The 68,863-nt window shown below is 58.4% G+C and overlaps 2 protein-coding genes across 6 annotated transcripts in view; one reads left to right on the top strand and one right to left on the bottom strand.

Annotated features, from left to right (window-relative positions):
- LOC135891583 (syntaxin-binding protein 2-like) overlaps positions 1-21,420 on the top strand; it is a 25,070-nt gene extending 3,650 nt beyond the window's left edge. Inside the window, exons 4-20 of one of the 5 annotated variants that reach the window (XM_065419172.1) lie at positions 464-559; positions 1,081-1,094; positions 1,205-1,283; positions 2,009-2,112; positions 2,675-2,823; positions 3,479-3,563; positions 7,435-7,565; positions 7,708-7,815; positions 8,807-8,864; positions 9,404-9,469; positions 10,170-10,250; positions 10,584-10,722; positions 11,760-11,890; positions 12,348-12,437; positions 18,971-19,056; positions 20,543-20,700; positions 21,252-21,420. In XM_065419172.1, coding sequence (XP_065275244.1) covers positions 464-559; positions 1,081-1,094; positions 1,205-1,283; positions 2,009-2,112; positions 2,675-2,823; positions 3,479-3,563; positions 7,435-7,565; positions 7,708-7,815; positions 8,807-8,864; positions 9,404-9,469; positions 10,170-10,250; positions 10,584-10,722; positions 11,760-11,890; positions 12,348-12,437; positions 18,971-19,056; positions 20,543-20,700; positions 21,252-21,331 — 1,655 coding nt within the window. In that variant the 3' untranslated portion in view covers positions 21,332-21,420. Of the gene's footprint in view, positions 1-463; positions 560-1,080; positions 1,095-1,204; positions 1,284-2,008; positions 2,113-2,674; positions 2,824-3,478; positions 3,564-7,434; positions 7,566-7,707; positions 7,816-8,806; positions 8,865-9,403; positions 9,470-10,169; positions 10,251-10,583; positions 10,723-11,759; positions 11,897-12,347; positions 12,438-18,970; positions 19,057-20,542; positions 20,701-21,251 lie in introns of all 5 variants that reach the window. The other 4 variants (XM_065419175.1, XM_065419176.1, XM_065419174.1 and 1 more) reach the window with 4 other exon arrangements.
- A 16,233-nt stretch (positions 21,421-37,653) lies between these two features.
- LOC135891985 (epoxide hydrolase 3-like) lies at positions 37,654-65,306 on the bottom strand. The gene is made up of 5 exons (XM_065419667.1): positions 65,051-65,306; positions 44,546-44,674; positions 44,037-44,140; positions 40,576-40,724; positions 37,654-37,873 (listed from the first exon to the last, which is right to left on the bottom strand). Exons 1-5 carry the CDS (start codon positions 65,304-65,306, stop codon positions 37,654-37,656), a joined length of 858 nt encoding a protein of 285 aa, XP_065275739.1.
- Positions 65,307-68,863: the final 3,557 nt, after the last annotated feature.

Here is a 68,863-nt window from a genome sequence, read left to right as displayed (position 1 = left end):
CCTCCTTGCTATTGGTACCTTCCCAGCCAGATCTAGTTCCCTTAGCCCAGCGCTTTCAGCCCCTGGAGCCTCTTCACCGCTTTTCTCAGACTCCCGTTAACTCCTCGCTGCTCCTCCCCCATGCTGTGGGCAGGGTCCTGGCAGGGGAGGGGGAATGCTGGCTCCCTGCTCCAGGGTGGAGGAGCCCTGGGGTTGAGGGGCACAGAGCTGAGCCAGCGCTCTAGGGGGCTGTCCCCAGCACAGTACAGAGGGACGTTTCCTCCCTGCTCTGTACTGGGGCAGCATCGCAGCCCATGGCCCCACATCAAAGCTGCTGCTGCATTGTAGCCTGTGGAACCCCCCAGCCTGCTGCCAGCGAACATCCCTGTTCCCCTTGGCTTCCCCTCCCCCCATCCCGGTGGAGAGCGGCTGGGGCGGGTGGCTAGGACATACTGACCCGCGCCCAATGTTTGCTCTCTCCTAGTTGTGGAAGATATTAACAAGCGCCGGGAGCCAATCCCCAGCCTGGAGGCCATCTACCTGCTCAGCCCTGTGGAGAAGGTAGGAGCTCGGGCCTGGGGCAGCTGGATGGGGAGCAGAGGAGACCCCGGGGCAGCACCTAGTGCAGCCTGGAGGTGACGCTGTCCGGGGGGATGCGCAGCACAAGGTCAGGATGGGAATGGGGCCAGTAGGGGCTCCCCAAGAGGCTGTTTCCCCGGAGCTGGGCTTCGTGTTCTTTGCCACGTGAGGCACAGACTGTCCCCTAGACCTCTCCGCAGTGCAGTCCCGTGGGGGTTGGATGGGAAGGTGCAGCAGGCGGAGAGAGGCAACCTCAGCTAGGCTGACCAGATAGCAAGTGTGAAAAACCGGGACAGGTGTTGGGGGGTAACAGGAGCCTATAGAAGGGAAAAAAACTAAATATTGCGACTGTCCCTATAAAATCGGGACATCTGGTCACCCTAAGTCCTCAGCTGAGACTCAAAGTGAAGGAGAATCGCTGAGGCAGAAGCTCAGGTAGCAGGGGCTGTGGGGGAGGAGGCTCCTGCGTCTGCAGCAGGGAGGCCAGTGGAGGGAGACCAGGGGCAGGGGGGTGAAAACCAGCCCACCTCCCGATGGCATCATGCTGGGCCCTGAGTCCCCAGGGGCTGAGCATGGGCTGGGCCCTTCGGGCAGCAGGGAGGGGCCTTGGCTGGTGCTGACAACCCCTCCTCTCCCCCCTTTGCAGTCGGTGCAGGCTCTGATCGATGACTTCCAGGGCACCCCCACCTTCACCTACAAGGCAGCTCACGTCTTCTTCCTCAGCCGTGAGTATCTGGGGCGGGGAATCCCCCTGCCGGGAGCCTGGCCAGCGGCACACTGGAGCCTGGGGGTGGGGGGGTCTCTCTCTGCCAGCAGGCCAATGCGCAGCACCCTGATTACGCTCTGCCCTCCTGCAGGGGGATGCAGACCCAGCAGGCCAGACCGAACGACCCCACCGATCCCTTCCCCCCCCTTCTCCCCCATGGGCCTGCCTCCAGCCAGCACGGCTCACAGACACCTGCAGGGTGCGCCCAGAAAGGCGGCCTCTGGCTACCATTCCCAGCATGCATTGCTCCATCAGTCCCAACTGGGGTGTGGGAATGGTATACCCAGAATACCCAGTGTGTCAAGGTCACATCTGCTTCTCCCCATTACAGCCCAAGTCCCTGTTCCTCCTTGTGCATCATCCTGAGTTGTACACTCCAGTCACTTCCCCCTGCGGTGGGCTGAGGGCAGGGTGTGAGAAAGGGACTGCGTAGGAGAGATTGTGCCCCCGCCCTCCTCGCTGCTGATGCTGCAGAAGCCGAGAACCTGGCGTGACTCTGGTTCAGGGGGGTTGGACTCATAGTTGACTCCTGTGTGGCCCTGCTGACCTGCCCAGGTTCCCCACAGGTGTGCAGCACTACTGCCCCTGCTGTGCCCGTCCTGGCCCCGTCCGTGGGGGCTGGCGCTGTGCTGGTGGTCCTGAGCCCTGTGCCTGTCACCCCCACCCACTGCCTTTGCCTTGCAGCCTGTCCTGACCCTCTGTTCAACAAGCTGCGGAAGTCACGGATCACCAAGGCCATCAAAATCCTCAAGGAGATCAACATGGCCTTCCTGCCCTATGAGAGCCAGGTAAGGGGTGACCGGGCTTTGGAGGAGCAGGGCCGCAGGGCAGATGGGTGACGTATGACACCCCAACCTTAGTGTTCCACATGGCTCAGGGCGGGGACACCTTTCCCTTCTAGGGTCCTGGGTTTGACGCCAGCCCAGGGCAGCACGTTTTCCCCAATGGCTCGTTCTGTTCGTCCAGTGAAATAAGCGACAGCGGCAGACGCGCGTTGATGCCGGGTTTGCCTGTGGCTACGCTGGGGCTTTCGCCAGACTAGAAGCATGTCCAAGCCCCCTCCCCCAACATTGACTTCTCCAGGGCAGAGATACACCGCTGCAGCTCAGTAAGGACCTGAATCCGGGGCATCTTCATCCCAGGCGGGTGCATGAATCTCTGGGCCGCTGTCCCTCTACCACAACAGGAGTGGCTTTGGCAAAGGGATCTCTCCCTCACTAGGGGCTCGTTCCGGCTCCGCCAGGCTGGCCTGGTCCAACAGCGCATCTTAGGGGCGCGGTATGGGGCACAGCTGGCCTGACTGCCAGCAGTTGGCACCAGGGTCTGACCTCTGCTCCCCCCGCCCCCCAGGTGTACTCCCTGGACAGGCCACAGAGTTTCCACAACTGGTTCAGCCCCTGCTGCGCCTGGGAAAGGAACAAGGAGCTGGAGATGCTGGCAGAGCAGATTGCTTCATTGTGTGAAACCCTGGAGGAGTATCCAGCCATCCGCTACAGGAAGTGAGTGTGCCCGGGGGGAGGGGTACCCAGCCATCCGCTACAGGAAGTGAGTGTGCCCGGGGGGAGGGGTACCCGGCCATCCGCTACAGGAAGTGAGTGTGCCTGGGGGGAGTGGTACCCGGCCATCCGCTACAGGAAGTGAGTTTGCCCGGGGGGAGGGGTACCCGGCCATCCGCTACAGGAAGTGAGTGTGCCCGGGGGGAGGGGTACCCGGCCATCCGCTACAGGAAGTGAGTGTGCCCGGGGGGAGGGGTACCTGGCCATCCGCTACAGGAAGTGAGTTTGCCCGGGGGGAGGGGTACCCGGCCATCCGCTACAGGAAGTGAGTGTGCCCGGGGGGAGGGGTACCCGGCCATCCGCTACAGGAAGTGAGTGTGCCCGGGGGGAGGGGTACCCGGCCATCCACTACAGGAAGTGAGTGTGCCCGGGGGGAGGGGTACTCGGCCATCCGCTACAGGAAGTGAGTGTGCCCGGGAGGAGGGGTACCCAGTTATCCCTTATAGGAATTGAGTGTGCCATGGGGAGGTACCCAGCCATCCGCTACAGGAAGTGAGTGTGCCCAGAGGGAGAAGGTTACCTGGTCATCTCCTACAGGAAGTGCGTGTGCCCCTGGGGGAGGAGCTGTTTCTACCCACAGGGTTTGTCTTTGTTGCAGGGCCCATGAAGATAACTTCCACCTGGCGCATGCTGTACTGGCCAAACTCAAGGAGTTCAAGGCATACGAGCCCAGCATGGGAGAGGTGAGCGAGCTGTGCCGGCCACGCCCTCACCATGGGACAGAGCCGCAGGGGGAGGGGGAGTACATGAGAAGTAGAAGGAAGGAGGAGTGATTTAGAACCTGCTCGGAGATCCTGGCGGGGGGAGGGGTGGGGTCTAGACCCCCTTGGAGATCCTGAGGGCTCGGGAGAACAATAGCATTCCCTGTGTGGTTGGACTAACTGCCCCAGCCCTTCTCTAACAGTGGCCGTGGGCGGATCGCAAAGTGCTCTACAAAGGCCAGTGTCCTTATCCCCTCTGTACGGATGGGGAAACCGAGGCACCGACTGGGGAAGTGTGTGCCCAGCACAATCTCTGTTTATAAACAGGGCAGTTCGGTCACAGAAGTAAGCTTTGCACACAGAGCCTCTTCCACACCTGGACACTCCTGTCTGTGTGTGCTCCTACACCCATCACCGTGGTATCGGAACCTCACTAATGAATTCAGCCTCCCAGGGGAGGCAGGGGGGCCTGTGTTACAGATGGGAAACTGAGGCATGCAGGGAGTCTGTCAGAGCAGGAGTAGAACCCAGCTCTCCTGAGCCTTAGCCACAAGTCAGCCCTGACCCAGCTCCTGCCGTCCCCGTCCCACCCCCAGCAGAGGGGAGCTGCAAACCCACCCTGCCCTGGATTCTCGCATGGGAAACCCAGTGGCTCCTGTCTCCCTAGGAGAAGCAAAGTGATGTAAAATCCAAGGCCTGCCCAGATCTCTCCCTCCTGTTGCTTCTGCTCTTGCTTCCAGCCTTTGCTGAGCTGCTGGGAGACTGTGCACCTGTGACCAACTGGGAATATTTGTAATATCTTTTATGAAGCCGATGCGTGCCTCAGTTTCCCCTATATGTTTCATGGCTTCTCTGGTGGGGTGTGGGGGGAAGGACTCTCAGGGAAGGTAAGAATCATGGTGTGGGGGGGTGTCACATCCCTGTCTTGGTGAAATGAAGAGAATCCAACCCAGATCAGCCTGGGGGCCAGAAAGACCATGACATCTCCAATGGCTCCTGGCTGGACGCTCCCAGCAGGGAATCGGAGCAGGGGCCCCAGCTCGAGAACACAGGGTTGGGAAGGTTTGAGCTGGGGGATAAGTGGGGGAAGCTGGGAGCTCTCGCCTGAGAACTGACCAAGGTCAGACTGAAGAGGCCTGGTCTACAGGAGGCAATTGCCTCGCTCGGGGGTATGAGAAAGGCGGCGTCACTGAAGCGGTGCAGCTGCAGGGGGTTACATGTAGACAGGCCCTGAGCGAGAGACCCGGAGCCTGAAAACAGGTTTCGCTGCAGCTCGGCCGGGCTCTGGGCTGACCAGAACGGCCTCTTGCTTTAACCTTCAGTGGGCTGGGCTGCCTGGGCTGGGGTCCAAAGAAACCCGACTGTTCTGACAACGCTGGGGGAGTGGCCCTGTCACCCGGGCTGAGTGGCGTCGAGCCCTGCGGAGTGGACGGGTCTGTCCCAGGGTCTGTCTCAGCTGGACTCGCTGGGCAGGGCTCACGGGGTGAAGCCCAGCGGTTCGGTCTCAGGAGGTGGGAGGCCGTATGGCTTGTCCTGGAGGAAGAGAGACCTGTTGGGGTCTGGCACAGCAAAGGGCTTCCTCCCAGAGACTTCCCCAGCTGGGGCCCTGGCACCGACCCTGTGGATCCATGAGCGCACCTTTCCTCTCTACTTTCCCATCCACCGAGGCAATGTTGCCTAGTGGCTAGAGCCTTGGACTGGGACGGGAGACCGGGGTTCTATTCCCAGCTGGGTGACCTTGGGCAAGTCACCTCCCCTATTTGTGCCTCAGTTTCCCCATCTGTAAAATGGGGATAATGATACCAGTCTCGGGCAGGGGGGCCCCCTCTGGGATAGCTGGCTGCCATGGCACAGACGCTCTGTAACTCACAGCTGGCAGCACAGGCCTGCCTCCAGAGGGGAGCCTGGCACACACCTGGCTGCCCAAACCATCTACCCAGGGAAGGGATTGACAGCATGCTTGTTAACCACCGGAGCTACTTGCTGCAGCAGAGCTGGCTCCAGCCTGCAGCCCCCGTCTGATCTGTGCTATTCTCAGGAGCTGAGAGCGGCGCTGGGGAGGGCAAAGTCCTGCTCCGTGCACACCCTGCTCCTCTGAGCCCCCCCAGGGATATTCCTGAGACTCTTGCCATCCTCCCTGTCACAGGTGTAAGCACTATCCCTATGTTACACGGGGGAAACTGAGGCATGGAGCAGCGTGCCACGAGTAGGTGGCAAAGGCAGGAATAGGAGCCAGGAGTCCAGACAGCACGCCCACCGCAGGACCGGGAGTGCTGACTCAAGCCCCTGCTCTCAATGCAGTGCTGGCTCCATGCTGCACAATCCCGGCTGGCCAGTCCAGTGTGCCCCTGCCTTGCCAGCTGGCGCAGAACCCCAGGGACTCTTGTAGCATGGCCTCTAGCAGTCAGGTCTCCAAAGCCACCCAGCCCACGGTCACGGCGCCCTGGGGCCTTGTCTGCAATAGTCCTTCTTGCCTTGATGTTTCCCAGCTGCCAGCCCTGAGGGGTAGCTGGCCCAGGCAGTGCTGTGGCACTCACCAGTGCACTAAGCGCCCCTCTGCTCTGGGGGTGACCTGGTGGTTACGCCAGCCCCCATCTGCACTCGGGGAATCCCTCCAGCCGAGCTGAACTGGCAAAGGTGTGAGCAGAGTCCGGGAGGGGCGCTGGGCATAGCAACCCACCCAGGCTGGATAGTGCTGGAGAGGAATGATGGTGCCAGTTCTGGGTTCATGTCCCTGCTCTGCCACAGACTTCCTGTGTGACCTTGGGTGAGTCACCCAGCCCCTCTGGGGCCTCCATCCCCCTCTGCAATGGGGTGACAGCCCTGCCCAGCCCCACGTGCATGGGGGGGCAGGATGCAGCAATGATAGTGCTACAGTGGTGGGGTCCAGATACGCCTCCAAGAGAGGCGCTCCCCCGTCAGCCTCAACCTATTTACCCAGAGGCTGTGGAGACCAAGTGTGGCTGAAAATCGGGCTACGTACTGAGGTGGGACAGTTGGGGAAGCGTCAGGGGCTGTACGTCCCCGGCCCCCCTGACTGTCTGTGCTACCCAGCAAAGAGCAGACGCAGCCCCTTGCTGAGGTGCTCCTGGGTGGGCTTGGGTTCCACTGGAGCTGCTGGAGCCGGTTTCAGAGCCGTCTGCCATGGGAGCGCAGGGCTGGTCTCCTATCGCCACCTGCTGTGCTAAGAGGGCAGTGCATGCTGATCAGGCAGGGAGCGGGGGCTGGACCAGCCCCTAATGATGTGGGTCTGAGATGCTGACCATTTGAGTGGTCTCTGTCCAGCTGGATGCTGGGGGGGGCCCCCGGGCTGGGAGTGGGGAGCTAAAGCCTCATATGGGGTCCCAGCTCAGATGCAAGGTGGGGCATCGGGATAACGTCCCATTGTCCCCCTCTGGGACCTTATATCAAAGAGTCTCTGGGCCTGGTGTTGGTTAACGATAGACTAGCCAGGGCCTTCTGGTGTAGTTCCCCCCCTTCCCACGCAGCATATGGGGCAGGGCTGCCTTGTAAGGGGCATGCTCCCGTTGGTGGAGAGGCACGAGCAGAGAGCGTGCTTGGGGGAGTGGCCATTGCTATTTGCACGAGGGGCAGGTGGCCCGTCCCTGCAGGGGGCGTTGCAGCGCAGCTGGGTGGGGAGCTCTCCCTGCTGGTCAGGGCGGGACCCCAGGGCACGTCTCAGCTAGCTTGGTGGGTGTCTCCTGGCTTCCCCTGGGGTTGGGGGCTGGGCCACAGAGAGGGTGGGTGGTGAAGTTTCAGGCCCACCAGGGCCCATTGGATTGTGCCGTGTAAGTCAGGCCAGGAACCATCCGTCGGAGCAGGGGATGACGGTTCTCTCTCTCCTTTGCCCCAGGGCCCTGACAAAGCCCGCTCTCAGCTGTTGATCGTGGACCGGCGCTTCGACCTGGTGTCCCCACTGCTGCATGAGCTCACCTTCCAGGCCATGGCCTACGACCTGCTCAGCATCGAGAACAACACCTACAGGTAGGGCCTGGCTGCCAGCAGGGGGCGCCCCGCACTCCTCCTCAGGCGGGCTGGGGGGATGTGACCCAGGCACCGGCACTGCTCTGTAGCTCCCACGCTCGGAGGAGGGGTGTCGCAGCCTGACCCCATCCCCCCTCCGCAGGTACGAGACAACGGGCACCAGCGACTCGCGGGAGAAGGAGGCGCTGCTGGATGAAGATGACGAACTCTGGGTGCAGCTACGCCACATGCACATCGCTGACGTCTCCCAGTGAGCGCGCTCAGCCCTGCCCCTGACACACCCCTCTGTGCCCCGTCCATCACCCCGGATATGCCCCTCCGTGCCCCACCCAGGGCCGGGACCCATCCGCCCCCGCCCTCCCCGGACACACCACTTTGTGCCCCACCCAATGCCTAGTCCGGGACTCGTTACCCCCCCCTTCGGTACACCTCTCCCCTCCCCGCCCAGTGCCAGGACCCCCTACCCCCACTTTGGCACAGCCCTCTCCTCCCCGCCCACTGCCAGGACCTCCCCCTCGGACACACCTCTCCCACCCAGTGCCAGGACAGCCCACCCCGTTGACACCCCCCCTCTTTTCCAGTGCCGGGACTTCCCCCATCCTCCCCTTCAGACACAGCCCTCCCCACCCTGGGGCCCCCTCGGACACACCCCTCCCCTTCCCTTCCCACCCAGTGCTGGAACCCCACTCCCCCTTGGATACACTCCTCTCCCACCCAGTGCAAGGACACCCCCCAGCAACACACCCCTCTCCTGCTCACTGCCAGGACTCCCCCTTCCCCTCCCACCCAGTGCTGGGGCCTGTCCCTCAGACATGCTCCTCTCTGAGTGCTGAGACCCCCTGGACCCAGCCCCTCTCCCCAAAGGACCCCTGAGCGCTCCCTTCCAGAGCAACTGTCTGCATCTCCTCTCGGGGATCCCCCTGGACACTGTCTTCCCCCGATCCCAGGATCTCCCCAGGCACCTCACAGCCCCTTGAGTGAGTCCCTCACTGACCTCCTGCTGGGCCTGCCTCTGCCCCCAGGCCCCACCCCCATCAGGGCACCAGGAGCCCCCAGAGGTGCACTGAACTCTGCCTTGGGGTAACTTGGGAAGAGCCCCCCCCCCGCCCCATCTGAGACTCTCGAGGCAGAGAACTGTGGTGCCCGTGGGGTGGGGGCTCCATCCCCTGTAGCATAGGACAGGGCACCCCCTACCTCTAAGGCAGTGCCTGGCTCCGGCCTGACCCCTCTCCCTGCTGCAGGAAGGTGACTGAGCTGCTGCACACCTTCTGTGAGAGCAAGAGGCTGACCACGGACGAGGTGCGGTGGGGGCTGGGAGGGGGAGCGATTGGGGAGTCTGGGACGGGGGGACCCATCCCACTGCCACTGATGGGGAGGGGAGGCTGCCCTGCTGCCCTAGGAGGGGTTGGGGGGGGGCTGTCCAATTGCTCCCAGGGTTTGCCTGTAAAGGGCTAAGAGGTGTATGTGGAGCCCCCTGCCCCCCAGCCAGAGCTCTGGAGCTCCCCACGGTGAGGGAGGGCAAAGGCCCATGGGGCGGGGTCAGAAAGCAGGGTCAGGGCCTTGCAGGGAGAGCTGCAGGGAGCCAATGCTGGCATCTCCCTGGCCCGCTGCCGCTTTACACCTCAAGGGGCACTCGGGTTGCGGGGCTCCCGTCTCATTCCAGCTGGCCTGGGAAGAGCAGGTCTAACCCAAGCCACAGCCACACGTGGCCTGAGTGACCCACCCTGGCCCTGGCACAAGTGGTTGGGCTGCTGCGGCTGTCCCCAGGCGAGGCCTCTGCCTTGCAGGAGGCTCTGTGTGCTGGGAGGGGCCGGGATCTCACCACCGCCTCCCTCCAGGCCGACATCGAGGACCTGTCCCAGATCCTGAAGAAGCTGCCTGAGTACCAGAGAGAGCTGAACAAGGTAACGGGGCTGGGGCTGTTAGTGGGCGGGGGGCAGGGCATTCAGTGGGGCTGATGGGGGGGCAGGGTGCTCTGTGGGGCTGGTGAGGGACAGTAGGGACTCTCTGGGGGGCAGGGCACTCTGGGGCACTCCGCTTTACTGCCTGATGAGAGCTTCTGACCTGTCCCATCGAGCAGAGCCATTTCCCCCCCAGGTGCTGTGTGGCACCATGGGCAGCAGCCTGCCCGTCAGTGCCCAGAGCTGCCATGTTAGCCGCAGCAATGGCAGCCCTTGGGTAACGCCCACGCCTTGCTGCTGCAGCTCTTGGGAGAGGGCCTTGGTGGGCTTCCAAACCAGCCCGTTGGAGCCACTCCTGGTGCCACTGGGCCACGTGCCAACAGAAAGCTCCTGGCCACTGGCACAGGTACCCCGACACCTGCTGGTCTCCAAGCCCCCAACCTCATGCTGACTAACAGAGAAGCCGTGGGCTGATTTGGAAGCTGCTCCCTCCTCCTGATCCTCCCCTCCAGCTGCCCCACTCCACCCCAGAGGTGGCTGCACTTCAGTGCTGGGCAAAACAATCCCTATATACTCGGCTTACACAGCCGATTGGGGCTGCTCCTCTGGCCAAGGGGCCCTCCTTGGGGGCTGGGGGTGCTCTGGACCAGCCGGTGATGCAGTGCCGCAGTAAACTCCCCCCTGTCCCGGTCTCTCCCCGCAGTACTCCACGCACCTGAACCTGGCCGAGGACTGCATGCGGCACTTCAAAGGGACGGTGGAGAAGCTGTGCAGCGTGGAGCAGGTGGGTCTGTGGGCAGAACCTGTCTGGGGGGCAGAGTCTGGCTTATGGACTCAGCCCGGAGAAAGGGGTCTCAGAGCCTCAGGCTCGCTGGAGCCAGGGCCAGCCCCCCCATGTAGCACCGCAGGTGCAGAAGGGGGACATGGGGCTCGGGTTACTCCCTGGGCTCCCGTTGCTCACCCCAGGGGGAGCTGACCCCAGGGAGGAGGGGGCCCTGGCACAGGGGGTAGGCGACCTGTGGGTCGTGGGGCCATTGCGTCTCCCATCCTGCTGCGGGGTAGGAGGAAGCGGAGCAGCCTGACCTGGGCCTTGTGTGTGCGTCCCCCTCCCCCCCAGGACCTGGCCATGGGGACGGACGTGGATGGGAAGGTGATCAGGGACCCGATGGAGATCATCCGGCCCGTCCTGCTGGACCCCAGTGTGCAGGCCTACGACAAGATCCGCATCATCCTGCTCTACATCTTCCTGAAGAACGGTAACGCCACAGGCCTGCAGGGCGCAGCACTGGGAGGCCTGCTGCTGCATGGGGCGCTCCTGGAGGCGGGGCCCAGGCCTGTGGGGCTGGGGGGGAATAGCACTGCTCAGACTGGCACGCCCCCCAGCCACGCAGGGCGTCTCCCAGCCAGCCGCTTCCCGGGGCCTGTGTCCAGCCTGGCTCTACGGCCCTGTCTCCCCTCTGCCCACCTCTCGGTGCCTGTGAGCCAGACAGTGTGCCGCGCCCACGCTCCGCACTGCCCCCTGGGGTCAGACCTGGCGGCCTTTGCTCCCTGCTGCTGCCTTCCCAGCAGTGTCCGCCCTCCACGATTCCCCCGGCCCATTCTCTGCAGGGAGGGGAAATGGAGACACACACCCGGAACGGCCCCCCCCGGCCCGTTCTCTGCAGGGACGGGGGATGGAGACGTACACCCCGAGCAGCCCCCTGGCCCATTCTCTAGCTCCCCCTGGCAGTGCAGAGGGAGTCCCCCTCCCCCTGATCTGGGCTCCCCCATCTGCAGCCAGTCTTAAGGACCCAGGCCTCGGCTCTGACACTGTACCTGACTGGCTGCAGATGGGGGAGCCCAGATCAGGGGGAGGGGGACTCCCTCTGCACTGCCAGGGGGAGCTAGAGAGACCCCTGCCCCCTGCTCCCGAGAGAACCTCTGGAGGGAGGGAAGAGCATCAAGAACCTAAATTCAGTCATTAACTGCGTGGGGTCTAGTGGGTTAGAGGGGGGCTGGGAGCCAGGACTCGTGGGTTCTACCTAGGGTGACCAGATGTCCCGATTTTATAGGGACAGTCCTGATATTTGGGGCTTTTTCTTATATAGGCACCTATTACCCCCCACCCTCTGTCCCGATTTTTCACACTTACTATCTGGTCACCCTAGTTCTACCCCCAGCTCTGGGAGGGGTAGGAAGAGCAGGATCTCAGGGTTTGATCAGGGAACTAGGACTCCTGGGCCATGGACTGAATGTGCCAAGGCTGTGGGTGCGTCCCAAGGGTGCTAGCGCTGACCTGTCTCTCCCCATGCAGGTGTGAGCAAGGAGAACCTCGCCAAGCTGATCCAGTGTGCCAAGATCCAGCAGCTGAGCGGCAGCATCAACAACATGGACTTCCTGGGCATCTCTTTCACGCCTGGGGTAAGGGACTGGGGCCAGGGGCCAGCAGCTGTACCCATGGCAGGGGAGCCCAGGCCATCCTGGAGGTGCCCTCCATGGCAGTGACCTACTCCCAGCACAAAGGTGGCCTCTGCCCCATACAGTGGGGTGACGCCCTCCCCATATGAGGGTGACCCCCGAGTTACTCCCCATCTGGGGTGACCTCTTCTGCCCTGCAGAGGACCCTGGGGGTCAGGACCTCAGATCGCCAGGGAGCTGGTGACCACTGCATGGGGTGGCCATGTGACGAATGGGGGGAAGCGTCTCTGTTCTCCCATCAGTCTCTCTCCCCTCCTCTCTCTCTCTCTCTCTCGCTCAGTGATCCATTCTGTTCTTTTCTCTGCCCCTCCCCTGCCAGCCCGGCTGGAGCGACTCAGGTAGGCTGCGCTCTCCCTGTCTGCCCCCGTTCCCATCCCGCACCCCCTCCCTGCTGTCTCTCACCCCCTCTCCCTTCCTCCCCCAGAGCGGGCAGCTGCGACCCGAGAGGAAGGTGCGGCTGGAGTCCACCTACCTGCTCTCCCGCTGCACCCCCAGGCTCAAGGACGTCATGGAGGTACAAGGCCGTCTGCTTCCTGGCCTTGGGGGTGGCGGGTGGGGGTCACACCTGGCAGGCTCAGCCCAAGGGGGAGGGGCTGGTTTGGGGTCAGCCATGTGTGGAGCCCTGCATATCCGTGCACCATTTCTGCGGATAGTGGATTGGTTGCAGATACAACCGGGTCAGGCTCTACTCCCCAGCAGCGCCTGGCCTGCGGCATCCGGCTCAGGCAGCCTGGGGGGCACAGCGCGCTCGGGGCCGCCGGCCAGCAGCCAGTGGCTGGGCGACAGGTCGGAGTCGGGGCTGGCCGGCACCCACTCACCTTGCTACGCTGAGCAGCACCAGCGTCCCCACCACCTCCCGGGCAGCACCCCACTGTGATGCAACATGCTCTGCTGCTGCCGTGTACCGTCGCTTGTGACCCCCCAGGAGCATCACGTGATGAGAAACCCCTCCCCCCAGTCCCCACCCCCTCCACGCTGCCCCTTCCCCCAAGCCCCCACCCCCTCCAAGCTGCCCCTTACCCCCAAGCCCCACCCTCGCGCTGCCTCTTCCAAGCAAGACCCCTTCCCCCCCTCGCTAGCCCTTGTGAGGGCTTGCTGCTACCCATGAGGATGCGGATACAGACGGCTAGTGGATCGCGGGCTGATGCACATCCACATTTTTGTATCCGTGCAGGGCTCTAGCCATGTGAGGGGCTCATCAGAAAGTCCTCTCCTGCTGCCATCCTTAGGGGTCTTAGGCTAGGTCTACACTACCTGCCTGAATCGGCGGGTAGAAATCGACCTCTCGGGGATCGAATTATCGCGTCTCGTCAGGACGCGACAATCGATCCCCGAATCGACGCTCTTACTCCACCAGCGGAGGTGGGAGTAAGCGCCGTCGACGGGAAGCCGCGGAGGTCGATTTTGCCACCGTCCTTACAGCGGGGTAAGTCGGCTGCGATACGTCGAATTCAGCTACGCTATTCGCGTAGCTGAATTTGCATATCTTAAATCGACCCCCCCCTGTAGTGAAGACCTGCCCTTAGATCATAGACACGAGTGCAGGGCAGTTGTCTTACCCGGTACTGAGATGCTGCCACCTCTGGGGTGGGGCAGAGGCGGTTTATACAGGGGTCCCTCACTGGGGCTGAATTCCTCCTGAGGACTGGCAGGCAGCTGTTAACAGCCGCACAGCAGCACTGCCCGAGAGTCTAGGGCAGGAGGTGATCAGCGTGTGGGGCTGGAAGTGCAGGGGATACAGGCAGCACACTGTCATGACTGGCACTGGAATCTGAATGGCCGGCAGGGTCCTTGGCCTAACCTCCAGTGAGCAGCAGCTGTTTGACGTTCATCTAAAGGACGAACTCCTGCAGCACAGTACTGGTCACTGACTGACCGGGGAGAGCGCCCCCTGCTCAGCCCCCCGCCCGCTCCCTGCAGGACAGCGCCCCCTAGTGCCGCACTGGGGCCAGCACTGACTGCCAGGGGAGAGCGCCCCCTGCTGAGCCCCCCGCCCGCTCCCTGCAGGACAGCGCCCCCTAGCGCCGCACTGGGGCCAGCACTGACTGCCAGGGGAGAGCGCCCCCTGCTGAGCCCCCCGCCCGCTCCCTGCAGTACAGCGCCCCCTAGCACCGCACTGGGGCCAGCACTGACTGCCAGGGGAGAGCGCCCCCTACTGGGCCCTCCGCCCGCTCCTGGCAGTACAGCGCCCTCTAGCACCGCACTGGCGCCAGCACTGACTGCCAGGGGAGAGCGCCCCCTACTGAGCCCCCCGCCCGCTCCCTGCAGAACAGCGCCCCCTAGCGCCGCACTGGGGCCAGCACTGACTGCCAGGGGAGAGCGCCCCCTGCTGAGCCCCCCGCCTGCTCCCTGCAGGACAGCGCCCCCTAGCGCCGCACTGGGGCCAGCACTGACTGCCAGGGGAGAGTGCCCCCTACTGGGCCCTCCGCCCGCTCCCTGCAGGACAGCGCCCCCTAGCGCCGCACTGGGGCCAGCACTGACTGCCAGGGGAGAGCGCCCCCTACTGAGCCCCCCGCCCGCTCCCTGCAGGACAGCGCCCCCTAGCGCCGCACTGGGGCCAGCATTGACTGCCAGGGGAGAGAGCCCCCTGCTGAGCCCCCCGTCCGCTCCCTGCAGGACAGCGCCCCCTAGCGCCGCACTGGGGCCAGCACTGACTGCCAAGGGAGAGCGCCCCCTACTGGGCCCTCCGCCTGCTCCTGGCAGTACAGCGCCCCCTAGCGCCGCACTGGGGCCAGCACTGACTGACCGGGGAGAGCCCCCCCTGCAGAGCCCCCCACCCGCTCCCTGCAATACAGCGCCCCCTAGCGGCGCACTGGGGCCAGCACTGACTGCCAGGGGAGAGCGCCCCCTGCAGAGCCCCCCGCCCGCTCCCTGCAATACAGCGCCCCCTAGCGCCGCACTGGGGCCAGCACTGACTGCCAGGGGAGAGCGCCCCCTACTGAGCCCCCCGCCCGCTCCCTGCAGGACAGCGCCCCCTAGCGCCGCACTGGGGCCAGCACTGACTGCCAGGGGAGAGCGCCCCCTACTGAGCCCCCCGCCCGCTCCCTGCAATACAGCGCCCCCTAGCGCCGCACTGGGGCCAGCACTGACTGCCAGGGGAGAGCGCCCCCTACTGAGCCCCCCGCCCGCTCCCTGCAGGACAGCGCCCCCTAGCGCTGCACTGGGGCCAGCATTGACTGCCAGGGGAGAGAGCCCCCTGCTGAGCCCCCCGTCCGCTCCCTGCAGGACAGCGCCCCCTAGCGCCGCACTGGGGCCAGCACTGACTGCCAAGGGAGAGCGCCCCCTACTGGGCCCTCCGCCTGCTCCTGGCAGTACAGCGCCCCCTAGCGCCGCACTGGGGCCAGCACTGACTGACCGGGGAGAGCCCCCCATGCTGAGCCCCCCACCCGCTCCCTGCAATACAGCGCCCCCTAGCGCCGCACTGGGGCCAGCACTGACTGCCAGGGGAGAGCGCCCCCTGCAGAGCCCCCCGCCCGCTCCCTGCAATACAGCGCCCCCTAGCGCCGCACTGGGGCCAGCACTGACTGCCAGGGGAGAGCGCCCCCTACTGAGCCCCCCGCCCGCTCCCTGCAGGACAGCGCCCCCTAGCGCCGCACTGGGGCCAGCACTGACTGCCAGGGGAGAGCGCCCCCTACTGAGCCCCCCGCCCGCTCCCTGCAATACAGCGCCCCCTAGCGCCGCACTGGGGCCAGCACTGACTGCCAGGGGAGAGCGCCCCCTACTGAGCCCCTGCCCGCTCCCTGCAGGACAGCGCCCCCTAGCGCCGCACTGGGGCCAGCATTGACTGCCAGGGGAGAGAGCCCCCTGCTGAGCCCCCCGCCCGCTCCCTGCAGGACAGCGCCCCCTAGCGCCGCACTGGGGCCAGCATTGACTGCCAGGGGAGAGAGCCCCCTGCTGAGCCCCCCGCCCGCTCCCTGCAGGACAGCGCCCCCTAGCGCCGCACTGGGGCCAGCACTGACTGCCAGGGGAGAGCGCCCCCTACTGGGCCCTCCGCCTGCTCCTGGCAGTACAGCGCCCCCTAGCGCCGCACGGGGGCCAGCACTGACTGACCGGGGAGAGCCCCCCCTGCTGAGCCCCCCGCCCGCTCCCTGCAATACAGCGCCCCCTATCGCCGCACTGGGGCCAGCACTGACTGCCAGGGGAGAGCGCCCCCTGCAGAGCCCCCCGCCCGCTCCCTGCAATACAGCGCCCCCTAGCGCCGCACTGGGGCCAGCACTGACTGCCAGGGGAGAGCGCCCCCTACTGAGCCCCCCGCCCGCTCCCTGCAGGACAGCGCCCCCTAGCGCCGCACTGGGGCCAGCACTGACTGCCAGGGGAGAGCGCCCCCTACTGAGCCCCCCGCCCGCTCCCTGCAATACAGCGCCCCCTAGCGCCGCACTGGGGCCAGCACTGACTGCCAGGGGAGAGCGCCCCCTACGGAGCCCCTGCCCGCTCCCTGCAGGACAGCGCCCCCTAGCGCCGCACTGGGGCCAGCATTGACTGCCAGGGGAGAGAGCCCCCTGCTGAGCCCCCCGCCCGCTCCCTGCAGGACAGCGCCCCCTAGCGCCGCACTGGGGCCAGCATTGACTGCCAGGGGAGAGAGCCCCCTGCTGAGCCCCCCGCCCGCTCCCTGCAGGACAGCGCCCCCTAGCGCCGCACTGGGGCCAGCACTGACTGCCAGGGGAGAGCGCCCCCTACTGGGCCCTCCGCCTGCTCCTGGCAGTACAGCGCCCCCTAGCGCCGCACGGGGGCCAGCACTGACTGACCGGGGAGAGCCCCCCCTGCTGAGCCCCCCGCCCGCTCCCTGCAATACAGCGCCCCCTATCGCCGCACTGGGGCCAGCACTGACTGCCAGGGGAGAGCGCCCCCTGCAGAGCCCCCCGCCCGCTCCCTGCAATACAGCGCCCCCTAGCGCCGCACTGGGGCCAGCACTGACTGCCAGGGGAGAGCGCCCCCTACTGAGCCCCCCGCCCGCTCCCTGCAGGACAGCGCCCCCTAGCGCCGCACTGGGGCCAGCACTGACTGCCAGGGGAGAGCGCCCCCTACTGAGCCCCCCGCCCGCTCCCTGCAATACAGCGCCCCCTAGCGCCGCACTGGGGCCAGCACTGACTGCCAGGGGAGAGCGCCCCCTACTGAGCCCCCCGCCCGCTCCCTGCAGGACAGCGCCCCCTAGCGCCGCACTGGGGCCAGCATTGACTGCCAGGGGAGAGAGCCCCCTGCTGAGCCCCCCGCCCGCTCCCTGCAGGACAGCGCCCCCTAGCGCCGCACTGGGGCCAGCACTGACTGCCAGGGGAGAGCGCCCCCTACTGAGCCCCCCGCCCGCTCCCTGCAATACAGCGCCGCCTAGCACTGCATTGGGGCCAGCACTGACTGACCGGGGAGAGCACCCCCTGCTGAGCCCCCCGCCTGCTCCCTGCAGGACAGCGCCCCCTAGCGCCGCACTGGGGCCAGCACTGACTGCCAGGGGAGAGCGCCCCCTGCAGAGCCCCCCGCCCGCTCCCTGCAATACAGCGCCCCCTAGCGCCGCACTGGGGCAGCACTGACTGCCAGGGGAGAGCGCCCCCTACTGAGCCCCCCGCCCGCTCCCTGCAGGACAGCGCCCCCTAGCGCCGCACTGGGGCCAGCATTGACTGCCAGGGGAGAGAGTCCCCTGCTGAGCCCCCCGCCCGCTCCCTGCAGGACAGCGCCCCCTAGCGCCGCACTGGGGCCAGCACTGACTGCCAGGGGAGAGCGCCTCCTACTGAGCCCCCCGCCCGCTCCCTGCAATACAGCGCCGCCTAGCACCGCATTGGGGCCAGCACTGACTGACCGGGGAGAGCCCCCCCTGCTGAGCCCCCCGCCCGCTCCCTGCAGGACAGCGCCCCCTAGCGCCGCACTGGGGCCAGCACTGACTGCCAGGGGAGAGCGCCCCCTACTGGGCCCTCCGCCTGCTGCTGGCAGTACAGCGCCCCCTAGCGCCGCACTGGGGCCAGCATTGACTGACCGGGGAGAGCCCCCCCTGCTGAGCCCCCCGCCCGCTCCCTGCAATACAGTGCCCCCTAGCGCCGCACTGGGGCCAGCACTGACTGCCAGGGGAGAGCGCCCCCTGCAGAGCCCCCCGCCCGCTCCTGGCAGTACAGTGCCCCCTAGCGCCGCACTGGGGACATAAAGCTCTGCTGACTCACTAGCACCCCCCAGCACCCACTGGCTTTTCCTTAGAGGTCTCCTATCCAAGCGCTGCCTGGGCCCAAACCTGCTTAGCTTGTGAGAGGTGACATGGTCGCTCCTTCCCCCAATGCCTGCTGGGGGCTGAGCCCCTCATCCCCCTGCCCTGTGGGGCACTCTTCAAGGGGGTGAGGGGCACACTTAGTTGCCTTCAGCCTACTGCCTTGGGGCTCCTCCAGGCCAAGAATTAACCCCCCCCACCTGAGGGAGGCTCCCAGGCCCCTGCTCCAACACTGTGATGGTTCCTCCTGTGGGATTTTGGGGCAGGCAGTTGTGGTAGCCCCAATCCTGTGCCTAATCCAACCCCCCCACCCCCCACCCCCGTGCTAGCCGCAGCTCGGCAGGCCTTAAGCCTCCCTGTACAAGTCAACGCAGCGGATTAATGTAAAAGCCCCTATTATGTGGTATTAGGATGTATCATAGCCTGGGCCCCCTGCGTGGCTGGGACACACCTCATGGGGCAAGAGGCAGGGCCTGGATCTGCCCGCAGCAGGGAAGGGGCACTGAGGGCAGCCCCCTGCCTCCCTCCTCCCCCAAGTGAGGGGCCCTGGATCTGGCTGCAGGAGGTCTCTGCCCTCCCCATAACGGTGGATGGGTGGGGAGTTCACAGCAGGGCACTGAGCAGCTGAGGGGGAGGTGGGGGAGATGGGGGGCATCACGGGAGGAGTCAACGTGCTTTTTGCTGGCTTCCCATGTCCCACCCCAGAAAGGGGGCCCCAGGCTGCTCCCACAGGGACTGTCAATCATTCAGGGAGGAGCCGTCCCAGCCCCTCCCCCGAATGGGGCCTGGCTTGGCCACCAGGTCCAAGGTTCCTGCTGCTTAGCCCCTGCTGACCTGTCCTCTTCCCCCCTCCCCCTGTCCAGGACATCATTGAGGAGAAATTGGACACCAAGTTGTGGCCCTTCATGTCAGACGTGGTCCCTACCACCAGCTCTCAGGCTGCTGTCAGGTAAGGCTGAGCCCGGCTGGGCTGTGGGGGGCAGAGCCCTGACACCCCCCCGGGTGTAGGAGCCTCTGTGCCTGGGAGTGTGTGGCCAGGACCCTGCCCTCTACGGGGGAGGGGGTGTCCAAGAGCCTGGAGCCCTGGACCCATCTCACCATGTCCCCACACCCCAGCAGGCCCTCAACACACCAGGGCTCAGGATGGAGGAAAGGGACTGGCTGAGCTTTAGACAGCACCCCCAGCCCAGGGCAGGTGCCACCCTCCCCTACTCCCTCTTGCCTCCTTTGGGACTCCTGTCCCACTGCCTTGGGCAGGGCCTGCCCCCCATCCCCCTCCAGGCCCTGCCCTTCCATCTGGCCTTACCTCAGCGAGCCCCTGGTATCCACACTGCCCCTCTCCCCCCAGCCCCCGCTTCGGGCAGTGCCCATCCCTCCGCCTGGCCTTCCCTCAGCGAGCCCCTGGTATCCACACTGCCCCTCTCCCCCCAGCCTCCACTTCGGGCAGTGCCCATCCCTCCACCTGGCCTTCCCTCAGCGAGCCCCTGGTATCCACACTGCCCCTCTCCCCCCAGCCCCCACTTCGGGCAGTGCCCACCCCTCCGCCTGGCCTTCCCTCAGCGAGCCCCTGGTATCCACACAGTCCCTCTCACCCCCAGCCCCCGCTTCGGGCAGTGCCCACCCCTCCGCCTGGCATTCCCTCAGTGAGCCCCTGGTATCCACACAGCCCCTCTCCCCCCAGCCCCCACTTCGGGCAGTGCCCATCCCTCCGCCTGGCCTTCCCTCAGCGAGCCCCTGGTATCCACACAGTCCCTCTCACCCCCAGCCCCCGCTTCGGGCAGTGCCCATCCCTCCGCCTGGCCTTCCCTCAGCGAGCCCCTGGTATCCACACAGCCCCTCTCCCCCCAGCCCCCACTTCGGGCAGTGCCCATCCCTCCTCCTGGCCTTCCCTCAGCGAGCCCCTGGTATCCACACAGTCCCTCTCACCCCCAGCCCCCACTTCGGGCAGTGCCCATCCCTCCGCCTGGCCTTCCCTCAGCGAGCCCCTGGTATCCACACAGTCCCTCTCACCCCCAGCCCCTGCTTCGGGCAGTGCCCATCCCTCCGCCTGTCCTTCCCTCAGCGAGCCCCTGGTATCCACACTGCCCCTCTCCCCCCAGCCCCCACTTCGGGCAGTGCCCACCCCTCCGCCTGGCCTTCCCTCAGCGAGCCCCTGGTATCCACACTGCCCGTCTACCCCCCAGCCCCCGCTTTGGGCAGTGCCCATCCCTCCGCCTGGCCTTCCCTCAGCGAGCCCCTGGTATCCACACTGCTCCTTTCTCCCCCAGCCCCCGCTTCGGGCAGTGCCCATCCCTCCGCCTGGCATTCCGTCAGCGAGCCCCTGGTATCTACACTGCCCGTCTACCCCCCAGCCCCCGCTTCGGGCAGTGCCCACCTCTCCGCCTGGCATTCCCTCAGCGAGCCCCTGGTATCCACACTGCTCCTTTCTCCCCCAGCACCCGCTTCGGGCATTGGCACAAGAGCAAGCCAGCGGCCGAGTACCGGACAGGCCCGCGCCTCATCATCTACATGCTGGGTGGGGTGACCATGTCTGAGATGCGCTGCGCCTACGAAGTGACCCGGGCCACCAAGGGCGAGTGGGAGGTGGTGATGGGTGAGTGGGGCGAGTCCTGGGGGGAGAGGTGGCTGGAATGCCCAGGTCAGGGACAGTCGGGACCCCCTGGGAGGGGGAGACCCTAGAACTGCCTGCCTAGCACCCACAGGGCGCCCCTGCCACCCTCTGTCCTCCCGCACCCGGGGGCCTGGGAACAGATGCGCTTGCCCCACCTGCCTCAGCCACGCATGGCCTGTATCTAGACACCTGATCTCCTAGTCCCTGGCTCCCCAGGCCTCTCCTTGCCCAGGGACCATGTGTGAGGGTCCAGTCAGACACCCCCAGTAACACCCATAGGGCTATGGCTCACCCCCTGCACACACCCCTCTAAGACTCAAGGGTGAGGAACGCTGTCAGCGCATGGATTCTTGCCTGGCCATGCAGGGTACAGCGGCACGAGGGGTGCGGTGCCAGGCCGCGGGGGGCAGGAGACAGCCCCTCCCCCCCTGCACTAGAGCAGGGTCCAGCTGCAAGGATGGGGGAGATGGTGATGCCAGCCTCATGCCCGCCTCACTGTGCCCACCGCTGCCAACCACCTCTCTCCCCCCCAGGTTCCAGTCACATCCTAAACCCCAAGAGCTTCCTGGATGACGTCCAAATCCTCGACCAGGAGGCCCCTGAGGAGGTCTAGAAGCAGCCCCCTCCCCGCAGAGACTCTGCCCCCCACAGCTCGCTGCCCCCAGAGCCACCTGCTCTTCGCAATAAAGCACCTTCCCCGCTACTCTTGGCAGCGCTGTCAGTTCTTGGGGAGGGACGGGAGAGGGGACGGGACCCCCAGGCTGCTTGGCTGTTAGGGCAGGGGGCAGGCCAGGCTCCCATCTAGGGTTGTGGCCCTCTGTGCCCCATGGCCACCGCCCCACTGATGGGATAGGGGAAGAGTCAGACTCCGTTATGTACAGCCTCAGCCATTCCTAACTCCCCTCCCTGGGACCCAAGGCATAGCCCCTCCCCCTCCTGTCACCCCTCTGCCAGCGATGGGGGGCGCACAGAGGCTGCTACCAGCGACCGGCTTTGGGGGGGATGTGATCCAGCCACTGAGCCCCAGGCTGTGTCTGTCCAGTCTGCAAAGGGTTAAAGAAAATCCCCCTTCTGCCCCCATCTCATCCCCCTTCACCGCCTTGGGGTGCTGGCCCAGCCCTGGCTCCCTGCACCCCTCCCAGCACAGCCTGGCACCCTGCCTCTCGGTGGGAACCTCGGCTCCCCCTCTCCAGCCCAGAGCCCCCCTGCTTCCCAGCTGGGCATCTGATATCACCTCCCCCAAGCCCCGCCTCTGTCCATTGTCTTCTCTTCAGGGAAACAGGGTTGTAAACCGGGGCCTCCTCTCCCCTCTTCTGTCCTCTGGCTGGAATCGGCTGGTTAGGTCACTGGGTCCTCACTCTGCAGCCCATTGTCCGCCCACTGGCCAGAACCGGCTGCAGCTCCTAAGCTGGGCCTCCGGGTCACCAGGTCGCCAGGTCACCGGTCGCTGGGGTATCCATCCTCCAGGCCATGGCTGGGGCCCCAAGTTCTCTCTCTGGTCCTCTGCAACAACAAACTCCCTCTCCCCTCACCTTGTTAAACCAGTAACACCCAGGGAAACTGAGTCCCACCCCCTCCGCATGCAAACCATTGAAACCCCACTGAAAACAAGAAACGCCCCCACTTCGTCACAGCATAGCACAGCTCACAGGCCTGAAGCCTCCCTCCCACCTTGTGGGCTGCACGACTATGTGCCCCCGGGGCACCAAGGGAGCAGGGGATGGGCTGGGAGAGGGCAGGAGGGGCCATGGCCTGTGCGCAGGGGGAGCAGGCAGAGCCGACCGGGGTGCAGAGAGACTGGGGTGTGCTGGGCTGAGGGAGGCCAGGCCTGAGGCCCTGAGAGCTTCCCATGTTGTGTTCAACTCTCAATAAACCCTCCTGTTTTATGCTGGCTGAGAGTCACTCCGGTCTAGAGAACAGGGTTGCATCAACCCCTTTGGGGGTGGAGGCCCAGGGGTCCAGAGCGAGTGGACTCCCTGAGGGGGCCCACAGCGAGAAACAGGTGTGCTAAGGCTCCGAGAGGTGCGGCTCCAGGAGGTGGAGGGGCCTGACCCCGAGAGAGAGTGTACCCCCGCGAAGGGCTGTATCACTAACAGGGGAACCCCCACGGACTGCATGGGGCCAGGAGTGGGCACGATCTGTGAGTCCGTGACAACGTGGTGTCAGAAGTGGGATTGTTCGTGGATGCACCCTGTAGACATGGGCTGCGAGCGCCGGCGCTTTGCGGTGAGTGGCTGCCAGTGATAGAACGAGGGTATTGAACGGAACCAGCCTGGAAATGGCCTAGAACCAGCTCCGTAAGAGCGACCGGGCACGTCTGTGCAGGGAGAGGGGGCTGAGCGTGGGGAGGCTCACTAAGGAGCGGCTGATTGCTCAGCTTGTAGAGAATGACCCGTCTGAGGTGCAGGCTCCAGACCCCAGGGGGGCTCCCGGGGTGCCCGGAGAGCTGGGGAGTAGCCGTGGGGGCAGTCTGTGTAGTGATCGGGAGTGGGTCAGACCTGACTCCCCAGTCAGTACAGGGAGACCCCAGTCAGGTTCCTCCCTAGAGGAGACTGGAACTGCAGCTGAAAGCAAAGGAGCGGAGGCTGGTGGACCGTGTAGAACAGCGGAAGCACGACTTGGAGATGGACGAGAGGCGGGCCAAGAGGGCCTGCCGGGGGGTAAGTGGGGAAGGGCCCCGAGCCGCCAGTGGTGTGGGGAATCTAGACACCAAACTGCTGTCCCAGTTCGAAGGGGGGGGGATATTGATGCCTACCTCACAGCCTGTGAGAAGGCTTGTGAACTGAACCAGATTGACCGCGCAGACAGGCTTCGCTGGCTGACCCCCCTGCTGGGTCCCAAAGCCATACAGGCGTTCAGCCAAATGGATGGTGTTGAGAAGGGGGACTATGACCTGTTCAAAGAGGCTTTGCTGCTGAAGTTTGAACTGACCCCCGAGGCGTACAGGAAATGATTCCAGGGTGTACGCAAGACCCCAGGTGTTTCTTACAAGGAGGTCGCCAACCTGCTGCGGGAATATCTCCGCAAGTGGGGGAAGGGCGCAGGGGCCACTACCGCAGAGGACGTGTATAACCTGGTGGGGTTGGAGCAGCTGTAGGACATCTGCCCTCTGGACCTAAAGATGTGGTTAGTGGACCGGAAGCCCAAAGATCTGCGCAGTGCAGGGGCACTGGCAGATGAGTTTGTGGACAGCAGATCGGGGGCAGGAGGGAGACCCACATCAGGGACTCATAAGGGGAGTCACCCAGAGACCTCTCAAAGGTGGGACCCCAGGAACCCCAACTCAGGGGTGCCCGGGAATGCCGGGGCGGGGCCACCCCCGTCGTGGGACTTGAGGGACCTGAAATGTAATTACTGTGGCCAAAAGGGGCACAAGATGGCACAGTGCCTGAAGATGAAGGAAATGGCAGCCAAGCAGAACCCGCGGGGTGTTAACTGGGTGGAAGCCCACCGAGAGGGGGCACCGCCGGGCCCGGGGGCTGCAGTCGAGAGGGCTGTGCCAGGGGGAGGGGATCACCAGGCCAGGCCAGCAGGGGAACCCGTACCCAATCCGCCGGGTGAGCGTGGGACAGGCCCTGGGGGACAATCTCCACATCATCCCCATTGAGGTGGGGGGAAGGAGCGTCCAGGGGTTCTGGGACACGGGCGCAGAGGTGACGCTGGCGCGGTCCGAGGTGGTGGACCCAGACCAGCTAGTGCCTGATGCCTACCTGACCCTGAGGGGAGTGTTTGAGCCCCCCGTCAAGGTGCCTGTAGCGAGGATACACCTGAAATGGGGGGGCTAAGGAGGGACCCAAAGAGATCAGGGTGCACGATCACCTGCCTACCGAGGTGCTAATGGGTAATGACTTGGAGAACTGGCCGGATGGCATTCAGAGCGCCCTGGTCCTTACCCGGAGCCAGAGCCAGCGAAGGGCACGGGAACTCCTGAGCGGGGGGCTGAAGCGCCGAGGGTAGGGCTCGACAGGGTTGGGCCGGAGCCTCCGTCCCAAGGTGGGGAAACTGAGGCGCCACCAGCCAGGGCTGTATCCTCAGACCCAGCAGCTGAATTCCAAATGGAGCTGCAGGTGGATCCCTCCTTGGAGAAACTGAGGGCCCTGGCCGGCCACAGCAGTGCACGGTCCCAGGAGGAGGACCGCCGGGAGCAATTCCTGTGGGAGAAGGGATTCCTGTACCGGGAATGGGCTGGTTCAGGGCGAACTGAATCTTGGAAAGTCGGGAGGCAGCTGGTGGTTCCCCAGAGGTACTGCCGAAGGGAGGGGGTGCAGTGGGACTGGGAGGTGCAGGCCAAAGGGAGGGGGTGCAGTGGGACTGGGGGATGCAGGCCAAGGGGAGGGGGTGCAGTGAGATTGGGGGTGCAGGCTGAAGGGAGGGGGTGCAGTGGGACTGGGGGGTGCAGTCTCTGGGGAGGGGGTGCAGTGGGACTGGGGGGCAGGCTGAAGGGAGGGGGTGCAGTGAGATTGGGGGTGCAGGCTGAGGGGAGGGGTGCAGTGGGACTGGGGGGTGCAGGCTGAAGGGAGGGGTGCAGTGAGACTGGGGGGCAGGCTGAAGGGAGGGGGTGCAGTGAGATTGGGGGTGCAGGCTGAGGGGAGGGGGTGCAGTGGGACTGGGGGGCAGGCTGAAGGGAGGGGGTGCAGTGAGATTGGGGGTGCAGGCTGAGGGGAGGGGTGCAGTGGGACTGGGGGGTGCAGGCTGAAGGGAGGGGGTGCAGTGAGACTGGGGGGCAGGCTGAAGGGAGGGGGTGCAGTGGGACTGGGGGGCAGGCTGAAGGGAGGGGGTGCAGTGAGATTGGGGGTGCAGGCTGAGGGGAGGGGGTGCAGTGAGATTGGGGGTGCAGGCTGAGGGGAGGGGTGCAGTGGGACTGGGGGGTGCAGGCTGAAGGGAGGAGGTGCAGTGAGACTGGGGGGCAGGCTGAAGGGAGGGGGTGCAGTGGGACTGGGAGGTGCAGGCTGAAGGGAGGGGGTGCAGTGAGACTGGGGGGCAGGCTGAAGGGAGGGGGTGCAGTGGGACTGGGGGGCAGGCTGAAGGGAGGGGATGCAGTGGGACTGGGAGGTGCAGGCTGAGGGGAGGGGGTGCAGTGAGATTGGGGGTGCAGGCTGAAGGGAGGGGGTGCAGTGAGATTGGGGGGGCAGGCTGAAGGGAGGGGGTGCTGCCGGACAGTCGGGGGGCAGCTCTGGTAACTGCTGTCTGGAGAACCGGGGAGGGGATCGCGCCAGCTGTGAGTCCCAGGGGAGCCCCCTCCTCCCCGGTGGTCTCTACCTGCAACCCCCCGAGTTGGGGGTCTGGCGCAGTTTCTGGGGTGGGGGGCACCCCGCTTCCATAGCGGTGGGAGCCCTGGCGTTCCCGGGGCCCTCGTGGCGGGTCTGCGCCGCCCCGGTTTGAAGCTGCAGCTTTGTCTCCTTATTGCCTAGAAGTAACTTTCCCGCAGCCTGCGCCAGCCAGCCTGGGCGCGCGGGGAAATCTGGAGCTGGAGCGCGGAGCCGGCTTCTCTCAGTGCCCCCGGCCGGCGCCCGGCGCCCGGCTCCCTTGTCGCCCTTCCCCCACTCTGCGGGCGCGGCCTCCTGCCCCCGAAATCCCCACGAGCCAGGCGCAGAGCGTGGGGCGGGGGGATCCCATTGCATTGTGGTGGGGCTGTGCAATGGGGGGCTCGTGGTGACTTGTTGCGGGGGGAGCAGGGCGGGAGCTGAACTTGTGTTTGAGGTCACGTTTGTTGTGGTTCAGTGTGTGGAACAGGGCAGAGGTTCTCAACCGTTTTCTTTCCGAGCACCCCTGCTCCCCTCCCCCACCAACCTGCTATAAAACCTCGACAGCCCACCTGGGCCACAAGAACTGGTTTTCTGCATGTACAAGTCAGGACCGGCAGTAGAGGGTAGCAAGCAGGGCAATTGCCTGGGGCCCCATGCCAAGGGGCCCCCACAAATCTACATCGCTCAGGCTTCAGCCCCAGCCAGCGGGGCTCAGGGACCTGGGCCTTGGAAGGAAGCCAGCAGGGATGTTTTTTGCACATGGGACTGGCTGGAAAGGCAGACTTGGATTTCTGATCAAGGAAAGTGGTTGGGGAATGGTCTCTGTTCGTGCTTTGTAAATAAACAGGACTGTACTGCAGAAATACTGGACTCCACCTCAATTTCTCCTCCGAATGGAAACAACTTAGCGAGGCCTCCAATAGCAGCGAACTGCTGAGACCAAAAGGCGCACCACATGTCAGGAGCACAGCTGGGAATGGAACTTGGGAGTCCTGGCTCCCAGACCCACCAATCACTCAAAACCAGTCTTTTCCCCAACCTGGGACTAGAACCCAGGAGTCCTGGCTTCTAGCCTCTCCTTCTGTAACTCACTAGACCCTGCATGCTCCCAGACCCAAGGATAGAACTGAGGTGCCCTGACTGCCAGTGCCCCCCTGCTCTAACCACTAGACTCTGCTGTCCCTGAGCCCAGTAATGCCCTTCTTTGTGAATCACTTCAATTTCCTTCCTGCATCTGACTGCAGTGTGAGATCTGGGTGTGGGGGCTGCTCAGGGGGGCAAGGCAGGCCGAATAGGGAGTGGCTCTCTGGGAATCCTGTTTCCAGGGCAGGACCAGGAGCCCTGATATTGGGGCTGTTGGAACCGGACAGGGCCGAGCCCTGTGGACCGGGCGGCATGCGCCTGGGCGGGCAGGCAGTTAGGCTGGGCCCCCCCGTTGGCTCCCAGTAGAGTCTCTGCAAAGCCAGCTCTGCCCCCCTCACCTGGGTTGTGGGCTCCAGGCAGAAATGGCTGGCACTTGGGGGGAGTGAGGGCAGTCGCTGGCTGAGTGGTGTCAGCCTGGGTGGCCCCACAGTCACCACTTCCTGCCAGCGGAGCCAGGAACAGCTGCACGGGCTCGGTGCTGCGCCCTCGCTAGGCAATGGCACCGTGCAGCCCCTTGTGCCTCTAGAGCTAGGCTGCCACATGGGCAGGTGCCAGAGCTCAGCCAGGCAGGTACCCGTCTCCTTGCTGCCTGCCTCGGAATGCCAGACAGGTGGCTGGGCCTCCTGCCACCCTGCCCAGAACAGGTGAATCCAGCTGCTGCCCTGCCTGGCCAGGAGCGGGATGGGCCTGTGCTGCCTGGCTGCTGGAAACCGTGGGCTGGGGCACCTGGCTGAAAGTTGCCATGGCCCGATGCTGAGATGGGCACAGTCCCCCTCCCCCATCCAAGACTGTGGCTCAACTTCCACCCACCCAGCCTGAGAACAACCCGGTGGCCGTCAGTGAGGGGTGAGAGCAGAAGTGTGTGTGAGGGGGGCAATAGCACAGCCAGATCTCAGCCCAGGCAGGCTTGGCTTCCCTCTCCTCCTCTCCCCTTGCCCTGGTAGAGCCCGGGTCAGCCCCTCCTGTCCCCATCTCCAAACCCAGCATGAGGGAGTGGCTGAAGCCCCATCCCCAGTCCCCATTGCAGAGCTCCCAGCATGCACTGCTCTACATTGGCATGGGCAGCTGGCTCAAAATCAGGATGGAGGTGGGTAATAGGCACCTATATAAGACAAAGACCCAAATATCAGGATTATACCTATATATTTGGGACATGTGGTCACCCCAGCTGGACCCCACTTGCCAGGGGGCTGGGACCTGCCCTGTCTCAGTCCCATTGGACATACATAGAATCATAGAATATCAGGGTTAGAAGGGACCTCAGGAGATCATCTAGTCCAACCCCCTGCTCAAAGCAGGACCAATCCCCAATTAAATCATCCAACAGATTTTTGCCCCATATCCCTAAATGGCCCCCTCAAGGATTGAACTCACAACCCTGGGTTTAGGAGGCCAATCCTCAAACCACTGAGCTATCCCTCACAGGGGGCGGAGACAGAGTTCAGGGCCCCTGCATGTCCCGATTTTATAGGGACAGTCCCAATATTTGGGGCTTTTTCTTACATAGGCTCCTATTACCTCCCACCCCCTGTCCCGATTTTTCACACTTGCTGTCTGGTCACCCTACTCTCACCCCACAGCAGGTCGGAGCTGACCCCGGCTCCACTCCCCACAGGAGCCTGCTGCTAGGCTTCCGCCTGCCCCAGCTGACAGCCCACGCCTCTCCTGCCTTGCTCCCTTTCCATGCCCTGGCTTAGCCCACAGTCCCCTTCCCCTCTGCTGTTACCCCCTGCTGGGACTCTTCTTCCCCAGCCCACTGGCCTCTCCTCTGGCTCCTGGGAGGACAGGAGCAGCTAAGGGGGAAAAGGACGTAGCAGAGAAGAGCTGGGTTCCTCCAAGCAGGTGCGAAACCCCTTTGTCCTTAAGGCACCAGGGATGAGGTGCATCAGGAGAGCAGGGGCTGAGCCAAATTGTGCCATCCCAGAGCAGCGAGTCCCTGGGCGAGGCCGAGGCCTAGGAGCTCAGCTGGGCCGGGCCATGGTGCAGGTACACTATTTTCCTCCACAGTGATTCATGTTCTTCCTCCGAGAGACCCCAATGCTCTGCCATTGTCCCTCGTTAACCAGCGCTCAGAGCATACATCCTGAAGACCTGTGCTAGGACCGACTTGTTCTAACGGGGGGCCCTTGAGAGCCTGTGCTGGTCCAGTGCAGTGGCTGCCTTTTCCTCCGTCTGTCCATCCAAGGCCCCCCCTCATCCAGTCCCATCACAGGCTGGGCGCCTCCCACTCATTCCTGCATTTATCCTCACGCACCCTGGGAGGCAGGGCAGAGCTGTTTTCCCCCTCTGTCCAGTGGGGCTCTGAGGTACAGAGCCACCAAGGGACTTAGGTGCCTAAACCCCAGTTTAAAGTACCCCTGCAATCCACAAAGCTGCCACTCGGCTGCTGCCGAGCACTGCAGGCGCCTAACATCCCCCTACATTTCTGCCTCTGGGCACACGCATGGCAGCCGCAGTTTAAGCATCTGGACGCGTCTCCCACCCAAACCCCAGTGCGAGCCACAAATTCCAACGTGAGCACTGCCCCACTGCAGATTCTGTGGGGTGTCGGGGGGAAGGCACAGCTCCATTCCATGCAGGGTAAAGGGCAGCTGAGCCTGTCTACACGAGGGTTTGGGCTGGGCCAGCTGCAGCAGGGGATGCCAGCATCTGCTGGGATTGGGGCACCCCCGGCAGACCAGGCCCTAGGGGGACGAGCTGCAGTTCCAGCAGGGAGCTCCACAGGCAGCTCTTGGAGGCAGGGTGGAGGCTTTAGCCTAAGAAAGGTGAGCAGAGCAGCCGAATGATGAGTGTGCCTCAGCGAGAGAAAACCGCGCCCTGCTGGAGGGACGAGCACAGATCTATTTCAAGGGGGCTGGGACAAGGTGGCCCCAGTGCTGGGACTCTCCAGTTTCCCTGCAGCAGCAGGCCGAGTGTCACAGCCTCTCCCTGTGCATGAATCGCGTACAGGCCTCGTCCATCCCAGGAGAATGTCTGGCCCAGCCACATGGGGGCGCCAAATAGAATCACAGATGAATCCTGAGACAGTCGAAGGCTCCACCCAGAGCAGCCCAGCCTGGGGCACAAAGCTTCCCCCTCACTCCCACCCCCCGTTGCACTGCCCTTGCTGGCTCTAGTGCCCAGCGCTCTGCCCTAGAGCCCCCACTAAGCCCAGCCACAGGAACCCTGATTCTCCATGGGTGGCTCTTAACTCCTCCTGCTTGGGAACTGGGCCCGATCTCAGTGGGAGATGGACTGTGAGAGGCCTCCCTGCCCCCCCAACCTCCTGAATTCCCCCCCCCCCAGCCCTCTCCACATGTCCCCTTCCTCCAGGGGACAGGGCTCCCCCCACTGCTTCCAAGCCCACCCCAAGGCCCGGCTGGTGTAGCAGACAGATTCTAGCACAGAGTGTGGCAGGGCCAAGAGCTGCCAAGTGCCTGGTGGAGGGGTCTGGACACGGGCGGCCCGTCCATAGAGGCCAACTAGGCGGTTGCCTAGGGTGCCAAGTTAAATAGGGCACCAAATTCAAGGAAAAAAATAAAGAGATAAAAAAAACCCAAATAAAATAATGAAGATGTCATTATTTCAATTCCTGTGAGTGTACAGAGGGAACATGAATTCTAATTCATTTCTCTACATTTCTGAGAATTTATTAATATGTCAAATCTTGTATTTACTGCAAATATAAATAATATTGTAGTGATTTTTTTTTCAGTTTGCAACGTAGGGTCAAGATGACCCACTCCGCAATTTTGATAAACAATAACTCAGCCACAATGAACACATCCGCCAGCGGCAAGAGCTGCAATGTTAGTGACACCTAACTTGAATATACATCAAGGTCGCATAGCCAGAAATTCACGTAGAGCGGAGATCTCGCAAGTTGATACATGTCAAATGGTCATTTTAACACACATCACAGGCAGATGGTTAAGAATCCAGTGGATACTGTGGAAAACTGTGTTTCTTGGTGCCAAAGAATAAAGAATAACATCTTTCAGCATTATAAATCCAAAACGTGAGTATCTTTAAGCGTTATTAAACCTTAGCGTTATTATCGGGCTGTATAATTATGAACTTTTCTTTGTTATAACTGGTTCACATGTAATAAATAAGATCCATAAAAGAAAAGTAACAGCATTAATGCTTAATAGACTATAAAAGTGATGACATCACACTCCAAGCGGGTAACCGTGAGGAAGGGGATTACTTTCCAAACAACCGGTGTCGGGTTATAACGTTGAAAATGGTCATTTTGTTTCCGCGTAAATGCTGTAACTAACTGTTTTAATAGGTAAGTGAGTATATGTTACTAATCATTGAACCTTTAAGCAGTGAAAAGACGTGTTGGGATGGCTGCAATGTGGTTTAAATCACCAACCATGTGGTGGGTGGGTCAGCCATCCTTAACGCTATAATGCTTGCAGTCGGGAGCACAGTACATAATAATATTCAAATGCCCCATGGCAGAAAGAGGAAAAAGAAAACCCTCAAGCGCTGAGTATCGTAAACAAAAGGCCGAGAAGGAAAAGGACCAAGCAAAACAGCAGGGATCCTTCCTGAAATATCTTCTCTTTAATCCAAATAAAGATGGAAGTAGTTCACAGCATCCAGATGAAGGAATTTTACTTGGAGAGGAGGTTAGCTCACATCTGCATGGAAGCAGTTGTTTGGAACATCAAGATGAAGGTATATTACTTCGAGATGAGGGTAGCTCACATCCACAAAAAAGCAGTTTGGAAACTCAAGATGATGGAAACTTACTTCTAGATGAAAAGTATTACTTTTCAATAATACTGGACTGTACACCAGATGTGAGTTATGTTGAACAAATGACGATCATTCATTTTGTGGATATGGAAAAGTCTGCAGATGAAGATAATGTTGAAGTGCTCATAAAGGAACATTTTTTGGGTTTCATACCGGTGAAGGAGAAGGAGACAACTGGAGCATTTATGACTGAAATTATTCTACAAGAGCTTGAAACTATGTCACAGCATCAGACTGATATGGAAGTGGAGAAAATTTATTCACCTTCAGAGACACATGCAGAAATTGAAGTAAATGAAGTAGAATGAAGAAAGGATGAGGAAGTTACAAACAAGTTACAGTATGGGGACCTAGCTTCATGGCCCAGATGTGCTGACAGTGTGCGGAAAATTCTCATGGAACATGGACCCGAACAAGTTCATGAATTTCCCTTCCCGAAGGATGGAAATAAAAGAAATTTTTCTGCTCAGCATTACAAGAGGAAACTCATTAATAGGGAAGAAATTCATCGAAACTGGTTACAATATTCAATGTTGAAGGACTCTGTTTTGCTTTGGCTGCAAAATTGGAAAGAACTTGAATTACAATTGAAAAAAGGAAAAACTATCAAAGAAAATTTATGCGTGATCAAAGAAAAAAATATTGGCAACAAATATTAGAGAGTCTGATTGCTTTAGTGAGAGTTCTCGATGGGCAAAATTTAGCATTCCGCGGCAGAAAAGAAAAAATTCCGGGTAAGGGAAACTTTTTAAAATTTGTTGAATACCTAGCTTTGTTTGATCCAGTCATGAAGGAGCATCTACGTAAAATAACTGATCATGAAACAGAGGTTCATTACTTAGGAAAAAATACGCAGAATGAACTGATTCAAATCCTAGCAAATGCCATTAAAAAGAAAATTGTAGAAGCTGCCCATTCTGCAAAATACTTTTCAATAATACTGGACTGTACACCAGATGTGAGTTATGTTGAACAAATGACGATGATCATTCATTTTGTGGATATGGAAAAGTCTGCAGATGAAGATAATGTTGAAGTGCTCATAAAGGAACATTTTTTGGGTTTCATACCACTGAAGGAGACAACTGGAGCATTTATGACTGAAATTATTCTACAAGAGCTTGAAACTATGTCATCTGTTGAAAACTTACATGGCCAAGGCTATGATAATGGGAGTAATATGAAGGGTAAAGACAGTGATGTGCAAAGGAGAATGATGGAAATCAATCCTAGGGCCTTATTCGTTCCTTGCAGTGAGCACTCTCTGAATTTGGTTGGCAGTGATGCTGCTAGATGCTGTTTGGAGGCAAGCAGTTTCTTTGACCTGGTGCAATGTGTTTGTGTTTTTCTCAGGCTCAACATGCCGTTGGGAGATTCTGACTCGCCATGTGAATTCTCTAACTGTGAAACCACTTAGTCAGACAAGATAGGAGAGTCGCATTGATGCTATGAACTTGGAAACATTAATGATACCCTAATTGAAATTTCTGATGATACTACCTTTACTGGATCATCTGGCAATACTGCACGTTCAGATGCAGAAGCTCTTGCAAATGGCCTTTCCAAGTTCAAATTTGTGACTTCACTCATTTTGTGGTATAATATCCTTTTCGAGATTAACCTCACTACTAAGCAGATTCAGGAAAAGAACTTGAACCTACATTCTGCTATTCAAAAACTGCTGCAAACTAAAAATATTCAGAAGTGCTGAAGGGTTCAAAAGAACACTGGGAGATGCTCTTGAGCTTGCTGAAGAAATAGACTTTCTGACAGAATTTGAACCAGAGCCAGTTCACATTCAGCAAAAGAAACAGCAGTTTTTGTATGAAGGACGAGACACACCCATTCAGAACCCAAAACAAAGGTTCAAAGTGAATTTCTACTTTGGAGTCCTTGATACTGCTGTTCACTTGGTTGACGAAAGATTTCAACAAATGCGGCAGCTAGAGTCAGTATTTGGCTTTCTATATGATATCCACAGATTGCAAAAGAAAACAGCAAAACAGATAAGAGAATTTTGTATAAAACTGGAGTCGGCATTGACTCATGAAAATTCAAAAGACATTGATGCTACAGATTTGTGTAGTGAGGTTCAGGCTTTTTCAAGACGACTTAAGAAACATTCCACTCCTGAAGAAATTCTGAAGTTTGTTTGTGAAAATAAACTCACAATTTTCCAAACATTTTTATAGCTCTACGCATTCTTTTAACTTTGCCAGTTTCCGTAGCTAGTGGGGAACGTAACTTCTCAAAGTTAAAATGGATAAAAACATATCTGCGTTCAACAATGGTGCAAGAGAGACTTGTTGGACTTGCCACAATGTCAATAGAGCATGAAATAGCTGGAAAACTTGATCTAAAAGAACTAGAGACTGAATTTTCAAAACTTAAAGCAAGAAAAGTCATGTTTTAAGAGCACAGAGTGTTTTTTATTTGGAGTGTTTTGTAAATACAGGTTAAAGTTCATTGAAGAGTTTTCTTATTTCTTTCTATATTGGATGTGGTGGAAATGACAGTTAAAGCAGTATAGCGTAATGGATGATTTTGGATTTGTAATTATAAAAATTATAAACAACATTTTTTAATGCATTTTATTTGAAATCAGACTGAAACATCATCTAGCTGTCATGTACAAATCTATTCTGAAAATTTCGTGTCTCTATTTTATCTGATCTCAGAAACATTGGTTGGACAGATGGACAGACAAACCGAATAATTAAGCCTCTGTTTAAAGCTTAAAAAACATTAAAAGGAAAAAAGGGGCAAAATGTTTCCCAGTTTACCAAAAACCTCAGCCTAGATCTGCCCTTGGGGTTTGGGGCGCCGATTGCATGGTTCTCCTAGGATGCCAGTTGCTGGCAGCTAGTCTAGGGCCACCCCTGGGTCTGGAACACAGGGATGAATCCAGAGAACCCGGCTGCTTTGGACGCTGGCTACGCCAGAGCCAGCTGCTTCTCCTGTGCCCAGCCTGTGCCATCAGCAGAGACACTGGCCATCCCTACTAGCAAAGGACGGGGCCTGGGAGAAGGGGCTGCAGGCCTGCCCAAGGAGGGGTCCGTGGATAAGGTCCTGGCCTAGGAGCTATGTGCCCTGGGTTCTAGCCTAGCCTCTGCCCCATGCTCCTGCTGAGCTGTCAGACAACTCAGCCCCTTTGTGGGGGAGGCTGCTCGTTCTGGCCCTAACCTCTCTGAGCCTCCAGTGTGCAATGCAACTCCAGCCAGGGCTGGGAAAGGAGAGCCTCCAGCGGCAGAGGTGACTGGAGCTGGGGCAGAGGGGTGTGGCTGTGCTGGGGAGAAGGCAGGCCAGGCCTCCCCTGCTGAGGTCTCTTTCTAGCCCTGGGCACTTTAAGCAGGAGGCTGGTCTGTGGTTCTGGTGCTGGGCCAGGCCACCTGGATTCATTCTGCCACAGACTCTGCACAGCCTTAGGCGAGTCCCTTCCCCTCTCTGTACAATGGGGATAAGGAAGCTTCTTCCCTCTTAAACCCAGGGGTGTCTGTGATATGCCCAGATACCCCAGTGAGGGGCCCAGCCTTGGGGACAGGGGAGCTCTGTGCAGCAGCTGATGGAAAAGCAAAAGTGAGCCGTTTTACTGGGCTGGGGCAGCAACAGCCAACTCCCCCCTGCTCAGGGCCGGCTTCCGTGGCGGGAGGCTGGGGCCCTAGCAATTCGGACAGCAAGCAAGTGGGGCAGCCCAGGTGGTCTCCTGTCCCCCGCCAGCCACTTGGGAGGAAGCAGGCACAGCTTTACCTCTACAAGTACATGCTGTAAGAGGTCAGTGGCTGTAAGCTGGGCTGCTGCCCCCTACTTACCCAGTCAGCCCCAGAGGCATCCACACGCCCATTTACCAGATCCCTGGCCGTCAGCAATCCCAGCTGGGAACTGCAGCCTCTCTGCAAGCAGGGGCAGCCTGGGGCGGGGAGGGGGGAGGAAGCACAGCCCCACACAGGCACGTTCAGGGCAGCCCTAACTCACACAGTAAACACAGATCTCTGACTAGTCCTGGGAGGCTTCCCAAGGTGCAGATCCCTTGTCCAAGGCCGGCCACACCTGCCGGCTGGTGAACAGCCCACACCAGGGAGGTTTCTGTCCCAAATGTCATTTATTAAACACACTCAGAGCACTGGGACCATAAGGCAGCACTTTCTATCCACGGGCCACTACCCTCTGCAAATGGATTTACAGTCCAGGCGCTAAGGGGCCCATCCCTGGCAGAGAGGCACCCTGAGCTCCAGCCATATGCATGGTGAGCAGAGCACAGGGAGTCACTAAGGGGAACGGTAAGTGTGGGGAATCCACAGCAGAAAAGAGCTGCTTGCCCCCAGCCATCCTTTCTAGCGAGGTCAGCGCTAAGCTCCCCCCACCGCCCCGGCACCACTGCAGTGAAACCCTGGCTCCAGGCACTGAGCAGGGGCTCCCACCTGCCAGGAACAACAGAGCTAAAGACCATTGTGACCAGAGTCCCAGGGGAGCCTGCACTGAGGTCACTCAATTAAGGTGAGCTACAAAGAATGGGGCAGACAATCCCCAAAGCTGGTGGATATTCCAATACTTAGATTTACCAAGTCAGCGCAAAACAGCTTCTGTTGTACCCCACTGGTTACCCAGAAACTAACAGCACAGTTCCCTTAAAGCAACCCAGCCTCAGGCCTCCACCCAGACACCCAAGTCAAATAGGAGGAGGATCAATGAAAATCTTATTCATCATATCAGAAAGTTCTACCAATCCTAAAGAATCAGATACATTACCTCCCGGGTTAATGAATATTCCAGATCTTACCCAAATACACCCTTCCAGCCAATTCTTCTAAACTACACTAAAATGTATTAAAAGAAAAGAGAGAGGGAATTGGTTAAAAGATCAGCATAAAAGATCAGACACGAGTACAGTTCTTGAGATTAAATTCAGAGTAGAGATGGTGAGCTTTGTAGTTGCAAAGAGTTCTTTCAGAATTAGTCCACGGGGTTCTAGTCCAATGTCCATATTCAGGGCGATTCCAGATTAAAACTGTATTGCCACCCTTCCTTCTGCGCTGTCTTCAGAGCTGGGTGGCCGGAGAGAGGCAGCCGTTGGCCGGGCGCCCAGCTCTTAAGGCAGTGCCCCACCTGCAGCAGCGCAGAAGTAAGGGTGGCAATACCAGACCCTGCCACCCTTATTTCTGTGCTGCTGCCTTCAGAGTCGGGCGGCTGGAGAGTGGCGGCTGCTGACTGAGGGCCCAGCTCTGCAGGGAGCAGCACAGAAGTAAGGGTGGCAATACCATCCCATCCTTCTGTGCTACTGCTGACGGCAGCTCTGCCTTCAGAGCTGGGCTCCTGGCCAGCAGCTGCTGCTCGCCAGCTGCCCAGCTCTGAAGGCAGCGCCGTCGGCAGCAACAGCCCAATAGGAAGGATAGCAGCACCGCAACCCCACACACAATAACCTTGCAACCCTCCGACAACTCCCTTTTGGGTCAGGACCCATACAGTTACAACACCCTGATGCAAATAGCTGAAATCATGAATTTTTTTTTTTTTTTAAATCCTATGACTCTGAAATTGACCAAAATGGACCGTGAATTTGGTAGGGCCCTACCTATACGCCTGGGAGTTCAGGGCTCCTCTCTGCAGGAGGGCTCAGGCAGGATCTGGAGGGGTGACCTGCTGCTGGAGGGATGGTACCCCAGGCACAAGACCAATTAGTGCGGGGGGGGGGGAGGGGGCTTGGCCCAGTGGAGGGTCCGGGGCTGGTTTGCCAGGATCAGGTCCCTGCCTTGCCACACCCAAGCCAGTAAATGGGGCCCAGGCATGGCACCAGCCCCGCTCAGTCACTCTCCCGCAGGAAGCTCCAGATCAGCTGATTGACCTTGTCGGGCTGGTCCTCGCTGACAAAGTGGCTGGCCTCTGGGATGCGCCGCACGCGGCAGCGCTTGCGCACATACTGCTCCAGGAGGGGGATCATCCCAGCCTCCAGGTACACGTCCTTCTCCCCCCAGATCACCAGCGTGGGCACCAGCACGTCCTTGCACTGCATGGAGCTCCTGCTGCAGGGAGGGGGAGAGAGAGGTGACCACTTGCCCGGGGCAGTGGGCACAGAGCCCCCTCACAGCACAGGGATGGTGGGCAAAGACAGGAGGGTAAGCGGAATACGGGGGAGGGCGTTCAGGTTACCTTAGTGCTGATGGGGGGTGGCACAGCCTCTGGGGCAGCTGCCTGACTGCACCTTCCTTCCCAGAACTCCATAGTTAGACCTGCTACCCCAGCGAGAGCCTGGGGGTTTGTCTTGCCACTCACAGGCCTGGCAGCACCTGACTAAGGCCTGGTCTACACTACACAGTTAGGTAGACGTAAGCTGCCTTACATCGACCTAGCTATATCAGTGTCCACCCTACTACTCCTGAGGGCATTCTGCACCAAAAAATTAATTCTGCAAGTTTTATTTGTCAATAAATAAATGCAGAGGCTCCAGCATGGCAGTGGGGAGCACAGGCCGATGGCTGTACGAAGATGGGAGATCACCCTACAGCCTCCCCACCCCCACCCCCAGGAACACAGACTCAGTGGTGAGGCTGCACCCAATCCTGATACAGCACAAGGCCTGGGCCTACTCCAGAAACACACTGGGGCCCTGGCCCTCTGCACCAGGCACACCAGGTCTGGGGTAGGCAGGCTCAACCAGGGAGGATCAAAGTGTGGAGGGGCTCAGTGTTGGGGTTTTGGATTCTGTGTGGGACAATCTGGATGCAGGCAGCTCAGTGTGGGGTCTAGGTATGAGGGAATCTGATGCACAGAGGCTCATTGGGGGGGTGCAATGGGACTCTGCAGGGGCTTCCAGGTGAAAGGGGTTGGGGCCCAGCACGGGGGTCTGGGTGCAGCTAGTTGGGGGTCAGTGGCCTGGGGGTCTGGATGTGGGAGCTCAGGGTGGTGCAGGGGGTGGGGCTCATCAGGATGGGGGTTTGAGTGTAGAGAGCTCAGTGGGGGGTGATTGGAGGCAGGGGGTCTGGGTGCAGGGGGCTGCAGATGCAGGGGTTGAGGTTCAGTGGTGTTGGGGTTCGGGCATGGAGGTTCTGGGTGTACGGGGTGAAGCTTGGCAGGGGTGTCTGGGTATGGGAGGTCCATATGCACAGGGGTTGAGTGGATGGGAGAGCAGCTCCCTGTACACTGCCCCCCGTCCCCACAGCTTAGGAACGATGGGGGCCGGAAGCAGGGGAGGATGCTGAGCTTCCTGCAGCTGAGGGAGGTTTCTGGGGGTGGGTCTGACACAGCCCCAGCACTCCTTGCAGGGGAAGAGGAAGTCCCGTCCCCTCCTGCCTCCAGCGCAGCCGGGACTAGCAGCTAATCCCAGCTCAGGGTAGGAGCCACTGGCCGGGGTGTTCCCAGCCCTATGGTGATTTACGTCACCACTGGCTACTCCGGATGCCTGAAATGATGTACCTGCACAGCTAGGGAGTGGTGCATGACTGCTCTTGGAGCTTCCCTTTGCTTCCCTGCCAGAAAATCATTTTTCTGCAGGGAAGCAAAGAAATCTGCAGGGAACATGAATTCTGCGCACACGCAGTGGCGCAGAATTTCCCCAGGAGTAACACTACAGCCTTGCTCCTGCTGATGTAAGTGCACTACTACTCTGACATAACTACTCCACCTCCACAAGAGGCTTAGGGCTTATGTCAGTGTAGATAGGGTGACACAGCGTCCGTGTCATCCAACATCAGCTATTGGATGTCATTTTTGTTAATTTCACGGCTCCCTCTTAGAGCCGAGCTCACAGTTCAGGCTGTCACCCTGGGGTGGGTGTAGGGCTCCAGCTAGAGCCCGGCTGCCCTCGGACTCCCAGTTCCTGGCTCCCCATCAGGAGCCTGGCAGCCGCCCAGGCTCTGGGTGCGGAGTTCCCCGTGGGGAGCCGTGGGGGGGAGGGGCATCAGGGCTCCCAGCAGTGGGTATCTGGGAGTTGAGAGCCCAGGGAAGGGTGGGGGGCAGCCACGCACAGAGCTGAGAGCCCTGGCTCTCAGCCTCCTGCACTGCACCACTTAAGTCGGTGGAATCGTGCTGGTAAGGAGGGTAGTGTGGATACGAATCTGCAGTGGCTGTAAGTCAACCTAACATAGGTCAACCTAAGTTTGTAGTGTCAACATGCCCATAGTTACCCCTGGCAGCAGGGCCGGCTCCAGGCACCAGCTTGGCAAGCAGGTGCTTGGGGCGGCCACTCCGGAGAGGGGCGGCAGGTCCAGCTATTCGGCGGCAATTCGGCGGACGGTCCCTCACTCCCGCTCGGAGCGAAGGACCTTCCACCGAATTGCCGCCGCAGATGGCAATCGCGGCTTTTTTTTTTGGCTGCTTGGGGCGGCCAAAACCCTGGAGCCGGCCCTGCCTGGCAGCACCAGACTCTGCCAGGGGCGCCTACACCACAGATTTGGTTCTGGGAGCAGAGAGGGGCAGCAGCTCCCAGTGCAGACAGATCCCCCGGCCCTTGGCTCTCGGCAGTGTCAGGGAAGCACGGGGTGGAATGGGATCCTACAGTCCTGTGCAAGCCCCAGCACTTCCCTTCCCTGCCTCGGGGCTGCCACCCACTAGCCCCTCCACTCATTTCGGGCAGCCGGTGGGGCTGCAGCAGCCACTTCCCCCTCCTGCTCCTCCCAGCCCAGCACGTGTGCCCTCACCCGTCCCAGCTCCCCAGCATCAGAGGGGCAACTCACTGGGTTCAGTGTGCTGCACTGGGGTGAGCTCCATGGAGGGGCAGGGGCCCTACCTGAGCATGTTCCTGTAGTAATCGAGGGGTGGCGTCAGCGCTCCGGGCTTGGAGAAGCTGAACATGTAGGCCTCCAGCTCCTGTGTCGTCAGGCGCCGCTCAGGGTTCTGGATTCCTCCCTTCCTGCCTCCCAAAGTGTCCTTCAACAGCTGCCTCAGGACAGACATTGCCGGGGTCAGGGACAGCTCAGATCTGGGGCCTGGTGAGCGGCTCCCGGCAGACAAACCATCATGCTCCATCCAGAGCCAGGTAGCCTAATCCCTCCGCAGGGATGGCTCGGATCTGGAGCCTGGCAAGCCAAAGGGGTGGGGGCCTGGCTCCTGGCCAACAGACTGTCATGCCCCAAATCTTAGCTCCCTACAGAGCCCGGTGAGCCTGATCCCCACGGCAGGGATGGGGAGCCCCCATGAAATGCAGAAAGAGTTCCAGCTAGTGTCAAAAGCCTGGCGTATGGGGGCTCCCTCTCCCAGAGATGACCCTGCCCGGCTACTGGGACAGGTGGGGGTGCTCCCCAAAATTGCCCCCCATTCTTCCTAGCCTGCAGGCTTAGCCTGGAGTCAGCGGCCTCCACAGAGGAAACTGACCTATTCCGTCTCCTCTATCCCAGAATGGGCCCCTCGCATGCTCATGCTGCTTCTCCTAGAACAGTGCTGCTCAACCTTTTTCGTACCAGGAACAAGCTTGCTGTCTTCCAAACGTGTCAGGGAGATCTCAGGGACTGGTGCTGGTCCTAGCACTGGTCGTTGAGAAGCACTGCTCTAGAACCCCCACCTAGGGGGACCAGGTGAGGGAAAGAAAAAATTGGGACACATGGGGGGAGCAAAATAAAAAAGCGCTGCCGGCAGATATCGGGACAATTTGTAGGGACAATATCGGGATGTCTGGTCACCCTACCCCCACGTGGCTTTGATCAAGCAAGGGCTGTCTCCCCGGTGGTGGCCCAAACAGTGTGTGTAGAGAGGGCCGAGTCCTGACCCTCCCCATGACAGAGCATCCCGAATCCCAGGGGAGAATCCCAGAATAATGAGGGACCCTAAAATACATCTCCTCAGTGAGTCCTGGAGGATGTAGAGAGAGGTGGTCACACTGCTGAGCTCCTGCCTCCAGATCAGGCATGGACAGGACAGACACAGATGGGGAGGAGGGGACATGGGCATCACCAACCTGGATCAGCCACACACCCCATCTAGCCCAGGATCCCATCTCGGACAGGGCTAGTGCCAGCTGCTAGAGAGGAAGGGGTAAGAACTCACCCCCAGTCCCCACAAGGTCTCCTCCCAGGCTCTGAAGCAGGACTGTCGATCTCCTGGCCAACATGGTGTTTTGCCTTTGGTTTTGGTCATAACCTAACAACTCTGGCTCTCTTCCTTACCCAGAGAATCATCACTAAGTTTGAACCTCACTAAGTTCAGGCCTCAATGACTTCCCATAGCAGTGAGTTCCACCAGCTAATTATTTTCTTTCATGGGTTTGACTTTCCCACCTTTCTCCTGAAGTCTGGCTCTAGGCAGCCCAGAACAAAGCACCTTGCTCCAAAGGGCCAGGGTCCTTTAGTATAAAGCTCAGCTCCCTCCAAAGCAGAGGTCATTGGATTGCTATTTAGCTGCTCCTGCAGCAGTTCCAGTAATTACTGCCCCAAAGGCAGTCAGTAGCTTTTATCCCAGCCCCCCCTCCACCCCCACAACACAGTCTGTGGCCCCATCCTGGGAGGGTCATGCCCATTGTTCCCCCCTTCACTTCAGGTCTGTTGGGATATTATCAGCTGCCAAATTAATTGATACTCATTCCCGCCCCGCTCGCTGGGATCCCCCAATCCCATGCTCTCTAGCTGCATTACCGGTTCCTAGCTTCTCCCCCATTTAATGTAGGGCTGACTAGTTCTCCCTTCCCAACCCTGCTGTAGGAGCGACCTTTATCCAGCATGAATTCCATGGTGTCACTCCTGCCCCTCCTTCTAGCTACTCCCAGCCCCTTCCCATTAATCTCTATCCTCCGCACCTGCTAATTAACCAGCAGTTTATTACTGCAGCCATTAGGAACGGGATGATCCCTAATTAGCATGGGTGTTTCCCGTTTACAAAGCAGCCACTGTCCCTCTGACTTACAGGGCCATGGTTAATACACACACAAAAAATGGTAGATTAGATTTCCACCCACCACTGACATGCAGCCACTGCTGGGGTGGAACCTAGCCACTGGGACAGGAGGAGGAGAGGGAGCTCAACTGGTGCATCCAAAAGAAAGCAGCGGGGTGGGGAGATGGACAGAATTGAATTCCCTAGGTGGGTATAATCCCAGAATTCAGCCAGACCAGCACCCTTGCAAAAAGCACCCGAGATCTTTAACAAGTGCCAGTGGGGTTAGGGCCTCTGTTTTACCCCCCAAGCTGAAAGGCAAGGGAGTGCCGGACGCAGTGCCAGTCACCACTCAGTAGGCAGGTTTTCTCCCCCTGCACTGTGCTGGCCCCAAGGTGCTGGGCCCTCACCTCAGGAGTCAGTGCCGATCCCAATACCCCAGCAGGGCTGTATGGGGTGCTGAAGGAGCTGCACACCAGAGCTGTAAATGTCTGCAGTCATTAACGATCCCCTGGCAGCTTTCCCAAGTCAGGGTTAAACTCCCACTGGGGCCATTCCACCCTGCCCTTCAGCCCTAACATGCTGCATAGTGGGTGGTTACCAGGTGCCACATCCCTCCCCAGAGGTGGCTACACCCAGGGAGAGCGAAGGGGCAGTTCTATAAATGGGCACATTTGGAATCCTAATTAAGCTGAGCCACGGCTGCCAGGTCCCTTCCCACCCCCCTCCTCCCCGGATCCCCAGCTCCCCCAGCCAACTAGCCCCACTCCCTGCTCCCACCTCCCCCACCCCCCACCCCCAACTCCCCACTCCCACCTCACCCACCCCCCTCCTCCCCGGATCCCCAGCTCCCCCAGCCAACTAGCCCCACTCCCTGCTCCCACCTCCCCCACCCCCAACTCCCCACTCCCACCTCACCCACCCCCCTCCTCCCCGGATCCCCAGCTCCCCCAGCCAACTAGCCCCACTCCCTGCTCCCACCTCCCCCACCCCCAACTCCCACCTCACCCACCCCCCTCCTCCCCGGATCCCCAGCTCCCCCAGCCAACTAGCCCCACTCCCTGCTCCCACCTCCCCCACCCCCAACTCCCCACTCCCACCTCACCCACCCCCCTCCTCCCCGGATCCCCAGCTCCCCCAGCCAACTAGCCCCACTCCCTGCTCCCACCTCCCCCACCCCCCTCCTCCCCGGATCCCCAGCTCCCCCAGCCAACTAGCCCCACTCCCTGCTCCCACCTCACCCACCCCCCTCCTCCCCGGATCCCCAGCTCCCCCAGCCAACTAGCCCCACTCCCTGCTCCCACCTCACCCACCCCCCTCCTCCCCGGATCCCCAGCTCCCCCAGCCAACTAGCCCCACTCCCTGCTCCCACCTCCCCGCTCCCACCTGGAAGTCACCCAAAGACAAGAGCAGTTCAGGCAGCCTCTGCAGCTGGAACATGACTATGTAGCTGGAGCGCAGCAGCTGGCAGGGGTGGCCTCCTCCGTACTCTGCAGCGGGTGGGCAGAAAGGCAGACACCGACATGCTGAGGCTGGAGGGCCTCCTACCCCGGGGCCCCCTGGAACGCTCAGGGCTCCCACCAGAGACAGGAGCGAAAGTCACGCGGCATGTGCCAGTGATGTCATTTCAGAGCTCGCTTGGGCTGGCCTGGTGCTCGGAGAGCCTGCAGCCCCTGTGGGGGGGCGGGACGGGTTGGGAGCCCCAGCCACAATGTAGAGACCCCAAGAGCCTTCGTCTCCCCACCCCAAGGAGTGCTACTGTCACCTGCTCGAAACCTCCGTGCTGCTGGCAGGCACTACAGCCGCCTGTGCTGCAAGAACCAGCCTCCTCCACCCTGGACCTGCCACTGACCCTCGTGGGGGGAGCCCAGCACCCCTGCAGGTCAGAGCATCACCTTTAAGCACGGCCGGGTTGGTGGCATTCATGATAATGAGCTTCTCCACCATGTTGGGGTGATTCATGGCGAACTTCCACGCGATGGTGCCGCCCCAGTCATGCCCCACCAGGATGCATTTGGTAAAGCCTGGAAGCAGAGACAGCGAGGCAGACCGACTGTCAGGGCAGAGTGACGCTGGACAGAGCTGGACTTCCACAGTCAGGGTGCCCCACCACTGCCTCTCCCACCCCACCCGCCTCCCCCTCTACCTTACCCTGCCAAGGGTATGTCCACTTCTCCCACAGAGTTGCCCTACCCCCCGCACCTCCCTCCTGCCACAGAGTTGCCCCCCTCCATTGTCTCCCTGCTCCCCAACTGGGGCAATAGCCAGAGGCTCGGACAGCCTGGACAGACCAAGCAAACAAGCAGGTGGGATGGGACACTGAGCGTCTGTCTCTGCTGTAGACACACCTGCTCATTGATCCAATTCTCGCCCCAGAAATGGAACTCCCGACTCAGCAGAGCACAGCCACGCTGCCACACGGCAGCCAAGCTCTGCCCACTTGCTGCTTTGCCCACTTTGCTACCAGCCCCACTGGTACCAGCAGGCAAAGGGTTCACGGTTCCAACAGCCTGACAAACTCACTACACCAAGCACACCACTTAATGGCGTTTACCCAGCAATGACATCATGGGAGGTTTCCAATGGAAGGCGATGTCATCCCGCTCCTCAGAATCCTTGCAGGTGGGGGGGATGGCTGATATTGAAGGAGTTGTGTATATGCATTGAACACATGGTTAAATAAGTGAAGTTTAGTCTCTAAGCATCGTGTTACGCTTTTGTCTTGTGTCACCTTCCCATTTCCATCATCCTCGCTCGCTAGCTCTTAGCTCTCGCTCTTCGTTACGACCTGTACGCCTGTTCTCACCCGAACTGGAACTCAGCCCTGTGATGTTAGACACGATGCTGAACCATCCCAGCTGGTGTGCGCTGTCCCTTGGACAGCTGACCTGCCAAGTCTCCGTGTTCAGTGGACGGGGGCTAGGCACTACAGGGGAATGCTTCACAGGGGCTCTGGGACTGCGGTGCACCTATTGTTAATCTGCAAGGCAAAGGAAGGGCTGCCTGGGGGCTAACAGACTGGAGGTGGCAGGGAGCTGACACCCACTTAAGCACAAAGACTTCCTCTGGCTGGAGGCCGGGGGTTCCAAAGTGACTCATTCCTGGGCATCCCAAGAACCATCACAGGGGTAAGAGCTGCAGCCTGGACTCTGCAGGCCACTGCCCCTCAAGACTCTGCAGGAGGATCCAGCCCCACTGTCCCACCCATCCCTCCCCCCCCCACACACACCCCACAGCACCTTAAGCTGCAGGTAGCAGTGCTCCCCATAGGAGGCATCGGTAAGGCATGCTAGGCATGCTAGGAGGTCTCTGCCAGAGACGGAGAAGCTGGGTGAGTGGTGCTAGAGCCCTGCTGTGACATGGGATGGAGAAGAGCAGAGCTGGCACCTTCTGTGCCACTGGACAGCATGTCTCACACATCTGCACACCCGGCCTGGACTGGCATAGCTGAGCCCTGCCTCACTCCCAGCCTGGAGTAGGAGAAACATCTGCGGGGACCCACAAAGGGGCAGCAACCACCAGGCCACTCCTGGCAGTGCCTGGACCAGGACCCAGATTTAGGTTCCCAGGTTTGGAAAGTTCAGTGAGAGATTTAAACAGTGACAAAGATCTCGCTACCTCAGCCAGAAGGGACCTTTCTCACCTAGCTGCAGACCCCACCCAGGGACTCCTGCATGGACCCAGAACTGCCGGCTGAGGGATGGGGCTCTCACACACATCCCACCTCTGGGTGATGGCGAAACCAGCTCTTCCCCGGGGAAGTTGTCCCAATGCCAATCCTCCTCCCTGGCAAATATCTGTGCCTCATTGCCAATCTGACGCTATCTCAGTTCAGGTCCCAGCTGCTGGAATTCGTTCTGCCTTTGACGGCTAGGTTAGCGAGCCCGGCCAGCTGCCTGCTCGCCCATGGAACCCACCAGGCTAAACTGGAACTGAATGTCTAGTGCAAGAAGTGAGCGAGAGAGCGTGCGTCTGTCTGTCTCCAACTCTCCCAGCGCTTCTGTATCCCCCAATGAGCAGGAGCAAAGGGCACAAGCCCAGTTCCTTTCCCTGGGCTCCAAAGCGAAGCGCTCCGGCAGTGCACTGGCTCAGGAGGCAGTGGCTTGGGGGGGGTGACTCACTTGGACCCACTGCTGCACACTGGTCCATCCAGTGCCCAGGAGCCCCAGCCTCGAACCTGCACCCTGGCCTCTCAGATGGCGCAACAGGACAATAATGATCTGCCAACAAGGGAATTGTTTTTAAAAGCCAGGGGCCCACAGCTTTGACCCCCAGACATGTGTTCACCCTGGTGGCCACACAGCAGGAACCACACTCCCCCCTCTGCCGAAGGTGGACTACCTCAGCACAGGATGGGGAGGGGGCAGAAGGAGAGGGGGAGGTGTCTCTACCAACTGCCAACATTCACCCACCCACCCAATGTCTGACCCCTGCCCGCTTCACTAGCCACCTCCTCCCCAGTTGCATTTAGTGCCTCTGGTTGCCCCCACTCTTTTACTATTGGCTCCCCCACCCCAAAGGGCTCAGCCCCTCTGTCCAGCTTGTAACCAAGTCTTGGGGCTTTTCTCTCCCACATCCTTCCCACTCGATAAACCTCTGGGTCCCTCTCAGCTACCACAGCCTCCCTTCCCCTCGGCCACCCCCCCAATCTCACCTCAGCTCTGCTCCAGTTCAATCTAACCCCAGCTGTAGAGCAGCTTCTTCTGCGTCCAGCTTGCTTTTCAGACTCTGCACAAATACAACCCAGCTCCAGGCCCCTCACACCCTCTCTATTCCCTGCCCACACTCTTTAATCTCCTTCACCCACTCCTGACTTCATGGCACCTGCATTGAATGCCGCACCACTGCCCCACCCAGGCCACAGGGGTCCTGGCACGATGCTGCGTAGTGTACAGCACTAGCTCCTCTGGGCAGGGCTTGCCTCACTGTACAGCACCATCCATGCCTGCCTTGGCCCCCAGCTCCTCCTCCATTGGGGTGTGTGTGATCTCCCTCAAATCTGCCCCCTGTGCCCATCATATCCAGGTCCAGGAGGAAGAGAACACACATAGTGTCACATCCCAGGGCCATGTCTGTCCAGCCATGACCAGGGGTTGAACCAAGAGCTGAACCCATGAGCTCACCGACAGCCGGGAACAGGCCCGTTCAGCTGAAAGCCCACTCTGTGGCTGGCCCTACAGAGCATGATCCCCCCAGCTCAGATCAGGGCTCAGGCCTGAGGCAGAGGCTCTCCCACCAGTGGGACTCGGCTGGGGCAGCCACGATGTAGCCCCTGGAATCCAGTTGGGGGTCACAGGACCTAGAGGCAGAAGGGACCTCTTGGGGCATCAAGTCCAGGCCCTGCTACGGCAGGCAACCCCATCACCTGGTCCCTTCTCTGCAAGATGCCCTAGAGGGCAGGGCTGGGGGACAGCCTGTCCGATCCGGCCACGAGGCTCCTGGGGTCACAGTGCACTCTAGGTCCAGCTTGCTGCCTCCAGAGTCTGCCTGAGCCAAGGCCTGGATTAGGCGTAGCCCAGACAAGGCTGGGGTGACGCTAACAGGACGTGGGTGTAACTGGGGGAGATGGCACTCCAACCAGGGAGCACTTCTTCATGGGCTACACAGGCTTGTGGCTGGGGGCAGCCTCCCCGGGCACCTGGGTCCCAGCTGCAGCCTTGAACTCCAGGGGTCGGTGCTGTCTCCAGAAACTGGAAAGGGGCTGCCAGTGGCCCAGTTTCCACCATGACCAAGCCTCCCAAAGCAACTGCAGCTCCACCCTTCACACCCTTCCAAACCTGCCCCCCGTATTCCCAGTTCCTAGGGTCAGCTGTCCCAGTAATGCCCCCAGCTACAGCTCCAACCCTCAGTCTTCTCTGATCCTGCACCCGATAGCCCCAGCCCCTTCTGAATCTGCCCTCTATAACCCCAGTACTAGAACTACAGCTCCGACCCGCAGTCCTCTCTGATTCTGACCCCCATAACCCCAGCCCCAAAGCTACAGCTCTGACCCCCAGCCCCTTGTGAACCTGCCCCCCATAACCCCAGCTACAGCTCCGACCCCCAGCCCTCTCTGATCCTGCACCCCATAGCCTGAGCCCCCAGTTACAGCTCCGACCCCCAGCCCTCTCTGATCCTGCACCCCATAGCCTGAGCCCCCAGTTACAGCTCCGACCCCCAGCCCCTTGTGAACCTGCCCCCATAACCCCAGCTACAGCTCCAACCCCCAGCCCTCTCTGATCCTGCACCCCATAGCCTGAGCCCCCAGTTACAGCTCCGACCCCCAGCCCTCTCTGATCCTGCACCCCATAGCCTGAGCCCCCAGTTACAGCTCCGACCCCCAGCCCCTTGTGAAGCTGCTCCGCCCTCTAACCCGGCCCTACCTACCTACCTGAGCTCTCGGCCCAGCCAGCCCGCTCCCTGCCGGCTCAAGCGCAGGCTCCGCCCTCATCCCGCTCAATGATTGGCCAGCCGACTCTCACAGCCGCCGGGAGCGGCCGGTGGGCGCAGGAGTTCTCTGCGGCTGGGAGCCAATGAGAACGGGGGTGGGCGGGATCAGCGCACTCAGACCCGCCCCCTGGTTGGGGAGCGCGCACCGGGGGGGCGCGATGGCCCTTGGCCAAACACAGGCCGCGCATGCTGGGCCTGGGCCTCCCGGCCAAATGAGTCACGTGGTTGAAGGCCAGGCCTTGGGCCTGCTGGGTGGAGGTCAGCCCCCCTCTGCCCAGCTGCTGGGGGAGCTCCCCACGCAGGGCCCATCTCTCAGTCTATGCAGCACCCAGCACCACTGGGGCTGCCTGCTGCAGCCATAAGACCCCGCGCAATGACTGCTGGGCTCTTTCCCAGCCGGGGGTGGGGGGCTGGCAGCCAGGACGCCTGGTTCTGGCCCCAGCTCTGCTGCTAGCTGGCTGCACACTTGGGCCAGCTCCCTGCCTTCTTGATGTCTCAACTGCGCTGTGGGACAGGACGAGGGGGACCAGGCCGCTGGTTTTTGAACGGACCCTGACAGCAGAGCGAAGGCAGGCTAGTCCCTACCTGTCCTGACTCCATGTGCTGCCCCCCCGGGAGCTGCGGGGGCAGTGCCTGTGGGCGAGAGCAGTGCAGAGTTGCCTGCTGTGCCTCCGCCTAGGACCCAGACTTGCTGACCACTGCCAGGGCGCAGCGCGGAGTCAGGACAGGTAGGAAGCCAGCCTTAATGCCCCCACTGTGCCGCTGACTGAGAGCCACTGGAGGTAAGCCCACGCCCCAACCCCAAGCCCACCCCCCAACACAGAGCTCCCTCCTGTACTCCAAACCCCTCATCCCCCACCCCTGCCCCACTCTCCGACTCCTTGCCCCAGCCCAGAGCCCCAGCCCACACCCTGAACCCCTCTGCCCCAGTCTGGAGCCCCCTCCTGCACCCCAAACCCCTCATTCTGAGCCCCACCCCAGAGCCCCCACTCCCAGTTAGAGCCCTCCCCGCACCCCAGCCCAGTGAAAGTGAGTGAGGGTTGGGGAGAGGCAATGTAGCAAGCGGGGGTCAGGTGCTCGGGGAAGGGGGGCATGGCCTTGGGGAAGGGGTAGGGCTAGGGTGTTCGGTTTTGTGCAATTAGAAAGTTGGCAACCCTGGACAGGACTGACCCTCCCCTCCCTTCAGTCTATGGTTGTGAGGCAGACCGAGCCCTGGGGGAGACAAGGGCTGTGCGTTGGTCCGGCTAGGCAGGAAGCCGGGTTTGGGATCAGCTGTTGGGTACCCTCAGTGCCCCATAGTGCAGAGACAGGAAATCACCATGCCCTTAGCGTGCCAGGATGCCAGGCGCGGCCCAGTGACAGACTCTTTCGAGAGAGTTAGCCAGACCGAACTGCTGTGACAGGATGTCCTGGGGTTGTGAGAAGTGCCCCGGGCTAGCCAGGCAGACTGCTAGCTTGCAAGACTCGGGGAGAGGAGGTGGGGATCCCATTTCCTGGGTAACTGAGCTGTGGTGTTTCCAGCTCAAGGGCTAGGCAGGCAGATGGGTAACACCAGCCAGCATGGGCAAGGTCCTAGGGAGCCTGAGGGTTTGTGTTTCCAGCAGCATGGATTCACCTGCATTCATCACAGCGCAGACCTAGCTGTACTGCAAGGGAGAACGGGGGTGGGGGGCTGTCAGAACACAGGGGCTGCTGGACTGGATTGGAGTTGAGGTCCATTTAGCCCAGGATCCCCACGTTAGCAGAGCCCAGCACCAGCTGCTGCAGCGGCAGGTGTCTGAGCCCTGCAGTAACAGCTGGGGGATAATCTACCCCTATGAAGGTCTTGTGTCAAACTCAGCAGCAGGAGGTTTTCTTTTTTCTTTCCCAAACTGTCAGCAGAGCTGTTAACTCCGGATACTCCCGTTATCCATACAAATGTCCAGTCTGTCAGGGAATGGTGTGACATTCTCGGCCTCGACCCCATTGCACGGCCGGCAAATCACACGCTGAATGAAAACTGATCTTGTATCTGTTCCGAATGAGCTGCCTTCCTCTTGCGTTGACCATTCCCTTGTGTGTGTGTTGGGGGGAGCAGCCAGTGCTCAGTCCCTGGAACACGGTGGGAGCCCAGTACACTCCATGGGGCTGGGTTAATGCTTTTCTCCCCGCTTGGGCTCCAGGAGGCCTGGTATTGATTGTGATCACTGCAGGGCCCAGGTCACAGGCAGACAGAGGGGGGGAGTAAGCTAAGAGCAGTCCATGGGGGAGCAGGGCTTGTGTGTCTGGGGCTGGACAGTGGGGATCTAAGGCAGATCACACGGGCCCTGAGACAGTGAGGAGATCCCGGCTCAGCTGCTCTGGGTGGAACCTTCAGCTCCCATTTCAGGACTCCCTTGCACAGCCAATGATTCTATCTAGCCCCTGCCCACCTGGCTTGGCCAGAACATCTTTTTGGGTTAGGGAAAGGACCAGTGGCGACTTCCTAGCTCCCAGCACAAGGAGGGACTCGGATACTGGGCGCTCTGTCCCCAGGAAAAGGAGCATCCCAGCACTAGGGGCCATTTCATCCCAGCCACGGTGCCCAAATGAAATAGATCTCTGCTCATCCCTCCAGCACCTCTGCCACTTTGTAACCTCCCTAGAGCCATCTCACTCCTAGGGGCAGACGCATCGGTGCTGGAACTAGGGATGCTGCCAAGCCCCTGACTTGAAGTGGTTCCCATCATATACAGGGTTTACAGTTTGGTTCAATGGCTCTCAGCACCCCCTGTATACCAATTGTTCCAGCACCTCGGGGCAGAAGTTATTGTACTTGGTTTAAAAAAAAAAGTGGTTTTTTAAATTTTATTTTTATGAGATGAGAAAAACCAAAAGAGAAGATGGAAATATCTTTTATTGGACCACCTTCTGTTGGGGTTCCCAGACCTGAAGAAGAGCTCTGTGTGGCTTGAAAGCTTGTCTCTCTCACCAACAGAAGTTGGTCCAATACGTGATATTACCTCACCCACCTTGTCTCTCTAATATCCTGGGATCAACACATCTACAACAAAACTGCGTACAAAAAACAAGATACGTATTTATGCACTTGTTCAGTATAAGAAATATTCAAGCATTCAAATAATTCAAAGATTCAGAACTATAGATCTTAACATGAAAGTGCTGGTCATGAAAATAACATATGTAACAAACACTGGTCATAAAGCGAAACCTGACAATTTCTTGGATAATGGTGTCTGAGTTCTTCCACAAAGACATCCAGGGTCAGTTCTGAAGTAAAAGCATTTTCATATGACAGGACAAATAGGCTTCCCTTTCTTTCATGGGTCATGCTCATCCTTTGGTGTGATAACATTATTTTCAAACAAGAAAAGGAAACGTTAAAAGCTACAGTTGATGCTCCAAACAACAAGACTACTACAGACATTTTTAAAATGCCATGGGAAAGCCTCCTTTAATTCCTTGGCAACAGCTCAAACTTCTTCAAATGCTTTGCAATTTCTCGTATCTATCAGCGGTTTAAATAAAGGCATTTCAGCTTTCACCTTCTCAATATCTAATCCGAGCAAGCACACAGTGATTCCAATTTCAAGACGTCTGGAGAGCTGGTGGAATAGGTTGCTGACAAGCTTTTGTATAACATGGAGTTCTCCTCAGAAAATCACCAGTGGTTTCATCAATCAATTCCTGAGAAATCTGGGACCACTGATGCCCATTAACGCTTTGGAATCCTGGTAAGTGCTCAATGACTATGAAATCTTGACATTTTGGGAGCAGTACCGTGGCTTTTTGGGTGGCACTTCTTAATATTGATGCTTCATCACATGCATCTTTCAAAACGGTGCTTGGGTGAAATCTCAGAAAAAATCTTCAAATGTCTCTTTTGTTGAAGTTCTTCACAGGCAAGTTATCAATTCACCTACATTAGCAAGGCACATTGGGTCCTTTAGAAGGTAAACGTTCACAGGAGCAAAATCTTTTAAAATCATTCTCATAACCTCAGCTAAGAACAAGAATTTGGATGATTCTGTAACTGCCAACAGCCCTCTTGCTTCAATGGACATATCCACTCACAAATGTTGACAGAAAACTCTGAATCTCTTCCCAATTATTGAAAATTATTCCCAAGGTTTTCAAGTGACCAGTCCAGCTTGTTTCCATGAGTTTTTGCAGGTGCTGCCTATGTACAGAAGACTCACCTTGGGTCTGTGAAAATAATTTGTATAGAGTTACAATTTTAGAACATATTTGGCACTGCTGAGTTCTTTCTTCCCACACACGAGTAACCACCAGATGTAACTGGTGAGTCAAGCAGTGAGTGTCAGGTATTTGCTTGTTTAATTTCTCTTGCAAAAGCATTTGTGCCCTTCCTTTGCACCTGGACATAACTTTGGCACCATCAGAGCAAGAACAAAGTATTTTGAGGGTCAAGACTCAGTGGAGGTCTTTCAAAATTTATTGTGAGAGATCTTCAGCAGTGAGGCCATGCAATGGGGCTAGTCCAATAAGTCCTTGGCTTTGCCATCAACAGAGTAGCATACAATGGTGGGAAATTTTCTATATTCACAGCATCCCTTGTCATGTCACATGGCAGGCAGAAGAACTGGACACCACCATTTTCAACAATATCTTTCAAAACTATCCTCATATCAATTATTTCATTCTGAATCTCAACAGAAATGTACTTTGCATTTTTCAGAGCGGTTTTCAGCGCATCCTTGAATTTTGGTTCTTGTCCTGCAGTAAATCTATGCAGATGGAAGAAAATTCCCGATGAACTGTTTAGAGTAGGTCTACACTTAAAATGCTGCATCAGCACAGCTGCAGCGCTCAAGTGAAGCTGTTCCTACGCTGACAGCATAGTTAATCCACCTCCCCAGAGACAGTAGCTATGTTGACAGTAGCCGCTCTCCCGTTGACATCGCGCTGTCTACACGGCGGCTAGGTCAGTATAACTAAGTCACTCAGGTTAGTGTAAGTAAGTGACGTCGTTAAACCGATATAGGTCTGTAGTGTAGATCTGGCCTTAGTCTCTGAAGTTTATGATCTCGTGATATCCTCTCAGAAGCAACTCGTTTATCACAGCAAACTGGATAATTTTTGCTAAGGTTTTAAAATACTGTTTCTTACCATTCGTGAGGATGAGACAAAAGCAGCAATTGTAGCACCTGAAAAAAAGTTGATTAAAATAAGCATCACATTCATAATTCAGTAATGTTATTGAGCAAGTGAGTAAACTGAAATCATAAAATTTGTCAATGTTTTGTATGCTGGATCTGCCACATCAAATCTTGGAGTTTCCTCAAGTTTCTAGGGGCCGAAGAGCCTGTTTGGAAAAGGTTTTTTTCTCCTTCTCTTGGCACAGTCATTCATGGTTATTCAGGGTGGGAAAAAATCCCTCCTTTCTTAGTTTTCCAAGACTGGGGCTTTCTTTTCCAATTTCAAGCTGTTGCAGTGTTTTCCCATTAACTTTAATAGCCCACCATTGTCTTTTCCTGGGTCTTACAATGCTAGTTACTAGGAGCTAGTCTCTGGAGGGGAAGGCGGCCCCTCCCTGCCTGTAGTGAGGTGGAGCTGAATGTTGCAGCACAAATTATGAGTGTTACATATACATGTAAGCAGAGTCAGGATGAGCTCTACCCTGACATCTGGTGGTGAATTATGGCAAGTGTGGAAAAGAACTTCAGGGGCTGATCTTGTTTGCATAGGCACACACCCACCCGCCTAGCATGAGCCCACAGCAACCGAAAGTGGTTACTCTGGCTGATGTAGGATCCCCAGTTTCTCTGTTATTGGGGCAGGAAGAATAAATTGATGTTACCCTGATTATGTGAATCAACGCCAGTGGAACTGTTGTATGACAGAGAGATTCACCATTAACTAAATAGCACTTGCTAGACAAGGAGCATGGGTTCCAACTCCCAGTGAATGGAGAGAGGCTGGGGACAGGTGTTTGTACTTGATGGTATGGGCCCCTTTTGAGAGCCTGAAACACCAATTGCACTGTCTCCTCTCTCTTGCATTGTGTTATTGAATAGCAGAGCTAATTTTGATTCCATTAAGAGTCTAGTTACAGGCTGCTGAGCTGAATTCGCTTTGGGCCAATGGTGCACCAGCACTGGGGCTCCCTTACTACAAGCTGAAATCACTAAGAGCTGAGTGCTGTGTTAACTAGTAGGGGAGCCTGAAGATTTATTGCTAAGCGGCTGGCAGAGCAGAGCAGTTTGTGGGACGGTTGGTGTGGCCCACGGGATGGCGAGCGGAGCAGTTTGTGGGATGGCTGGAGCGGCTCACAGGACGGCTGGAGGAGCGGAGCAGCTGGTGGTGAAGGCTGCAGCAGAACCCCATGGAGAGGCGGGGCAGTCGGCCTCGGACCATGTAAGGTGCCCCTTAATACCCCACGTGCCCCTTTCTCCCCCCCCATTTCTCCCCAGGCTGGGGATGGGGTCAGGTAAGACTCTGCAGATAAACTTTTCAACTCTGGGGCTGCACTGACCAGGGACAGAGACTTTTGGGGTGTGGGACTTTGGGGGTGGGTCTTTTGCTGATGGTTTGTGTTATTAATCCTGTTTGTGGTGTTTTCCCAATTTAATGCTGATGTCGTTTACCTCATGTTATTAAACATTTTCTGCTACACTCAGACTCCGCGCTTGTGAGAGGGGAAGTTTTGCCTCTTAGAGGCGCCCGGGGGGTGGTATGTAATTGTCCCAGGTCACTGGGTGGGGGCTCGAGCCAGTTTTGCATTGTGTTATAGATTCATAGATTCTAGGACTGGAAGGGACCTCGAGAGGTCATCGAGTCCACTCCCCTGCCCTCATGGCAGGACCAATACTGGTGTTATTGAAACGGAACCCCTAGATACTGAATGGGCAGAAGGGTTCCATACACAAATGCAGTCTGTACACATCTCATAATGACCTTCGGGTCAGAACATTACAAGCCTTCATAAGAGACTTGACCTGACAGATTTACACACAACGCATGCAGCCAGTAGATTAAATTGCACATTCTTTGGGGTTTTAGATTCCCCTGTTCTCCCCTTGGGGTGTCTGGATCCTGATAGTCACAGAAATGTAGAAATAGCAACAGATTCGCTTTTCCTTGCTGCAGTCCAAGCAGCCATTGCATTCATATCGGATTAAGCCTTTGCCCAGAGAAAGGGCATTTTTCCAATTGCAAAATCCAGATGTGATAAAAACCACATCAGCTCCCCTTCCACCAGTATTGTGCATACATCGGCCAAGGAAAACAAAAGGCCTTATCAGCTTTAACAGAGATGGGGCTCACAACCCTGTTGCCTGTCAACGTAGAGCCAGCTCTACAATCCAAAGTTAAATTGACCCAGCTACGTTGCTCAGGGATATGAAAAATCCACACCCCTGTGTGCCGTAGTTAGGTAGACCTACCCCCCCGTGTAGACCAAGGGCGCCGGAGTCCTCCCAAAAGTGAGGGGGCCAGGGGTCCCCACCCCTGCCCCTCAGACCCCACTCCCAGCCAAGCTGGAAGCTGGAGCGGGGCTGGGGAACCCCCCCCACACACACACAGGGTGGGGTGGGGTGGCAAAAACAGCCTACTGCCCGCCCTCCAGACCCCCTGCCCAGGGCAGGTGGAGGGACCCAGGCTCACCACAGCTGCCCACCTGGCTCTTGCCGTGGCCGGGCTGCGGTTCTGAGGGTCCCACCCCCAGCCAGAGCTGGGTTGAGGAGAGCTGTGCGGGCAGCTGTGGGAAGCTGTTGCGGAGTCATGGACCCTCCACCTACCGGGGGGAGCAGGGACACGGCCGGGGGCTGCTCTCAAGCCTCTCTGCACTGCAGGCAGGTGGAGGGTTCGCTGCGGCTCCCCGGCTGGCTTGGCGGGAGGGTGGGGTCTCGGGGGGAAGAGGGGAAGGGGGCAGGGTCTGTCCGCCCTAGTGAAAAGTGGATGGGCCAGGCCCCCCCACTTTCAAAAAGTGGGAGGGCCCTGCCCCCGCCCCCCCGGTTCCAGCACCACTGGTGTAAACAGAGGCCTGATCTACACTACAAGGTTAGGGGTGACGAAAGGACAGCTTACATCGACCTAACCTTGTGCGTAGCTGCGAAGCATCTTCACTCAAATTTGGCTCCCGCTGACGTAAGTTCCTCTCTACGCCGATTTTGTAACCCCACCTTCCCGAGCGGCAGACAGTCGTGGTCGCCCTAGCTAGGTCGATGCAGTGTTGGTGTAGAGGTTGCGTTGCTTATGTCACGGTTACTGGCTTTCAGGAGCTGTCCCACAGTGCCCCACACTGACGATACCATCAACACCAGCGCCCCTGGTGAGGACACACCCCGCCGGCCCAAGGAGCCAAGCGTGCGCCCACACAAGCGATTTAATGACTGCAGTGCCTGTGTGCCGACATAACTTAGGTCAACATAATTTTGTAGCATAGACATGGCCAGAGCTAGGTCAATGGATGAATTCTTCTGCCGACCTAGCTACCACCTCTCGGGGAGGTGGATTAATGGCGCCAAAGGGAGACCCCCCCCCCCCCCGTCGCTGTGATGAGTGTCCACACGGACGAGCTACCATGGCGCAGCTGCGGTGCTGCCGCTGCTGTACCGTTTCGAAGGTAGACAAGCCCTAGGAGTTCCCCTGGACCCTGCAGTAGCGTTGCAGTCCCTGGACAGTCCTTCTAAGGTTGCTTCTGGGCTCTGGAGGAACCTTCCAGCTCTGGGCAGCCCATCCACACTCTCTTGTGCTCTAAAAGCAGCTTTCTCCTCTCCCTCAGTTCGAAAGGACTCTTTCCTCTCTGGACAGGTAGGCAGGGTCTGGCATGGAAACTCCAGCATCGACCCCTGCGTCCCCACTTTGTAGGGCTCCCTGCAGAGGCCCCTCTCTGCAGACACTTTCTTACCAGGGTTACCCATCTTTTATTGTAGCAGCAACACAATGCAGTTGCCAAACTTCACTTAGCTGAAACGCAGTCAATAATACGGCCCGCTGGCCCCTTAGGCCTACAAGCACTCACCTGAGGAAACTCCGATTAAGAAACAGAGATGAGGGGACTGGAACACATCTTCTTCCGGGCGTGGAGGGGTGGGGAGGGCAGGGCAAAGAAATTGAGGGCTATGGGCCTGAGACAGGCTCACCCACCATTTGCCCCATTGTAGTTTGCCCTGCACAGCATGGAGCCTTCTGCCCTCTGGGGGATCAGCCCTGGGGCAGCTGCTGGGATGGCTGCCATCAACAGCTGGAATGGGGGCAAACACGTTGCAGGCTGGGGTTGCATGGGACTCAGCACAGCCACCTCGTCATGGAGCCAGCCGCATTGGGACTTGGTCTCATGTTGATAAGGCAGCTGGGAATTCGGGTGCAGACCGGACATGGAGTTTGTGGCTCATCATGAGCCAGAGCCCAGTGCCACCCGCGGGCAATGCTGGAGCCCTGCACCAAGCCACACTCCAAGGCTGGAATTCACCAGCAGGTTCATTACCAAGTGGTGAAGCACAGTGGCCCATTCAAGCCTGGCCACAACCTAAGGGGCCATGGGTCATGGAGCAGCTCAGCTCCAAAGGCCAGAAACCCAAGGCCCAGCCAGCATGTGTGTCTGCCAGGCCCAGAGCTGTTGTTTGCCAGGGATCAGTGAGGGGGCGGGCGTGGGGTTGAACAGGATAACCTGCCCCTCCCTGCAGCCTCCCAGCACCAACCCAGGGAGGGATCTGCCTTTGCCTCTTCTCACCAGCCCGGTGTTTGCTCTTCAGCATGGCAATGGTGTTGTCGCCATACACACTTGTCCAGAGCCAACGGGCCCCTCCAGCTTGGCACAGTTGCGTAGCACTGCAATGCAACCACCACCACACCCACCCTTCCCTTCTGACCCCTTGGCAGCTCAATTTCATCCCTTAGATTGAAACTCTCCTCTACCTTCCTTGGTATTCACATGCAGGGCAGCTCTGAAACTGAGTAATGCATTCCAAGCATTCTCCCATCCTGAATGGCACCAGCTCCAGGACTGCACCCTGAGAGCTGGCCAGACTGGTTCTAAAGTACCTGGCCCAACAAGAACCCAGCCGCCCACGAGCTCCTGAAGCGTCTGTGGGTGTCAGGGAAAAGGAAGACGAGGTTACACCTTGGACAGGGGCTGTGGTTCTTCGAGATGTCTCCCTGCCCCACAGGATGCTCTCACCGCTAGGGCGCCTCCTCCTGTCCGCACTGGGGATTAGCTTTTTCCAGGTCTGACACCCCCTTCTGCTGGTCACCACACTCCTGCTGCCTCCTCTCTCTCTCACCCTCTTCTGCCAGGGTGCTCTGTCGTCGTGGCTTGGCCCTCCGGGCAGGTCGTGTGTGTTTCCCTTTCTGAGGTATCAAAGTCTCTTCCTCCAAGATGGCCATCACCCCTTCACCTGCCTGGACCAGGCCTCTTCCCCAGTGGCTGGTAGGGGAACCTGGGCCTGCTGTCTACTCTGGGTTCCAGCTTAGGGACCCTCTGATCAGCAGCCAAGGTCTGCACCCCCTTAAACCTTGCCACCTTTTCCTGCACCCTGCCACCTAATTTCCTTCTTTCCCTCTCGACTGTCCAGAGTGGCTACAGACTCCTCACTGCAGCCCCATTCCACGGCCAGCTTCCTGGCTTTAGCTTACCCCGCCTGCTCCTTCCCATCTGGGGTGGAGCATTATTTAGGGATTACTTAGGCCAGCTAATTCCCCTCAGCTGTGGCCTATCCAGATAATTGGTCTCATTAACCCCTTCTAGGCTGATGTGCTATGAACACCCCATCACAGGCCCCCTATAGGTGCTCCACTTCAGGTTCGTATGCGCCTCTTGAGGCCTTGTCTGGAAATTTTCCATTAGAATCTGTTCAGTCCGCTCATACGCTCTATACAACTGCGCTCCGAGGGCTGTGTAGGCCAACTGCCATCAGCAACTTCTCTATCCAAACATCCAACAAAAACAGTCCAAAGCAGAGGGGAAGGAGGGCAGGCAGTGGAGCAGCCATACGGACACACGCCTCAAAGAGCCAGTTAGTGCACAAGGTGAGTAACCTTTTCTTTGAGTAGTGTCCCCATGGGTGCTCCACTTCAGGTGACTCCCGAGCAGTATCCTCACAGGGAGAAGGGGGCTTCGGAATCAAGTTTAAGACTGAAGACAGAACAGCAAAACCAAACACCACGAGAGATCTGAGGGTGTGGACCAAGGCATAGTGTTTAGAAGATGTGTACACTAAAGCCCATGTAGCAGTTCTCCAGATCTCAGGCACTAGAATGTGTTTGAGTAACGCTGTGGAAACTGCCTGTGACCAGGTCGAGTGTGCTGTAATCATTTGGAGAGGAAAGGCACCAGCTCCATCATAGCAAGCAGTAAGATACTCAGAAATCCATCTCAACCATCTCTGTGAAGAGATCATGGACCCCTTTGATCCTTCTGCGATGAAGACAGAATCTAGGTGATTTCCAAAATTGCTTGGTCCTATCCAGCCAAAGGCCAATGCCCATCACATAGCGGGAGAATTCCCTTCACATTAGCTGAGATTTATGTGGTTTAGGGAAAAATACTGGCTGAAGAATAGACTGGATGGAAATCTATCAGTGCTGTAGGTAAGAACTTTGGGTGAGGTCATAGATAGAAGGAGGAGGGGTGCCTTGGGTGTCTCCTACATTTTTATAGTGTCAGGCCCCTCTTAGACAACATTTCCACCTGTGATTCAGGAGTCAAAAAGTCTCCAGGGGAGGATGTCTCCTCCTGGTTTCCCCACCTGTTGGAACTTCCTTTGTGCTTGAGGACTCTGTTTACTGCTTAAATGCAAATGAAGCAGAGCACACATTCTTTTGTTTCAGACAGAGCTGTTTGGGCAGGGTGTGGTTTGGAACCTCTGTTCTGTCTAATAATTAACTTCCTTTATGATGGCCTGGAAGCATTCATAGAATATCAGGGTTGGAAGGGACCTCAGGAGGTCATCTAGTCCAACCCCCTGCTCAAAGCAGGACCAATCCCCAGACAGATTATTATCCCAGTTCCCTAAATGGCCCCCTCAAGGACTGAACTCACAACCCTGGGTTTAGCAGGCCAATACTCAAACCACTGAGCTATCCCTCCCCCGTGGATAGAGTGACCAGACAGCAAGTGTGAAAAATCGGAACAGGGGTGGGGGGTAATAGGAGCCTATATAAGAAAAAGACCCCCAAATTGGGACTGTCCCTATAAAATCGGGACATCTGGTCACTCTACCTGTGGAAGATGTTCAGTAAAGGTTGCAAACTTGTAATGTCGGACTTGGCTGTGACTGCCTTACATTTTCCCATCCGAAATCGGAAGGTCGTGGATGAGTAGGCCTTTTGGTCATAAAGGTCTGACTTCTGGTCCTTATATTAAGGGGTAGACCGGGAGTAATGCTGTTTATCCCACTTGTTTACAGCATCCACCACCAGGGAAGGAGATAGTAGTGGTGGGGAAGCGGGGGGACAAATTCTGAGTCCCTGGGGGGAACATATTGCTTATCTGCCCGTTTGCAACGTGGTGGGATGGTGGCAGAATTTGCCACACAGTCTTTGCTGGATCCAGGAGCATTTCATTAATGGGTAGTGCAATCCAGGTGAGTGCTGCCCACTGCAGAATGCTGAGGAGCTTGTGTTTGAGTCTTAACCGCCTCACAACGTATCTCTGGAGGGTGTCTGCCACCCTCTCCACAAGGGCCTGGAATTGGCAGAAATCATGGTGGGGGAGGCAGGACCTTCTCTGGAGATAAAGAGAAAACAGGGGTTTGAGAGGTAGCCTCTCTTTTCCTCCCTAGCCTTCTGTTCTTCAAAGGCCTCCTCATGTTGGGGATTTGGTGGAGGAGAATGTTTGACCCTAATTTCCTGGTGCAGTGGAGCGAGAGGTCTGGCAAATTGCTGCCAATTCGCTGCCCAAGGAGCCCAGCATGGCCATATTGGGGGGGCATACAGGAGAGGGGGTGGTACCCAGGACTGATGCCACCATTCCTGATGTGGGCGAGGATCTTTGTCAGAGCATGGGTTCCTGCAATGATGCACAGGGCAGCCTGCCAAAGAGGGCGCCACGCACTGGCCCGGTGCTCCACTTGCACGCTGCGGCCAAGCAGCCACAGCGCTGGTTCCTCTCCACCTGGCCCAGCTCCCCCCTGCTCACTTGCTCCTCTTGGCCAGACAGGGGTAGAGAGAAGCCCTCAGCTGCTGTGGCTCTGCTCTGGCCCCACCCCACCTCCTCCCCCCAGAGGCTTGTACCACTTGGTGGAGCGAGTGGGAAGGAGGAGAGGGGGAGGCTAGGCGGCGGGCCCTGGGGTTTCTGGCTCCCCCGTGGTGCGGCCCCCCTGCCTCCTCCCTGGGCTCTTGGGCCCCTGCCAGCCCTGGGGCAGCGCTGGTGGGAGGGTGTTGAGCATACAGCTCCCCCCCCCCCCCCCCGCCCGACCCAGCCCTGCCTTTATTCAAAAGCAGAGGCCAGGAAGCGTGGGGGTCCTGGACTATGCTGGGCAGGAGGTGGCACCGGCCCCCAGTGGACGGACACCCGAACCAGTGGGCGCTCCTTGCTCCAGGTAAGCCCTCTCGGCCTGGGCCCTGCAGAGCAACTGGAGTCCCTTCACCCCATCCCCCCACCAGCGCCCCTGGGGGAGACCCAGTGCCCCCTGCCCCATCCCCCCATGAGCGCCCCTGGTCTAGGGAGGGATGTGGGTCTGGTCCAATTTGGAGGGTTGGCCTGGTCTTTTGGGGGCACAGCTGGTCCTGATCCTAGTCTCTTTGCCCCTCTGCCTGGGAGGTGGGGGGGGGGGGAAGGACTAGCGAGACTAGTATGAATAATGACACTAAATAAAATGTATTAAAGTTTTTCATATTTTTTTAATTTTTAAAACATTTTAAACAGTTTTTAAATTCGCCCCAATTTCATACAAAAATTTAATTCAAGGCCTGATAGTTCATATGAGAAATGTGAAGGATGAGAGTATGATGGTTGGTTCCCTTTTAGTGGGAGCATGCTTTGGCTTTTGTTAGCTGTTTTTACCCACATGCTCTCACACACACAGTCCCCCCAGCACACACACCAGGGCTCCCTGCATCCAGGTCACGTTCCCCACCTGAGCTGGGCTGTGAGGCATCAGGAGCTGCTGCTCTCCTGCCCTCTCCTTACGCAGCCCAGGCAGGGAAAGTCACCTGGATGCAGGGAGCCCTGATGCTGCTTCTCGCTCCCCCCTCACAGCTTCCTACGGGTCTGCGGGACAGAGGAGCAGCAGTCCGGGGAGGAGCGAGCAGCAATGCCAGCTGCTTTGGGCATCCAGGTCAGTTTCCCCATGTGGGTGCAGGAGTCAGGAGTGAAGGAGGTGCAGGGATTAGGGGCGCAGTTGAGAGTTCAAGGTCTCTAACACCATAGACTTAGCAGGAGATTGGGGCCTTTTGGGAGCTGGCTTCTTGCGGTGGGAGACCAAACTCCTCCTCTTTGGACCCTCACTGAGTCCTCTGAAGTCTTCCCCCTCTTAGGGAAGACCTTAGCTGAGGTCGGAGGGGCACTGGATCAGTCTGGAGACAGATGTGCTGGTGTATGTCTACTGACCTGGCTTGGAAGACCCAATTGAAGCTTCTGAAGCTGGAACTCTCCCTGCGACCTGCTTCCAAACTCTAGATTTCAGAGCCAGGCACGAGTGACATGTCTGGGAGATATGGGACTCCCCCAAACACAGGATACACTTAGAGTGGCTGTTGCTGATCTGGATAGTCTCCCGACAAGAGGCATCATTTGAAACCTGGTGAACCAGGCCTGCCCACCCCGGCCAAACAAGTTCCCTAGAAAAAATGGAGGAGAAAGGGAGAGCAAAAAATTCAAACCTCTCACGATCATCTAATTCTGTACTGACAACTAACACTAACTAGAACCACTAAACTAACTGCATGAATACAGGAGGTTATCCAAAATGAGATTCTCTGGGCTGAAACTGGTAGGCCTTTCATCCTATCTGCTATTGCCACAAAGAGTTGCATGGATTTACGGAATGGCTTGGTCTTCTCAATGTAGAAGGCTGGGGCACATCTAATGTCCAATGAGTAAAGACACCGCTCCTCTGAATTCCTGTGCAGTTTCGGGAAGAAAACTGGCAGAAAATAGCCTGGTTATTGTGGAACTACGAGACCACCTTTAGAAGAAATGCTGGGTGGGAGCGTAGTTGAACCTTGTCCTTGAAGAGCACCATGTTCGGTGGTTTTGACGTAAGGGTCCTGATTGCCGAGACTCCTCTGGCCAAGGTAATTGCCACCAGGGAGGCAACCTTCCAGGAGAGGTACAGCAGAGGACTTGATGCTAGCAGTTCAAAGGGAAGGCCTGAGAGTCTTGACAGGATCAGGTTTAGGTCCCATGGTGGAATTGGTTTGCAACTTTGAGGGTAAAGTATTTTTAACCCTTTAAGGAAGCAAATGGACATCTCATGTGAGAAGACCCACCTACCGCTCACCGGAGTGTGGAAGGCCAAGATCGTTGCTAAGTGTACCTTGATGAAAGCAAGGGCCAGGCCTTGTTGTTTCTGATGGAGCAGGTATTCCAGCACAGACTGGAGGGAAGACCGAGTCAGCCAAAGACCTTGTTGGGAAGACCATACTGAGAAATGCTTAGACTTGGCCAGGTAAATAGTTCTAGTAGACGGCTTCCTACTACCTAGCAAAACCTGGTGAACTTGCTCTGAACAGGCCTGTTCCTCCGGGTTCAACCATGGAGCTTCCACTTGATGGAGTAAGCAGCTGTGATCTGGTCAGAGCAGGTCCGGGAGGGGTGGGAGCAGCAGCCAGGGCGCCACTGACAAGTCGAGTAGTGTGTCAAGCCAGCGTTGGCGCAGCCACGCGAAGGCTATAAGAATAACCCTTGCCTTGTCCCACTTGACTTTCAGAAGGACCTGGTACACCAGAGGAACTGGAGGAAATGCATAAAATAGGAACTCTGTCCGTGGAAGCAGGAAGACGTCTGAGAAGGTGCCCGGACTGTGTCTGCACAGCGAGCAAAATTGTTTACATTTCCTGTTTGGCCTGGTTGTGAACAGGTCTACCTGGGGAGACCCCCAACCTCTGGAAGACGTATCTGGTCACCTCTGGGTGAAGGGACAACTCGTGGTGAGAGGAGAAAGATCTAGTGAGGTGATCTGCCAGGGCGTTCCAGGCTCCCGGAAGATGGGAATCCTCGAGGTGGATGGCGTGCTTCACGCAGAAGTTCCACAGATGGATAGCCTCCTGGCACACGGTGGAGGAGCGCGCTCTTCCCTGCTTGCTGATGTAGAACATGGCTGCCATGTTGTCCGTTAGCATTCGTACTACTTTGCCCATGATCTGGAGAAGGAACGCTTGGCAAGCTAAGAGGACTGCTCTGAGCTCTCTGATGTTTATGTGTAGGGAGAGCTCTTCCTCAGACCACAGGCCCTGTCTCCTGAGGGGTTTGAGGTGAGCTCCCCAACCTGGATCAGATGTGTCCAAAATTAAAGACACTGAAGACTAGGGGGGTAACGAAAGGAATGCCTGCAGTTACTGACTCTGGGTCCTTCCACCAGTTAAGGAAGGCGAGGACCAAGGCGAGAACTATAAGCACCGAGTCTAAGTGGATTTGGTGAGCACACCGAGGCCAACCAAGTCTGCAGGGGTCTGAGGTGCAGCACTGAGCGCCGTACCATGTAAGTGCACATGGCCATGTGTTCCAAAAGTTTGAGGCAGAACCAGACTGTCAAGATGGGGTGGACTTGACCTTGGATATCAAGATCCAATGTTCTCCAGAATCGAGCCTCGGGAAGGGAGGCTCTGGCCTGGGTCAAGTCTAGAACTGCCCCAATAAACTCTATTCTCTGGACTGGAGTGAATGTTGACTTTTGCTCGTTTATCAACAGGCCCAGTGCTCAGAAGGTGGCTTGGACCAGGCTGATGATGTTCTTCACTTGAGCCTTTGAGTGGCCCTTGATTAGCCAATCATTGAGGTACGGGTACCATCATCATGCATTTCGTAGAAATCCGAGGGGCTGCAGACAGACCAAAGGGGAGAATGGTGAATGATAATGGGTCTGGTTTATGATAAACCTGAGGAAACTTCGGTGGCCTTGGAAGATGACAAGGTGGAAATATGCATGGGGGGAGGGATAGCTCAGTGGTTTGGAGCATTGGCCTGCTAAACCCAGGGTTGTGAGTTCAATCCTTGAGGGGGCCACTTAGGGATCTGGGGCAAAATCAGTACTTGGCCCTGCTAGTGAAGGCAGGGGGCTGGACTCGATGACCTTTCAAGGTCCCTTCCAGTTCTAGGAGATAGGATCTCTCCATTAATTTATTTAATTTAATTTAATTTATCTTTCAAGTCAAGAGCGGTCCCCTGGATCCAGGGAGACCATGCAGAACCTCCATTTCTTGAGATAACTGTTGAGGACGCAGGTCCAAGATGGGTCAAAGATGCCCTCTGGCCTTCAGGATTAGGAAATATCTGGAGTAAAACCCCTTTCTCTCTCAAGTTCTGGGGCACCTCCTCCACAGCTCCTACCCGTAGGAGGGCTTGTACCTCAAGCTAAAAGTTGCTCATGAGATGGGTCCCTGAAGAGGGATGGGTAGAAGAAAATTGAAGGGTAACTGTCCGCCACCATACTCAGCACCCAGCGATCCGAGGTGATGAGGGACCATGCCGGACTGAAGTAGGAGAGTTGGTCTGAAAATAAAAAAAAGGGGGGGGGGGGCGCGGAGGATCCAAGGCAGGAACTGATATATTGCCCTCAGGCACACCTTCAAAAGCTCTGTTTGGGGCCTCCTGAGGATCTGTGCGACCCTGGTAGTGTGGCTGAAGTGGATTGGGGCAGTTGCCTACGCTTCTAACCCCTGCTCCTTTTCTCGAACGGGTTCTGACATAGTAGTGGAGTCAAGAAGTGGGCTGGTTGCTGGGGCATGAAATGCTTCCTCGAAGGAGCTGGGGAGTAGAGGCCCAGGAGTCCTTCAGACCACGGAGCTGTGTGTCCATTTGCTCTGTGAAGAGGGAGGTACCCTCGAATGGGAGGTCCTGGATTGACTGTTGGCGCTCCAGTGGTAGCCCCGAGGGTTGAAGCCAGGAGCATTGCCTCACAAACACTGCAGAAGCCGTCGTTCTGGCTGCTGGGTCAGCTGCATCCAGAGCTGCTTGGAGTGAGGCTCTGGCTACAGTTTTCTCCTCCTCTAACAGGATGGAAAACTCTTGCCTGGAGTCCTGAGGCAGTGTCCTTAAACTTGGCCATAGAGTCTCGCATATTGTAATCATACTTCCCATGCAGGGCTTGTTGGCTGGAAATACGAAGCTGTAACCCAGCCAGCGAATACATTTGTCTGCTGAACAAGTCTAGCTTCCTTGAGTTCTTCTGCTGCCTGCCTGGCCTTGCCTGTCCCTCTCATTGGCTGCTGTGACCACAAGAGACCCAGGAGGAGGGCCAGAACACAAGTATTCGTACCCCTTGGCCAACACGTAGTATTTCTTTTCTGCCTTCTTTGAAGTAGGAGGCAGAGAAGATGGAGTGTGCCACCCAGGGACCTGACCGGACCCATAACATCCTTGTTAATGAGTAGGGCAACCTTGGATGGGACTGCTGTGGACAAAATGTCAATGAGGCTATGCGCTAACTCCTTGAGTACCTCCACCACCAGCCCCGTGTTAGCAGCTTCACTTTTTAGAAGCTCCTGATGGGTTCTAAAGTCATCTTGTGGCACCAAGCAGCTCGGTCCCAAGACAGCTTCATCTGTGGAGGAAGAGGAAGAGGCCTGAACCAGTGGGGTCTTCCTTCTCTTGTTTGGCCCCAATTACATTCCCCAGGCCCACATCTTGTGTGTTGGTATTGGGCTCAGTATCAGAGTCTGGGTCAGATGCAGAATGGTGAGGTGGAGGGGCCCTCCTCTTGGACACAAGCAAATAGGAATGATTGGATGGTGGTCCTGGTACTGCGGGGAAAGCCCCACAGGTTCCAGAATGGCCACTGGATCTGCATTGGCCATTGTTCTCCAGGCCAGGTGCCGGCAGGTGGACCTACACTGGGATCAGGAGGGATGTAGGATGGGTAGTAGCAGCGGCCCTTAGGCTGGGTGCAGGGCTCGATCTCCAACTCCAAAGAAGAGCTTTCCTGAGGTGACCATGGGGGAGTGGTGCCCCTTACTTCTCCTGGTCAGTCATGAGGGTCTGGGGATCGGTGCTGGATCAGGGAAGACCTTGTCAACCACAGGAGGGCCGGTTTGCCTGTGGTCAGTACTGAGGCCCCTGGTGCCAGGTAAGAGCTCGAAGCCCCATGCTCCTTCTGCTCGTCACACTCATGAGAGCCAGTGGTTGTCCCATTGACAGTACCGGGAGGGACAGTAGGTCCCTGCCACTGCAAAGGCCTCCAGGGTGGAAGGCACCGTGATCCTGCTGGCGTCACAATGACTCCCCAGCATCGACAGGTGATCCTACTCCAGACTCAACAGCACCTGTGGGCAGGGTGGAGTCAATGGTGCCGCTAGGGCACCGGAGGTGGAGGAGTGGCCTGACGTGGGTCACACTCCGCTGCACTCACCTTGTTTGTCCTTTTTTGGGACCGGGGAGCATCCCCTCTCAGACCGTTGCTTCTTATGTTTCTTTCTTGTCACTGAAGATGGAGAACAGTGCCAAGAAACATGCGGTGCTGGAGGGGCACTTCGCACTGAAGCCAAGGTGCTCGGTGCCAAATCCAACTGGCTTGGCTCGGACACCGGCCTAAGTGCGGCTTCCATTAGGATAGCCCTTAGTCTAGCCTCCCTGTCTTCCTTTGTACGAGGCTTAAAGTCTCGACAGATTTGACAACACACTCATATGTGAGCCTCTCTCAGACACTTCAGACAGCTGGAGTGTGGGTCGCTCCCCAGCATAG

Source organism: Emys orbicularis, chromosome 19, assembly GCF_028017835.1.
Source record: "Emys orbicularis isolate rEmyOrb1 chromosome 19, rEmyOrb1.hap1, whole genome shotgun sequence".
In the NCBI taxonomy this organism is placed as follows: Eukaryota; Metazoa; Chordata; order Testudines; family Emydidae; genus Emys; species Emys orbicularis.
Note: the sequence above shows the minus strand (reverse complement) of the source record. Positions and strands in the feature narration are given on the sequence as shown.

Bases quoted from the DNA above. Each gene is read 5' to 3' on its own strand.
- LOC135891985 (XM_065419667.1), bottom strand. From the start codon at position 65,306: ATGCTAACGGACAACATGGCAGCCATGTTCTACATCAGCAAGCAGGGA. The intron at 44,141-44,545 runs GTGATGCTCTGA...CACCCGCTGCAG, and splicing joins CAACCCGGCCGTGCTTAAAG to AGTACGGAGGAGGCCACCCC. The intron at 40,725-44,036 runs GTGGGAGCGGGG...GTCCTGAGGCAG, and splicing joins TGTCTTTGGGTGACTTCCAG to CTGTTGAAGGACACTTTGGG.